The sequence below is a fragment of the Garra rufa genome, chromosome 2 (assembly GCF_049309525.1).
Source record: "Garra rufa chromosome 2, GarRuf1.0, whole genome shotgun sequence".
NCBI classification, from domain to species: Eukaryota; Metazoa; Chordata; class Actinopteri; order Cypriniformes; family Cyprinidae; genus Garra; species Garra rufa.
In genome coordinates, this window is record NC_133362.1 from 19,996,112 (window position 1) to 20,068,200 (window position 72,089).

At 36.3% G+C, this 72,089-nt stretch overlaps 4 protein-coding genes and 1 long non-coding RNA gene across 7 annotated transcripts in view; 3 read left to right on the forward strand and 2 right to left on the reverse strand.

The window, feature by feature from the left end:
* Positions 1-602: 602 nt before the first annotated feature.
* Positions 603-2,311, forward strand: LOC141325275 (uncharacterized). Its single transcript, XR_012353760.1, has 3 exons — positions 603-646; positions 829-849; positions 941-2,311. It is a non-coding gene; the product is annotated as an uncharacterized lncRNA (long non-coding RNA).
* A 2,844-nt stretch (positions 2,312-5,155) lies between these two features.
* On the forward strand, positions 5,156-25,179 carry LOC141325274 (metal transporter CNNM2-like). Of its 2 annotated transcripts, XM_073833845.1 has the most exons (8): positions 5,156-6,608; positions 14,040-14,183; positions 15,808-15,945; positions 16,057-16,226; positions 17,120-17,213; positions 17,550-17,612; positions 18,597-18,775; positions 20,568-25,179. In XM_073833845.1, the coding sequence occupies exons 1-8, from the start codon at positions 5,156-5,158 to the stop codon at positions 20,763-20,765; spliced, it is 2,439 nt and encodes an 812-aa protein (XP_073689946.1). In that variant the 3' UTR covers positions 20,766-25,179. The 2 variants fall into 2 exon arrangements, with proteins under 2 accessions (XP_073689946.1, XP_073689947.1); XM_073833846.1 differs by lacking the exon at positions 17,550-17,612.
* Positions 25,180-29,155: 3,976 nt separating this feature from the next.
* On the reverse strand, positions 29,156-45,587 carry nt5c2a (5'-nucleotidase, cytosolic IIa). 2 transcript variants are annotated; one of them, XM_073833847.1, is made up of 19 exons: positions 45,516-45,587; positions 44,350-44,467; positions 43,439-43,477; positions 40,720-40,793; positions 38,450-38,567; positions 38,266-38,361; positions 37,907-37,998; positions 37,770-37,827; positions 37,566-37,659; positions 37,425-37,478; positions 36,793-36,876; positions 36,662-36,703; positions 36,192-36,299; positions 36,045-36,111; positions 35,784-35,954; positions 33,529-33,580; positions 33,186-33,246; positions 30,928-31,104; positions 29,156-30,833 (listed from the first exon to the last, which is right to left on the reverse strand). In XM_073833847.1, exons 2-19 carry the CDS (start codon positions 44,448-44,450, stop codon positions 30,591-30,593), a joined length of 1,731 nt encoding a protein of 576 aa, XP_073689948.1. In that variant the 5' UTR covers positions 44,451-44,467; positions 45,516-45,587; the 3' UTR covers positions 29,156-30,590. The 2 variants fall into 2 exon arrangements, with proteins under 2 accessions (XP_073689948.1, XP_073689949.1); XM_073833848.1 differs by lacking the exon at positions 43,439-43,477 and having other exon boundaries at positions 45,516-45,585.
* A 1,519-nt stretch (positions 45,588-47,106) lies between these two features.
* On the forward strand, positions 47,107-52,478 carry inaa (internexin neuronal intermediate filament protein, alpha a). The gene is made up of 3 exons (XM_073834950.1): positions 47,107-48,252; positions 50,356-50,480; positions 50,576-52,478. The coding sequence occupies exons 1-3, from the start codon at positions 47,191-47,193 to the stop codon at positions 50,817-50,819; spliced, it is 1,431 nt and encodes a 476-aa protein (XP_073691051.1). The 5' UTR covers positions 47,107-47,190; the 3' UTR covers positions 50,820-52,478.
* Positions 52,479-61,256: 8,778 nt separating this feature from the next.
* The window catches only part of pcgf6 (polycomb group ring finger 6), an 11,443-nt gene continuing 610 nt past the window's right edge, over positions 61,257-72,089 (reverse strand). Inside the window, exons 2-10 of the mRNA XM_073834951.1 lie at positions 71,070-71,169; positions 70,883-70,979; positions 70,536-70,591; positions 70,389-70,448; positions 67,915-68,035; positions 66,291-66,318; positions 65,986-66,084; positions 63,399-63,485; positions 61,257-61,993 (exon numbers count right to left, since the gene is read on the reverse strand). Of these exons, the coding sequence (XP_073691052.1) occupies positions 61,946-61,993; positions 63,399-63,485; positions 65,986-66,084; positions 66,291-66,318; positions 67,915-68,035; positions 70,389-70,448; positions 70,536-70,591; positions 70,883-70,979; positions 71,070-71,169 (696 nt within the window). The 3' untranslated portion in view covers positions 61,257-61,945. The remainder of the gene's footprint in view (positions 61,994-63,398; positions 63,486-65,985; positions 66,085-66,290; positions 66,319-67,914; positions 68,036-70,388; positions 70,449-70,535; positions 70,592-70,882; positions 70,980-71,069; positions 71,170-72,089) is intronic.

The window sequence follows — 72,089 nt, forward strand, 5'->3', positions numbered from 1 at the left end:
TAACTAATGTTAACTAATTAACCTTATTGTAAAGTGTTCAAGATAAAACAGTATAACAGACTAAATAAAATGCATATAAATAATAGTTGTTTTATACCTCCTAGTAATGTTTTTTTGTTGATATGATGATATTTAAATGACATTTTATGATCAAAGTTCTAGTTTCTATTGTGAGGGCAAACCATACAATGCAATGCGATGATCTGAAAGATGCACAATTTAACAAAACACTGTTGTATCATATTTAACGTTAGATTTTAATATGATTTTAAAAGTGGTGTATGGATAATCAAGTAAACCTACCCAGCTAAGCTGATTCAGCCCAGTAAATGTTCATCTTGAAATATATATCAAACTATATTAAAATATTTTTTTATATTTACTTTTAGTAAACCATTAAAATATTCCAATGCAAAAAGACATATATACCACAACCTAAAGTGTAAAGTGTTAAAAAGTGTTGATTATTATGAACTAATTAAACAGAAGTTTTGATCATGTTGATAATTTAGAGGCCTTAGAATTCCATGTATCAGATACAATACAGTTGGCTATTTCATGTTTAATGAAGGAGATTTAACTTAAGTATTTTATTTTTGCAGAGTCTACGGAAAATGTCTATTATTACTACCCACTTGCAATATCAGTAAGTAGATTAATATGCATACATAATGCATTTATCCACATTAATGTCTTCTTCAGTACTAGTACATGCATGTACCTCATAACCTTGGTCACAACATGATTCCCATACTTTAATTTGTTTTATTTCATAGATCATAGATTAGAAATCTGTCTGAAACCTGATATATTTCTTTATCTAAACAGGCAAGAGGCCATTCAAAAGAAGTAAGTCATTATATTTAGGTCATTCAAATCATTATTATCTGTGAATTTCTCTAAACAATTGATAACTTTTCATCTTTAATGCCTTTCACAGTGTAGAACACTCCAAAAACCTGCAGGACCAGCTCAAACACTTGATGAAATAATAGAGCCCTTATAATAACATGCTGTGGATATCGCATTCTCTAGTTTTCTCACTGATTTTTTTAACAGTAGATTACTTTTTGTGACAGCAGATGATGGCTTATTGCATACCAGATTGCTATTTAACACCTTCTTCTGGATGGTCATGAAAAACATGCATGAGACCTTGCATAAGTGAAGGCTCTTCTGTGGGAGATTGTTTCCAGTATTCATATTTGTCTTTTTGAAATGATACAATGTCAAAACTCTCACTCTGTTTCCTTTTAAGCCTATGTTTGTGTGAGAACATTTGCTTTTGTATCTTGCGTCCTAGTGAAGATTTCCCAATTCAGTCTACACCAAATGTAAAAATTGTATTTTCTCTTAAGTTATATGTGTCTTGTTTTATGGTGTTATTGTTGTGCCAAATTTACTTGAATGTATTTGTATAAAATGTAACGGAATTGTTTCTGCACATTTTGCTAATTCGTTTTTTTTTTTCCAAAAAAAAAGCTAAAGTGAATGAATGAAACGTGTCCTTTGTTGAAAGTCCAACACAAAGTTTATCCCACATGCAAGGGCAAGCAGATGGATGTCCTAGACCTAGAGCAAGGCCTTGAGCAAAACTGTTCGCTTCAACTAAGTTTTGACTTGTGCCTGCGAGAGGTGCATATATTTGTTTTACATTACAGTCAAAATATAAGCATGAGCATCAATGTTTATTTTCAACATTGAAATGTATTGGATGGTAACAACTGCATCTGCAATATGTAGATATATACATTAATTTATTTTAACAAAACAATGAATAATACAAGAAAAATTTAATATTACAAGGAAAAATATTAGTTATGCAATATCAACTATCTACAATAAATAAATATTTCCTTTAAGTGCTTGGTAAATGGTCTTGTGCTATGCACATCTGCCTGTTCACATTCACAGGATCATTGGAGACCTTGAATTGGAATGAATGTTCTGTACCTCCCCAGTTTAACTTATCAGTACCCAAGGTCTATAATAATGAAGTCTTGCAGTCTGCCAAGAGCTTGTGAAAGGGCAAGTCTTGAGTTAATCTTTACTATTACAAGTTGTTTCAAAAGGATGATGTCTTACAACTTAATATAAACAAAATATGTTGTGGCTGTAATTAAATTCTGTGGAATAGTCATAGCAATCAATCAAAGCGACACTGAAGAATATGCCATTTTATCTTGCATATACTATGTTATTTAATTTACGAATCTATGCAAAAAAAAACTTTTATAGTTTGCTTTGATACAGCATATGCACAACTCTATGCACATAATGTATAATAAAACCAACTATAAATATTTACAGAGCTAAGAATGGTTGTAATGGTTCTGTGCCCTTCAGATCTGCAACATCATCTTGCACATTTTACATTGGCCTGTTTGACTATGTCTGTCTTGTACAAGCTGCATTGATATTGAAAATTGAGGACAGTGTTTTGGCTCCCTCTATAGGTAAACACATTACCAATTTTTTTGTTTTTAAAGGGGCTTTAAGCAATTTTCTGAAATTTAAACTCGCGACTGACACCTGTGGCCAAAAAACTGCTCGCTCTCGCAGCGCGCGCTCGTACGTACACACTTCACACGTCATCCGCTGCAAAGAAGTCAACATTATGTTTACAGAGGTAAGAACAGTCAAATACATATATTGTTTGAGAAACTAAGTTTGTTTGCAATATATATGACTAGCGGTGGTGGCAGAGTGATCTGAAACGTTTAACATGAACGCGCTTGACGTCACATCCGCAGACAGCGCACGAAAAATCCGACCCGACACTGTGAGCTGACAAGGTGTCATTATGCTCATCAGGAGATGTTTGAGTCATAAATGGTCAAATAAAAAGGCTATTGTTACGTTTATTTTGGGGAAAAAGTTGCATATAGCCCCTTCAAGTAGATAATTTACAGGTTAACAGGTTTTAGTGACAAGGATGCAATCAGGCAAGAGCTATGTATGTCTATACATGTCTATATATATATATATATATATTTATATATATAGTTAAAGTCAAAAGTGTACATACACCTTGCAGAACCTGGAAAATGTTAATTATTATACCAAAATGAGAGGGATCATAAATGCATGTAATTTTTTTATTTAGTACTGACCTTAGTATGATATGATATTTCACATTAAAGACATATAGTCCACGACAGAATATGGGTTGAATTTATAAAAAATGACCCTGTACAAAAGTTTACATACGTTTGTTTCCTAATACTTTGTTACCTGAATGATCCACAGCTGTTTTTTAGTGATAGTTGTTCATGAGTCCCTTGTTTATCCTGGGCAGTTAAACTGTTGTTCCTCAGAAAAATCCTTCAGGTCCCACAAATTCTGTTTTTTCAGCATTTTTGTGTTTCTGAACCCTTTTGAACAATGGCTGTATGATTTTGAGATTCATCTTTTCAAACTGAGGACACCTGAGGGACTCATATGCAGCTATTACAAAAGGTTAAAACACTCACTGATGCTCCAGAAGGAAACAATGCATTATGAACCAGGGGTGTAAATTTTTGAACAGAATGAAGATGTATACATTTTTCTTATTTTGCCTAAATATATATATATATTTTCCATTTAGTACTGCCCTTCAGAAGCTACAGAAGATACTTACATGTTTCCCAGAAGTCAAAATAAGTTAAATTTACCCTGACCTTCAAATTCAAAAAGTTTTCATCCCCGGGCTCTTAATGCATTGTGTTTCAACAGCTATCACTAAACAAAACAAAACAAAACAAACAAACAAAAAAACATAGCTGTGGATCATTCAGGTAACAACACACAGTATTAAGAACCAAGTGTATGTAAACTTTTGAACTGGGTGATTTTTATAAATTCAACTATTATTTTCTCTTGTGGACTATATATAAACATTTTATGTGAAATATCTTTTTCAGGGCAGTACTAAATAAAAAAAATCACATGCATTTTGTATGATCCCTCTTACCTTGGTAAAATAATTAACATTTTGCAGATTCTGCATGATGTATGTAAACTTTTGACTTCAACTATACATTATTTTATATATATTCACAACATTGATCATCCCAATATGATTCAGAACATGAAAGAGCAAAAAAGATGTACGAAACTCTCTCTTCCTCTCTCTCTGCATGAGTGAAATGCTTGTACGTTTTACTGTTTTAGGATTCAGTTTTGTCTTTTTTGACTAAGCCAATTACTTTTTTGTTTTGTTCATTTTATGAATAAACTATTATTTTAATTGAAATAATTCAAATATAAAATAGCCACACTTTAGAATGTTTAATTATGTATTATTAGCCTATAAACATAGATATAAATTAAAACAGTTTTAATTAAAATCGTTTTGTGTTGTGTAATTTAAAATCTCTCCAAAAGGTGGCCAAATAAGAGCAATTTAAAATAACAATCATATTAGTATCCAAATTTCCCTTTTTCTTTGATTTTTTGCAACATAAACAGTTTGATTTGCTATTGAATTTAGTGTTTCTATGAACGAACAGACTTTTTTGGAAGTCTTGCTGAAAGTGGCATAATGAACGCATGAATGAAGGCGTTACGAGTTTGTTTATCTGACAGAGACGCGCACACGCGCTAACAAGCAAAAAGAAAGTGAATCGTTTTATTCAGTGTCATAATATTATTGCAAATTTCCCTGTGTTTAAATTAGCCTACTAAATCCGTCACACTGTTTTTCCTCTGTTTTAAAAATTAACCCCGAAATGTCACTACGTTAATGCAACGTATTGGCCACTAGTTTCAATGGTGACATACCGTTGGTCGTCAGTGACCACTCCCACCTTCTAGGTACCGCTCATTTTACCCGCTGATTGGTCTTTGGATACACCCACTACTGCGTTTAAGCTCTATAGCACCGCCTCTCCTCCGACATGCCGCACGATGTGATTGGATACACCAGGTCTCAATTTGCATACGCGGCCGGATTGGTCAAAACAAACGTCTGTCATTAGGCATCTGTACTCACAGCAGTTCACATAGAGCGTGCTGGTGTGTCATCGTGGTGCAGAGAGGCAGCAATACGCGGTGAGTAATGCCGGCCTTGTTGCTTGATGTCAGGGCGGCTATAGAGAGGATGAAGGCGGACGAGGATTCCCTCTGACTGTGGCATCCTACATTCATTGACTAAAGTCTGCCCATTGTCAACATGGCAGAGCAATGGACCGCAGTGCCCACTTCTAATATGGCGGCGCTGAACCGGGCTAGATCATTGACTGTTATATTCTTAATTGTCAGCAGTTGTCTGATCAGTAGCATTGATGGTAAAGACGCGCCAGAAGAGACTGTCATCATTGGCCTCCGGCTCGAGGACACCGACGAGGTGACGTTTATGGACAGAGGCTTTTTGCGCATCAGCGAGCGCTCTCGTGTCAGGTTAAGGGTCTATGGGCAAAACATCAACAACGAGACGTGGTCCAAACTCGCCTTTACGGAACACAGCATCGGCAGCGCACCTGCGGAAAGCCAGAGTCCAGGAGACGAACCTGCCTCGCGTCCCTGCGGCATCCGATCCTCCGATATCATCATCCTTCCTAACGTGGAGGTAAACAGAAAGACATCTGGGATTATTGAAATAGAGGTGAAACCTCTGCGAAAAACCGAGAAGAGTAAAGTGTATTACCTGTGCATCGCCACCTCCACACCTGGCGCGCAGGACTCGTGGTCCGAAAACACTTGGATCTATCACGAGGGGCATGACACTAAAGTTGTCGTGGTCGAGGAGAAAAAGTTCCTGCTGCCTTTCTGGCTGCAGGTGATTTTTATTGCCATGTTGTTGTGTTTGTCAGGGATGTTCAGCGGGCTGAATCTGGGACTGATGGCGCTGGATCCCATGGAGCTCCGGATTGTCCAGAACTGCGGGACTGAGAAGGAGAAGAATTACGCGAAAAAGATCGAGCCAGTCCGAAGCCAAGGAAACTACCTGCTGTGCTCTTTGCTCCTGGGAAATGTCTTGGTCAATACTACTTTGACTATCCTGCTCGATGACATCGCAGGATCAGGGCTGATCGCTGTGGTGGTGTCCACTATAGGCATCGTAATTTTTGGAGAAATCGTGCCACAAGCCATCTGCTCAAGGCACGGGCTCGCCGTGGGCGCAAACACAATACTCCTGACTAAATTCTTCATGATCCTTACTTTCCCCGCATCGTATCCTGTCAGTAAACTCCTGGACCACGTGCTGGGGCAGGAGATCGGCACTGTGTACAACAGGGAGAAGCTGCTTGAGATGCTCAGGGTGACAGATCCGTATAATGACCTGGTCAAAGAGGAGCTCAACATCATCCAGGGCGCTTTGGAGCTCAGGACTAAAACTGTGGAGGATGTCATGACGCCTTTGCGAGACTGCTTCATGATTGCCGCAGATGCCATCCTGGACTTCAACACCATGTCTGAGATCATGGAGAGCGGCTACACGCGAATACCTGTGTATGAGGGCGAGAGATGTCATATTGTGGACCTGCTGTTTGTCAAGGACTTGGCCTTTGTGGATCCAGATGATTGCACGCCGCTGAAAACCATCACCAAGTTCTACAGCCACCCTCTGCATTTTGTCTTCAATGATACAAAGCTGGATGCCATGCTAGAGGAGTTTAAAAAAGGTAAGTTGTATAATGCGCTGTTTCTTTTAAAGCTACACCTTCAGTTGTTGAGGAAATCAGTGATATTATAATACAAGTATGCTTTAGGACTCCAAAAAAGATATTCACCTGTGTAACTGTAAAAGTGTGTTTTAGAAGTTTAAAAATGGTAGTTAGACAGTTTCATTGCTTTATGAATAAGTCAGGTATATTAAAATAAAAGTATATGTTCTTTATCATGTGTCAGTATTAGTTTTAAACTTTAATTAACCACTAAAAGTTCGCTAGCAAATAGAAGTCACGTTCGGCTGAGGAGGTAACCATAGCAACAGTACGCCGCTCCAACGATCATACCTGGCTGTACGTCGAGAAAATCGTCGAAATATACCCTTTATCTCTTTGTTACTACAGGTATTTGTGATATATTTACATATCATCATATATTATAAGACAGGGGTGCCCAAAAGCGGTCCTGGAGGGCCCGTGTCCTGCAGAGTTTAGCTCAGCTTGCCTCGACACACCTGCAGGGAAGTTTCTAGTATGCCTTGTAAGAGCTTGATTAGCTGGTTCAGGTGTGTCTAACTGGGGTTGAAGCTAAACTCTGCAGGACACCGGCATTCCAGGACCGAGTTTGGGCACCCCTGCTATAAGATATACTATATGTGACCCTGGACCACAAAACCAGTCATAAGTGTCAATTTTGTGAAATTGAGCTTTATACATCCATAAGCTGAATAAATAAGCTTTCCATTGATGTGTGGTTTGTTTTGATATAAGAATATTTGGCCAAGATACAACTGCAAAAAATCTGGAATCTGAGGGTGCAAAAATTAACTTTAAAGTTGTCTAAATGAAGTGCTTAGCAATGCAAAGTTTTGATATATTTACGGTAAATATCTTCATGGAACATGATCTTTACTTAATATCCAAATTTTTGGTATAACAGAAAAATCGATCATTTTGACCCACAATGTATTGTTAGCTATTGCTATAAATACCTGTGCTACTTATGACTGGATTTGTGGTCCAGGGTCACATATCTTTAAGAAATCTTGCAAACTGTGCTGCAGGGCAATAGCTCATTTACACTTAAATTAGTATGTAAAGCATTTCATAATGTTTGTAAATGACTAATTTTTAACTCCTTGATTAATTATCTGTTTAGTGTATTATAATGTGGTAATGTTAGTTAATTTTTAATTAACATTTTTTTTATAAAGCCTTACAGAGAAAGTTCCCTGGGTAGGGTGAGGGTCGGGATCCCTGGGTCAGTAAAGATTTTATCCACTGCTCTAACATTTCATTGTTTTGCCATAGCTCAGTAAGTAATGATTATTGGTTGTAATATACAGTTGAGGTCATAAGTTTACATACACCTTGCAGAAACTGCGAAATGTTAGTTATTTTACCAAAATAAGAGGGATCATCCAAAATGCATGTTTTTTAGCACTGACCTGAATAAGATATTTCACATAAAATACGTTTACATATTGTCCACAAGAGAAAATAGCAGTTGAATTTATAAAAATTAAAAAATTTACATACACTTGATTCTTATTGTGTTGTTACCTGAATGATCCACAGCTGTTTAATTTTTTTTTTAGTTATAGTTGTTCCTTGTTTGACCTGAGCAGTTAAACTGCCTGCTGTTCTTCAGAAAAATCCTTCAGGTCCCACAAATGAATGTTTTTCTGCATTTGTGTATTTAAACCCTTTCCAATAATGACTGTATGATTTTGAGATCCATCTTTTCACACCGAGGACAACAGAGGGACTCGTATGCAACTATTACAGACGGTTCAAACACTCACTGATGCTTCAGAAGGAAAAACGATGTATTAAGAGCTGGGGGTGTAAACTTTTGAACAGAATGAAGATGTGTACATTTTTCTTATGCCTAATATCATATTTTTTTTCATTTAGTACTGCCCTTCAGAAGCTACAAAAGATGTTTCCCAGAAGACAAAATAAGTTGTATTTACCTGATCTTCAAATTCTTTAATGCATTGGATTTCCTTCTGGAGCATCAGCGAGCATATGAATCTTCTGTAATAGTTGGGTATGAGTCCCTCAGTTGTGTGAAAAGATGGATCTTAAAATCATACAGTTATTGCTGGAAAGGGTTCAAGTACACAAAAATGTGGATAAACCAAAGAATTTGTGGGACCTGTAGGATTTTTCTAAAGAACAGCGGGCAGTTTAACTGTTCAGGACAAACAAGGACCTCATCAACAACTATCACTAAACAAACAAAAAAAAGAAAGAAAAGAAAACACAGTTGTGGATCATTCTGGTAACAACAAAGTATTAAGAATCAACTGTATGTAAACTTTTTAACTGTATAATTTTTATAATTGGAACTATTATTTTCTCTTGTAAACTATATGTAAACCTTCATAAAAACCTACATAAATCTTTTATGTGAAATATCTTATTCAGGTCAGTACTAAATAAAAAAAGTAACATGCATTTAATCCCTCTTATTTTAGTAAAATAATTAAGATTTTACAGATTCTGCAAGATGTATGCAAACTTTTGACCTCAACTCTAAAATGTTATGTGAAGACACCTGTTGAGGAGAAGATCTGTTGTCTTTGAGGTCAAGACGGTTCAAGAAAGTGAATTAAACTTCACCGTGAGTGATGCAAGCCAGTCTCTAGCTCAGATATAACATTGACCTCTGGAGCAGAGTTCAGGAAAAGGCCATATCCACCGCTAACTTAGGCTTAGACATAACCCAAGTTTTTATTTTACAACATCACATCCCATAAAGCTGTTTTATGATTGCTGTTTAAGGAATCATTCCTTCAACAGCCACTGAGTAATCGTTCTGGCTTGTAATTTTCATTCAGTGCTCTGAGCAATCAGAACCGGTGAATTATTTTATAACAACAATATGAATGGGTCAAGTTATGCAATTTCATTCTGTAGAAGAATGCTGCTGTAACATGTGCATTTAAATGGGTAAATTGTAGTTTTAGTTACAGTATCTTAATAGGTTTAATCAGTTGTTTCAGTGTAGAAGCCAGTTTGAGTTGAAGTATTCTGCGTTCGATGGTCATTTACAAACACGCTGTCACCCAGTTGTGGACGCAGACCATAGTAGGACTGTGGCCCAACATTCCACAAATTGTGGCTCAACAGGAAATGGACTTAACCAGATTTGGGCAACAATTGAGGTATGTGTAGTACAGTGTAAAGCTTGAGTCCATCAACAAAGCCTGTCTTAGAAGCCCTCACATCTCCTGTGTAAATGACTCCATATCACCCACATAAGCCTTTCTCTCCCTGTCTTTGTTGTGACTCGGCATAGCTTTCAAACTTTGTTTACTCAACACAAATGTAGTGATATGCTGTTATGGTAAAAGCATGTTGTCACCTCATGTGTCAAAGGACAAATGACCATTACGTTGCTTGTCTCTGATGGTCTATATCTATATACTATGTATATCTGTATTCTAGGGTCCTGTACTGTTTGTTAAACAATTCTAATTTCTGGCTGTTTTAGCATTTTGTACACCACTGTTTATTTTATTATCTTTATTGCTTGAATTTCAGGTTGTTGTTTGTTATGTAAACCGCTTTGACTGTGGCTTTTTCACTCTTGGCTTTTCTAGTTTTATAAAATGACTCTTTTCAGGAATGAGAGGTATTTGCGTTCAAAATGTTGTGGGGTTGGAATGTGTAATCCTGTAAGCAGGGTCAGGAATTCACAGGGTTAACTGATGTTTATGTTGACAAAATAAGGCGCATTTGGCAGACTTAAACATAAATCGTGTAAACATGATGAAGCCACTTGTTTCCAGTAAAAACTCTTTTAAGGCTTACATTGTTGTTACAGTTACAGCTGAGCAGTAAACTGATACAGGAAAAAAGGAGGAAAAGTTCTGAATCTAAATTATAAACATATTTATGCATTTATTATATGGTATATTATATTATGAATTTAATTTAAAAAGTATATTACATTATAAATTCTATACACAGCCACTCAAAAGTTAGGATTCATTAAATTGATCAAAAGTATTTTAAATAAATTCTGTTCTTTTGAACAGTTTTTCAAAGAATCCTAAAACTTCAACATTGATTATAAAGAAGTGTTTCATGAGCAGCAAGTTTGTAAAAAATAAATAAATTATTACTTAATAATTTGTTCACATTTTTAATAAATTGATTTATTGAACATATTAATAAATGCTAGGTTCCTATTTTAAGCAAGAAATATAGTAATTTTTAAACAATAGTTGAGTTAAATAAAACTACCCAGAAGGTCGGGTTAAACTTTTAACCCAGCAATTTTTAGAGTGTATATTTTTGAATACTTATATCTACACTACCAGTCAAAAGTTTTTGAACAGTATGATTTTTAAAAGAAGTCTCTTCTGCTCACCAAGCCTGCATTTATTTGACCTAAAGTACACTATTATATTAAGTATACTATTTAAAATAACTTTTTTTCTATTTGGATATATTTTAAAATGTAAATTATTTCTGTGATTTCAAAGCTGAATTTTTAGCATTACTCCAGTCACATGATCCTTCAAAAATCTTTCTAACATTTTGATTATTATTATTATTATTATGTCAAAAACAGCTTACTATTATGTTGAAATCATCACGTTTGATAAATTTAAAGCATCCTTGCTAAATAAATATATTAACTTCCATAAAAAAAAAAAATACTGACTCCATGCTTTTGAATGGTAGTGTGTAATGTTGCAAAAGCTTTTTATTCTACGTAACATAATAATAATAAAAGTTTTTTGAGCAGCAATTCGGAATAATAGAATTATGTTACTATAGTAATGATGATAAAAATTCAGCTTTGAAATCACAGGAATAAATTACATTTACAAATATATTCAAATAGAAAACAGTTATTTAAATTAGTAAAAATATTTTTAAAAAATCAAATAAATGCAGGCTTGGTGAGCAGAAGAGCAGAAAAAACATCTTAATGTAAAATCTTACTGTTCAAAAATTTTTGACTAGTAGGGTATTTATAATATAGATTGTAATGTTTAAATGTGCCACCAGTAGTTTTCATTGTTACCAGTTTAAATGTTATTCTATGTAATTATCTCAGTTAAGAGTTTTTTTCTTCAAAATTCTTCTAGGTATAGATGATGAAGTGAAGTTTTTTTTAACATTTTAATTAAAGTAAACATGTTTATGAGCCCTGAAGTTTTCAGTATGTCTGGAAGCTTTAATATCTTGACTTGTGACTTTGATGTGACTGAGACTAACATACTGAGGTCTGAAGAGAAGCTTTGTAATTTAATAAGCTAATGTTAATTATATTTTGTGTCTGAAATAACTGTGCATGTGCTATTATACAGTTCATGATGCTACGAGTCATAGGCCTGCCACAGGGGAGAAGAACTAGGGGTGAATTTACTGCACTGAAATTTCCATTTCCGGGTTGAAAAGTTATTTAGTCTTTTCCTTGGGAACCTAAAAAAAAAGTACTATATAAAAAGGCACATTGGCCTTGATAAGTGCCTGCAACATTTGTAAGATGTTCCAGTGAAGCATCACAGACGTGCCACCCACAGTCCCATCGACTATTTATAGGGAAGTTCCATTATGGAAAATATCTAAGGAAAAACCTCATTCCATAAATAAGGTGGGAATGTACAAAATGTGTCTTTGTGTGTTGTCTAGAAACCATGGGTTCTGTTCACTTGAGCCCAAATGTTTAATATAAGACCATTCTAGAAAGCATTCCATCAATCCATCTTGGAGTTTTTTTTTTCCCCTCGAAAGAATGCTTTATGATTGACAGTCATGTCTTAAGCATGGAAAGGAAGTGTCTTATTATTACATGCCAGAGGTCATATTTTTATGCCTTGGGAAGTGTGGGAGAATTGTATGCTCTGACTATAGACTACCGTTTAAAAGTGTATTTTTACTCTCTGATATTTTTTTTGTGAGAAGCAAATCAGCATATTAGAATAATTTCTGAAGGATCATGTGACTGGAGTAATGATGCTAAAAATTCAGCTTTGAAATCACAGGAATAAATTACATTTCAAAATATTGAAAATATATTCAAATAGGAAAAAAGTTATTTTAAATGTTCAAAATGTTACTGTTTTTGCTGTACTTTGGAAGATCAGAAGAGCTTTTTTCAGCATATTAGAACGACTTCTGAAGGATCTTGTGACACTGAAGACTTGAGTAATGATGCTGAAAAATTCAGTGTTAAACAGTACAGAATATATTAAAAAAGTAATAAATTATTTTAAAAATGTAATATTGTGCAATATTAGTTTCTACTGTATTTTTGATTTTAAAAATGCAACAATTCAACATGAGTGCATCAGTTAGTGCACATGAAAACTAGAAATGTGAAAGAACATTATGCAGTTTGAATACTCTTCAAAATATCTTCTCAAAATGGTCAAAATCAAACAGTTAGACTTTTTATTATTTGCTGTTAAAGCCTCTGTGACACTGTGTGGGCATTTCTTGGAAACTCAAAACAATGGCTCTTCTTCTGTAGATCCTTTGGATATAGGACCTACTTGTGTTCTCGATTTGGCTGTAACTGGACTGAACCAATGACAGATCATTTATTGTGTCTTATTTGGTTCATATGTTGAGGAGTGACTGTGTAAATCTCTCTTAAGATCAAACAGATCAGGGGTGAGAGATGTGGGCGGCCTAGACTGTAACAAAGAGGGGCTGTTAAACAGTTTTTATTTACAAAATAATCTTACTTTCCCACTGTTTTCAAGTCATGCTGGTTTTAAATGGAAACAAACCTATATTTCCTCAGGCAAGTATTGGTGATTCCAACAGGCATGAAACAGGCCTGCATGTCCCTTTGACCAAAGATTGGTCAGTCATTAACTTGGGTCTCACTGCCGCCCATTAGTTTTTTTTTTTTTTTTTTTTTTAAAGAAACCACTTCTCTTTTTTGCTGCTATATACTGTTATTTATGGAAAAGTTTTATACGGACACCCTACATAATAAATTGCTACACTGCCACGCCGGTGAGAGCATTGCCCAAGTGGAATGGAAACTTCATTTCAGATCTAATATTAGCTCTGGGTCTGGAAAATTCCTTTTAAATGATCACTAGCTGAGAAACAGGAAAAGAATTTCTTTAACGTTTTGGTTGACAGTGCTGGGCAGGAATTTTTTAAGCAGCTTATCAAGGAGGTCCTGGGAAAACAGATGTGGAACCATGAGAGATTTGCTAAGAAAACGCGATGGATCGTTGTCTGACTGATTCCAAGAACCTTGTGTTTGAATAGTCACAACTGTCAAATCTCATGGTTTTTATTAAGCATGTGTGACATATTTTAATCATAAACCAACAGAACTGTTATTCTGTGAGGTTTAGTGCATTTATGGTTGTTTAGGGTACACTGGGACCACCAAGTTTGAAAAGATCTCTGGAGATAAACTCGTAGTGTAACTGTATTTGGTTCTTGCTTTGGCAGGTAAATCCCATTTGGCCATTGTCCAAAGAGTGAACAACGAAGGAGAGGGAGACCCGTTCTATGAAGTTCTGGGCATTGTCACGCTAGAGGACGTCATTGAGGAAATCATCAAATCTGAGATTCTAGATGAGACAGACTTATACAGTGAGTACCATTTACTGTTTAAATCCAAACCTTTCAGTTTATTTATTAATTTTATTCTATTTATTCAACCTACCGTTAATTTATTCCAAAATATATAGTTCATACATACAGTCAAGCCAAAATTTATTCGGACACCTTCAACATTTCTCACATTATCAGTTTATTCGCTATAGTTTAGAAAATGGTAATAAAATATGACCAGTTAAACTGTGTCAGAACAAATGCATCTTAATAGTGTCCAGTCACTTTGATTGAAAGTTATGTAATGAATTACAATCAACCAAAAATTCATGTTAACAGGACAATATTTACACTGCTATCAATACTTTGTTGACCAAGCAATGCTTCATTTTGTTCAGTCTGTGGTGTAAAAGGTTTGTATTAACAATGAAAGAAAAACACTTAAGCAAAACTTGGTCAGGTCAAAGTATCTGAATAATTTTTGGTCCCAAATTGTTATACATTTTACTGGTAGCCCACTGTATGAAGAATTTTTGGGCATAATATGTCACAGTTTACTTTATTTTGCTATCCTCACTTACATAAATGAACTAGTGTCCTGCACCCACTAGTAAAAAAAAAATATATAAAAAAATATATAATATATATAGTCAACATTTGAAGTGGATCAAAAAAGTTAAAGTTGTCCTAAGACAAGAACGGGTATTGTTTTAGGACAACTTTGAAGAAGGTTTTGATCCACTTCAAATGTTGATTACTGTATATAATTTTAAGATATGTACGCTCACATGTATTCAAGGCAGGGTTGCCAGGTTTTCACAAAAAAACGCCCTAATGTTACTCAAAGGGTAAAACACTTTTCTCTTTCTTTTTTTTGTTTTTTGTGGGGTTCTCCTGGTAAAATTCACATTTTAGGGGCTAAATATCACATTATTGGGGTTACGTTTCCATTACAGATTTGTGAAAACTTTTGTGATTTATTTTATAAATGTCGATAAAAAAATGACGTAGTTTCCAATTACAAATTATGCTAAAACATAATTTTTGTGTCAGAGCCGTAATGCAGTGTAAATAAGGGGTTATTTAAGCATCAATGGCAAGGAAAGCCCCTTATACTTGTGAGTGGCTACATATGAAGTGTTTCTTAGAGGTTATAGTACATTTAAAGAATGTTCATGTGACTTTTATGTATGCCAGGGGACCTGTAAATACGAAAAAAACGTTTCCATTGCAGCTTTGTGAAATATTCCTTTTTCGAATTGCCTGAAAAACCACCTCATGCAAGCATTAAATTAAACATTTTTTGTTTTTGTGAAACTGACATGTTTCCATTAAGCGTAGTTTCAATTCGCAATTTCAATTTGCGCAATTTGAAGGGTAATGGAAACATGGCTAGTGTTAAAGTAGCCCAATTCTATGGGGAAATGTTGGACTTGGCAACACTGATTCAAAGTAGTCCACTTTTTACTTTATGGTTACACTTTATTTACATTCATTAAAATTGAAACCTCTTTGGAATAACATTTATTCATAACCATATAAATCAAAATGAATGCAAAGACTACCTATCTGAGAACTTGGCACCTTCTCAAGTGCTTTTCTTTTTTAACACAATGTAAGTAAAACCATCTAACCATGTTGTTCTGTTATTCCCAAATGAAAGCTGACAACAAGACGAAAAAGAGGATCGCTCACAGAGAGAAGAAACAGGACTTCTCTGCTTTCAAACCCACAGATAATGAGCTGAGGGTGAAAATATCACCGCAGCTTCTTCTGGCTGCACTGCGTTTCCTGGCAACTGGTACTGATGTCCAGCATGTAACTACATGTGTCTCTGTTATTTTTTTATGATTAAAAATGCAATCACAAACTTGTAAAGCATTCTTAAACCCATTTTTCATTCTTCCCCCAGAGGTGGAGTCCTTTAGTACAGCTCAAATGTCAGAGAAAATCCTCCTGCGCTTGCTGAAACATCCTAATGTCATCCAGGAGCTCAAATATGATGACAAAAACAAGAAAATGTCAGAGCACTACCTCTTTCACCGCAATAAACCTGTGGACTACTTCATTCTCATCTTGCAGGTATGAGTTCTGATTGAGAGGCCACTAAGGATTGAGAGATTCAGTTGAAGCTCTAGTCCAAAACCTAGAGAGCTGTTTACCTAGAAAGGTTTCATTTATTATATCATTTTGAAAGTACCTATTATGAGTGGCAGAAGCAGAAACACGCTGCATGCCTCTTTAAATGCAAATGAGTTGTTGCTCCCTAACCATTTCAAAAAACATCAGTTTGGTTTTGATTATAATGTCTATCATGCTGAAATCATGTGTTTTGAGCCATATTAGTTTAAACTTCTGATATATAGTTTTCTGAGCGCAAACATCCAAAGCATGCGCACAGAAAGCTGCTGTCACACGGCATGTAAGTACTAAGTTCTCTTTCATGTCTTATTGTGCTTAAATGGTCATGTTAAAAGCGTTTATGTTAAAAGCACACGAGTTACAAAAACAGTTGGTTATGTCTGTGAAGGTAAACAGCTGGGAAAGAAATCACATGTTTCTATTAGATCTATGTGGCAGCAGCGTAATATACAGTAAATGAATCATAAATCAACTGCTCTCTTGTCTCCTCTGAGGCTGGGAGTCTAAATATTGTTCTGTGCTCATCTGTGTAGCTAATGACAGAACAGTTTGAACTTTCTCCATGGGGTTACAACTGGTACACAATGGTGGAAGCGTGCAGATTAAGGGGCGGCAATATTATAATAAGATAGAGGGGGAGCAAAACCTGAGCGGCTTGTTTTTTCACAAGCTTGTAGAGAAAGGCTTACTTAGTTACTGGGTTGTTCTTTTTTTACGTTTTCTGGGTTGGGGACTCGGTTATAGCACTGAAACACAGAAAAAGTCAGATTTTCATGATATTTCACTTTTAACTGAGATCTATCTCAAATACTTGTAACTCTGTTGATCCACAGGGGAAGGTGGAGGTTGAGGCTGGAAAAGAGGGGATGAAGTTTGAAGCTGGTGCCTTCTCTTATTATGGAGTGCTGTCTTTAACCTCTTCACCAGGTCTGAATTATGGATTCTAAATGTCAGGATTTGAATGAAGATGATTTTATTAATTGTACAATCTTTAATCATGAAAGAATTTCATTCCAAAGTTTTTACACTCTTTCATATGGTTTATATCTTCAACCAAATCATGCATGATGTTTTTTGCTCTCAGATCTATCATTATACATGCTTTCTTTAATCAATCACATTATGTAAATGCACACTATGCAAATGATTACTCTTCTGATTCTTGATGGAGTCCTGTGTAAGTCATATTTTCTTCCCCATGATTTCCTTTTGTCTTTCCCTTCTTTTCTCATTATTTTTCCCTTGATTCCTCTCGCTCTCCAGTTCCTCTCTCCTTGTCTCGAACCTTTGTGGTGAGCAGGGCAGAATCGCTGGCAGGATCTCCAGGTACCACACTCATTTCTTCACCCCTTTTCACTCTAAACCCTGTTTCACATTAGAATCTGCATGGTTTATTAGGAGTTTTTCTTGTTCAAGGTCCTCATTTTCTTTTACAAAGTAATTGTCAGTTATCTGATAATGTTCATGGAGCCTATAAGCAATGATCTGATGAACTGATTAAATGTTTTCAGAATTATTGGTAGTAATAATAAATGTTTCTTGAACAGCAAATCAGCATATTAGAATGATTTCTGAAGGACCGTGTGAGACTGAAGACTGGAGTAATGGCTGCTGAAAATCTTACTGACTTAAATGTTTTTAATGCTACTGTGCAAACCATTTGTTGTTTAATAACTAATTTTCATGTATATTTTTCTAATATTGAAAAAATCGACACGGTTAGACATCTGACCCTGGGATTATATACATTCCAGTGTAATGACTGTTGGACTGCTTCCCCACAGACACCCTTTGAACTGTTTCTTTAAGAAGTGGAGAACCTAATCTTATTTTGATTAAAAACTCTTCACCTTGCATTAAGTGCGAGTTATTAAGCAGATGTTCTAATCTTAATTATGTCACTTTCTGGCAAAGTTTGGAAACGTGTAAAAAGAGAATGGATCCATTGTTTTATCAGCAAAACAAAAGGTAGTGCCAAAAGAATGCTAGAAGTCATTAGCCTTATGGTTGTTTTCCCTTATTTATGTTAATTTTTTGGCTGTGTAAGCAAACCCTCACTGGATTTCTAGCAGAGGCTGCATTAAATGGCTGCTTCATCACAAATTAGGATTGTAAATAACTGAAGCTCAACTGTGTCTAAACACACAAAAGCATTCCACAGCACGGTTCACGAGAATAGACAGGGTCATCCAAAATGAATGGAAAAATGAATGGAACATCAGACAAGAATCTTTTGTTTCGTTTGTTTACATCACAGCAATGCCAGCGGCTGACCACTGACCTGCATGTTACCTTTTATTTGCTATACAGAAAATAAGTCACCTCCACGACCGTTCGGACTCAACCACTCGGACTCCCTGAACAGGAGTGACCGGATGGAGGCGGTCACTCCCACACTGGGCAGCAGCAACAACCAGCTCAACTCATTCCTGCAGGTCTACGTGCCAGACTACTCTGTGAGAGCCGCCTCTGACCTGCTCTACATCAAGGTCTGAATGCTGCTGAGAATTTAAATTGCACTTCTGAACTCAAACTGGTTTATTTGAAATGCATGGAATTGCTGAAAGTTCCTCAAGCTTTATAGAAGCTTAAAGTTTGAAGCATTTTCTGACCACAGTCATGTTAAAAATAAAAATCTTATTATATTTTAACATTAAGCAGAAGCTTGTATCCAAAGCCAGGGGCTTCATGCATGACCATTGACATTTTATTAAATTATTGACATTTCACCTTAAAATCTTAGGGTGTACTTTATAAATAAATATGTAAATATTTTATGTAAGGGTTCGACTGACAGTAAGGTTTGGGAATCTCTGTACTAGAGAAAAGCAAATCATTTCAGTTTTTTCTAGAAAATGATTTACTTGGTATTAAGGTGAATTATTTATTGCGTATTTATAACAGATATTTATATAGTTAAAAATGAAGTTAATTGTGACTTTTTATCTCACAATTCTGACAATTCACATCTCCTAATTCAAAATTTTTTTCCCTCAGAATTGTGAGATGTAAAGTCAGAATTACAGGATATAAACTTGCAACTTGAGTCTTTTTCTTGAAATTTCATAATATAAAATCTCACAATTGTGCCTTTTTTTTTTCGCAGTTATGACTATAAAACACAATGACAAGTTATTAAGTTAGATTTGTGTGTGATAAACTTGTGTGATAAACTTTAGAAATAATATAAACTCGCAATTGCGTGTTAAGTCAGAATTTCGAGATATAAACTCACATTTCTGAGGAAAAGTCAATTGTGAGATATAAACTTTATTATATCTCACAAGTGTGTCTCACAAATGAGTTTATATCACACAATTGTGCCTTTTTTCTTAGAATTGTGAGTTTATATCTTGCAGTTGCAATTTAAAATGACTTTAAAACACAATTACGAGTTAAGTCATAATGGCGAGATATAAACTCACAAAATCTATTAAAACTTGTTTATATCTCACAATTGTCTCACAAATGATTTTTAAAAAGAAGAAAAAAAGTCAGAAATGCAAGTTTGTATCTCACAAAAGGCTCAATTGTGAGATACGCAATTTTGAGAAAAAAAGTCAGAAATGCAAGTTTGTATCTCACAATTGAGCCTTTTGTGAGATACAAACTTGAATTTCTGACTTTTTTTTTTCTCAAAATTGCGTAATATAAACTCGCAAATGTGAGTTAAGTTTGAATTGCGAGATATAAACACATTTCTGAGGAAAAAAGTCACAGTTGTCTCACAAATTAGTTTATATCTCACAGTTGTGCCTTTTTTCTCAAAATTGCCAGTTTATATATTGCAATTATAACTGTATAACACACAATTATGAGTTAAGTCACAATTGCAAATGTATATAAATACTGAGGGGAAAAAAAAGACAGAATTACAAGTTTATAAATCAACTAAAATTAAAATCAACTAACAATTAAATCATGGATGTGTTAAAAATGTTATAATAGTTACACATATTTTATATTTTCATTTAACTTATTAAAATAGCCTATTAAAAATGCAAAAAAGCAAGAAAAAAAACCCTGAAGTTTTCTTGAATCAAAAGTTTTCTTGTATCATACAGCTATAATTTAGTGACTACTCGTAGTTCAATACATTTGATTTTCATCTAAATCTGAAAATCTCAATGTGAATTTGCATGATGCTTCTATTAAAAGCAACTTAAAAATGATATAAAACTACAACCACATGTGATTAATTACAGATATTCGCAGTACCCCATTACAAAATGTCCAGAATAGACCAGTATAATTATGTTTCATTAATTCTTCCTCTGTCAGGTGAGTCGCCAGCAATATCAGAACGCCCTGATGGCATCTCGCATGGACAAGACGCCCCAGTCCACAGACAGCGAGTTCACCAAGATCGAATTAACCTTCACAGAGCATCAGGATGGACCACTGGAAGAGTCGACCACTCTTTTGACCACCAACGCACACAAGCCCAACCACACCGGTCACAACGACGGGGCAATTTAACCACCCTCAGCGGAGAGAGAGATGGCAAAAGAGCGCTAACGGCTCCATCAGCCTCTCCCTTCCACGTACTGAGCGAGAGGCCTTCTCGTACACCGGGCAGCTTCACTTTGACATAACGAGTCCTCTCATCACAGTCGATTTCAAAGGGGAACGTACGCCAAGACTACAATGTGAAGGGCCGCATATCCCACAATGCATGCACTAATGACTTTAACACCTTTTGTAGGCAGCGGATCAGTCAGGGACCACCACATCATTCTCGCTAGAGGACAGACACACTTGAAATACACACTTTCACTAAGAAGGAGCAAGGTGACGACCCACACCACACCTCAACCACACACGATACAAGAAGGACAAAGAAATAACGGTGCCTTTAGACAGTGCTCGGTTACTGTCAACAAAGGAGGCCCTCGAGGGCCCGGGGCGAACACAGAGCTCTCCAAATTCTTCCATTCGACCCAGGAAGCCTGAGCAGATGCAGCCACAGATGCGATATCAGCGACCACTCAACGTTTAGCCAGGATACGTCTCAGCCTATCAGAAGAGGCCTCACGACCAAAGACATTTGGCGTAGACAGGATAAAACGGGAGGCATAACTGTGGGTCTTTCAAGAGAATTTGTTACAAACACAGCAGCCTCGGACATGACAAGCGTAAGCAGGCAAAACGGCGTTTGTCTGGACTGTGCCAAATAACCCCGACGACGATTTCAGAGATTTCTTCTGCCCAGGTTTATCCACGTCACGCGCAGATGTGCTACGTACAGCGTTCGCAGTACAAAGAAATCAAAAGTGTTTACATATGAGGGCCTTTTTCATCTATATATATAAATATAAATATATATATATATATATAGAGAGAAAGAGATTTTTTTACGTCAATCCTGATTGTGCTGAGGTACAGCGTCACCTATTTTAAGGTGAATAGAGTATACGTCTCATGACTGGTTCCATTTTTATGTACGTCGGACCACTTTATTAACGATACGTTTTTGATTTTCAGTGCTTTTGTTGTAATCACATAACTCTTAATTTTTAAAAGAAACATTTTGTATGTCCCAACTACCTTTCTTCAGATAGCTAGCTAGCTGCATTTAGGACCTCAAACACACTATTTCAGGAACTTACACCGTAACTTATATCTCATCCTCAGATTCCATAATTGCTTTTATCTTATTATTTGTATTATTTTTAGAGAAGCTATTCATGTAGGACTCAATGTCATGGGATTGTAAAAGAGGTACTTGATGATTTATTGAATTTAAAACAGATGAAAAAGGAAAATAATTCAGCATTAATATATTTATTTAGCTTTATCATGACAAGATTACATTAAAGGGATAGTTCACCTAAAAATGAAATACTCACCTTTAGCTTGTTCCAAACATGTAAACCTTTGTTCATCTTCGAAACACAAATTAAGATATTTTTGATGAAATCCGACTGCATATACATTCAAGGCCCAGAAATGTAGTAAGGACGTCGATAAAATAGTCCATGTGACATCAGTGGTTCAACATTAATTTTATAAAGCTATAAGAATACTTTTTGTGCGCAAAGAAAACAAAAATAATGACTTTATTCAACAATTTCTTCTCTTTCAGGTCAGTCTTCTTTGTTTTTTTATTGGCGATTTACGTTCCTCCATGGTTGGCATGGTGTGGATCGATCAGTATCTTTACAGTCTAATTCTAGAAGATGAGATGAGGATATAGGAGGAAAAGGAGCAAATTATAATAATAACATTTAACAAATAAAACAAAACAAAATTTATCCATCGTATCCTATTAAAAAACAAACAGTATTCAACAGTTCTCGAACCTGAGCTCTTTCTGTCATACTTAAGGTTGATTTTAAAATAAGTTTCTGCACCCCTATTTCCACACTAATACGTTTTAGTTTGAAACGCATATTTTTATCTCCGTTTTGGCCTTCCGTCCACACTGAGATGCTGTTTTTTGTCAGAAAACAAAGCTTTTTGAAAATGTTCTCCAAAGTAGATACATTTGAAAACACCGTTTTCGTGTTGAAGTATGGACTGTGAAAACAGAGGCTTTTGAAAACAATGGCATAGTTTAGTCATATGACGCATATTGTACCAATAGACATCTACGTTTATATCGGTAATTGTTAGGGCTGCAACGATAAATCAATCATGAATCAGCTCTGAGATCTTCGAATGCATTAAATGGTTTTCCCATGGAATTGGGCTACTTGACCACTGTTGCTGCATTTTTTTTTTTTTTTTTTTTTTTCCATGTTCGCGGGTTGAAGTGACCCCAATAATGTAATATTTAGCTCCTGGAATCCTAATTTTACCAGGGAAACCCCGCCAAAAAAGTGTATTTTACCCCCCCAGAACCTGATTTTTAATGTGGGACTCACCTTAAAACGCGTTTGGGCTAGTTTTGAGTAGCAATTTGGGCAGGTTTTGTTGTGTGAACCTGGCAACCCTGATTCTGAGCTTAGATTTTAACAGCAGATGGCGCTCTAATCTAGTTTTTATCCTCACACTCAAATGCTCATGAAGAAGAGTGCTAAAGAGCACTGGTGCCTTTGACTGAGTCATTTCACCTCGGCTCAAAATGCTTTTATGATGCAAGATTACTGTAAACAACCCAATGTAAACACCCTTGTAATTCACTTCAACCTTTTTGAATTTTATACATAATTATTTTAGGTTATAGTGTGTGTGAGGATTTGGAAACAAGCAGAGTACGGCTGTTTCTAAAGCATGCAGTGCCATCTGCTGTTCAAAACTAAGCTCAGGAAAGCTCAAGAACTAAGCTTTGGGAAATCTCAGAATCGATTCTAAATCATTTCTTGGTTTGTGGTGCATCCACATAATTTTCCCAGTCCTAGTAATTGTGCCTGTTATATGCTATTCACTTTCACACTGTTGCTAAAGACGTTACTTTGTACATTCTTGATTTTACAGTCCTAGAAAGATGACAGAAAAAGTCACAAACTCACAATTGATGTCCTGTGGCAAAACATGAGGGCAGCTGCTTTTTAGATTAAACGTCAGTGAATGATGAGATATTTCCGTAAATAAAATGATCCTGCCAGAAGAATTGTGAGAAAATCTATTACGTCTGTATCATCTCAGTGAGCTTTTATGAGCATTTACACATGTGCAGTTAGGCGAATTTAATGTTATCCGACGTTCCAGTGTGGATGGAGAGCGTTTTAAAACGAAAACTTTGTTTTCAAATGTATCCGATTTAATGTAAACATACCCTAAGATTATTTTCCATTATCTCTGTTTGTGTCTTGTATTTCCTACACTAGTTCTCCGCCGCCATTAACGATAGTACTACGAGGCATGCGCTGTGCCTTTTTTACAAGCAGAGGAAAGCAATGCGATGAGGACTTTGGTGGTACTCTCGTTAACGCGCAGCGGAAACCTGAAGTCGTTATTTTTGTTTTCTTTGCGCACAAAGTAATCTCGTAGGTTACGAGAACACTACGGCTGAACCACTGCTGTAACATGGACTATTTTACTACGTTTCTGGGCCTTGAACATGGTAGTTGTCCATGTAGGGTCAGAACGCTCTCGGATTTCATCAAAAATATCTTAATTTGACTTCCAAAGTTGGACGAAGGGTTTACGGGTTTGGAACGACATGAAGGTAAGTAATTAATGACAGAATTGTGTGAACTATTTCTTTGACGCTCTTGATAAAAAGGGGAACGAATCTCTGGCTGATGTTTTTATCCGCTGACTTTTTATTTTATTTTATCAAAACCTCCTGAGAAGCTTCTGTCAGAAGCGTAAAGCCGCTGGATACCAGGACATTCACGTCTCAAGTGTTTATGTAGCAACCTCTCAGTGCAATAGTGCAACAGCTATGCAGGGACAATCATGACCAATTAATGTGCTCACAGGTAGGACAAAATATCTGAACGTTAACTAGCAGAATTTAATATGAGACTGAGAGGTAGAGTAAGTCTGTTCGATTAACATAACTACTGTTTAGGGGCTTGAGATGTGAAATAGTGATTGTTGAACACTAACAAAGGCTTCGGTCAGCATTCCTGTTCTTCTGTTACATCGACCGCTTATTCCAGTTTTTTCACACTGTGTTAAAGAGGAACACCCTTTCGTTTCACTTAAAGCATTTGGTAACGTCCTACAGATCAGATCAGTGTTTTCACGTTGGATCGACTGCCTTAGAAAAGAGGAAACGTCTTTCAAAATGTGGTGCTCTAACATGCGGTTTGAGTCTGTCATACACTGCTGCTATTTTCAATCTTGAATGTGTATAGAGATACTGTACAGTCATAAATCAGAGAGTACTATTGTATGCTTACATACTATAAAACAGACAATGCTATATCAGATTTAAATATACATATTATATATATATAATGCAGATGGAAATTGCTATAATAAAACTTTGACAACTTTATGGTTGCCTGCATTGTTTTTTTTTTTTAAGTATTTATGTTTTGAATGTTTCTAATAAGATTGATCAGTTACCTGGATGTGCGGCCATGTTGGAGATAATCGGATGTGAACAACAGCATAGATTGCATGGTTAATGTACTACTGAATACGCTAATTTATGCTGTCTAAACCACAGAAAAAAGTATGTGGAAGCTGCTAAATCATAGAGAAGGATTTAGCAGGAAAGGGTGCAATATTTTGACAAACTAAAGTTAATAGGTGGTAAAGATACGTATGAGCAGTATTAATTAAGATATTAGCCTAATATTTTACCTACCTTACCGGAAATAAGAACAAACTTGAATGTTGTCAAGATTCTTGCCCTGGAAATCCTGGTTCGGTTTGGCCAACCACAAACGCCTTTTGTTCCTCAGACAGTTTTTGCACTCTTCTTCTTGATTTGTTATAACTTTTGTCAGTCTATCATACTCCAAATGTTTTTTCTGGTCCGACTGATTAGTACAGCACAAAATATGACAATAATTTCCGCAGCAACAAAACTAAGAATTTGCGAGTTCTGTTTAGTTCAGTGGCTTTGTGTATATTCTGTGCTGCCAATATGGCCGACTGATGATGTGTTGTGAAAAGACATTGTAAGGCTGCTTCAGGTGTATATATAGAATGCAATTTACGCATGGCAAATAAATCAACCAAGGTGCGTTCCGATCGACAGGGTCCCTACGCGATGTTCACTGCTCCCTACTCCCTTAGCACGGTATATCTGTTGAAGTGGACTTTGCTGACAATAATCACTCATTTGGAATGCCCTGGAACGTCATCAAAGCAAATCAACGGCAGGGTCACGCATTGTATGATATAACATAAATAAATATTGTAATTTATTTTACTTTCAAACTTAAATACATATAAACTTATATATCTTATAAATATAGTCAAAATGTTTATGTTTAGACCATTAACAGATTGTAGTGGTCTTATCTCGCGCACTTTCTTTCCAACACGCAGCCTATATTTAAGTTGTGGTAATGTTAAATAAAACAAAATAAAACATGACAGAGCCTCATCTTGCCGTTTTTACTTTCATTCATACAAAATGCAACTGGGATAGTTTTTAGCTAGTTTTGAGTAGCAATGAGTAGCTACTCTCACGCTCAACACTGGTGTACCACAGGGCTGTGTGCTGAGCCCCTTCCTCTACTCCCTCTTCACCCACGACTGCAGGCCTGTGTATGGATCTAACACCATCATCAAGTTTGCAGACGACACTATGGTGATCGGTCTCATCAGCAACAACGATGAGACTGCCTACAGGGAGGAGATTCAGCACCTGGCCACGTAGTGCACAGACAATAATCTGCTCCTTAATACCACCAAAACCAAGGAGCTCATTGTGGACTTCAGGAAGGGAAGAATAGGTTCACACGAACCCATCCACATCAATGGGATGGCTGTTGAGTCTGTTTCATATTTAAAGTTCCTGGGGATCCACATTTCGGAGGACCTATCCTGGACCACCAACACCTCCAGCCTGGTCAAGAAGGCTCACCAGCGCCTGTTCTTCTTGAGAACACTTAAGAAGAATCAGCTGTCCTCAGCTATCCTGGTGAACTTCTATCGCTGCACGATAGAAAGCATCCTTACGAACTGTGTCACAGTCTGGTACGGAAGCTGCTCTGTTGCGGAGCGTAAGGCACTGCAGCGGGTGGTGAAAACTGCCCAACGCATCATAGGGACTCCACTTCCATCCATTGAGGACATCCAGAAGAAGCACTGTTTGCGTCGAGCACGCAGTATTCTTAAGGATTCCTCTCACCCCGCCCACAAACTGTTTTCTCTCCTGCCTTCCGGCAGGCGTTTCAGATGCCACAGGACAAGAACTAGCAGACTGAGGAACAGCTTCTTTCCCAGAGCTGTCTCCTTATTGAACTCTGCCCCCCACTGACACCTCTGCCCCCCTCACACACCCTACACTCTCCCCACTACCATTGCACTACTTAATATTCATTGCACTACACTGTACATACCCATTTGTAAATGCACATTTCCTTTGCACATATACATATTGTAAATCTGTGATAAATCTATATCTATATCTGTCTATTTGTAAATTCTGCTTTAGTAAACAGCAACCTGTATAATTATGTTCAAATCTACCTGCAATTTACATTATAGTTAATAGCAACCTGTATATTGTGTTCATCTATTTATACATTCTAATTGTAGTTAATTATCATCTGTAAATTATGTTCACAGTACTTCATCTGTAAATATTATCCATAGCTTCCCCCTGTACATATCTCCTATAAGTGCACTTATAACTTATAAACTATACCTATATCCTGCACTTGCTGCTTATTGCACTCCTGGTTAGACCTAAACTGCATTTCGTTGCCTTGTACTTGTACATGTGTAATGACAATAAAGTTGAATCTAATCTAATCTAATCAATGGGCGGGATTTGTTGTGAAAACCTGGCAACCCTGCTCATGGCCAAAAACCAACAAAAGTCGCTACTAGCGTGAAAGCAGCTTTAGATGTTTACTAAGATCCTTCTTTTGAAACCCACAATAGTATTTAAAATATCAGTAAGCATAATGTATATAAAAATAATCATTTATTGGGTACTTTCAATTGGAAGGCGACTGTCCCAAACCCTAACCCCTAAAATGAAATGTGTGACTGTGTGAGTAGATAGGTCCCATCATTTTAAAGGGACTATATGCAATTTATGCAAACGGAACTGCTCTTCCTTTCTGCTCGCTCTCGCAGCGCGCGCTCGTACGTACACACTTCACAAGTCATCCGCTGCAAAGAAGTCAACATTATGTTTACAGAGGTAAGAACAGTCAAATACATATATTGATTGAGAAACTAAGTTTGTTTGCAATATATATGACTAGCGGTGGTGGCAGAGTGATCTGAAACGTTTAACATGAACGCGCTTGACGTCACATCCGCAGACAGCGCGCGAAAAATCTGACCCGAGTAGGAAAAATAGGATACAGGTTTATAGGTGCACCCGCTGTGAGCTGACAAGGTGTCAGTATGCTCATCAGATGTTTGAGTCATAAATGGTCAAATAAAAAGGCTATTGTTACACCATTTTCTACAAATAAACACACTTTATTTAGGAGTTAAACTGTAACAGTTTTTATGTTAACAACTGTTGAGAACTGTGCTAGCAAACCATGTGCTGATTAGCATTACTGTAACTACCGAAAATGTGCAGTCACTACCTAAGCATGGGATGTTTTGTCAAAAATAAAGTATACTGAATTATATGTTTTGATAGTTTTTGGTTCAATGTATATTCAAACTAATAAATCCTTAACTTTTAAATTAGTATTATCAACTTTTTGCTTTTCAAAATACAACAAATCTCATAATTTACACTTGAAATATTGAAAAAAAAATACAATTGTTATTGATTTACCTCTGAAATTTTTTTTAATAAAACAGCCAAACCAACAAACACACATATATATGTAATGTAGATGTAAACAAAACCAATTGGTCAATATAACCCTTCTAATTAAATTATTATTATTACTGTGTTAAGGTAGTGACAAATTTGGGGAGAGGACAAATATTCCAAAACTTTCTGAAAATACAATATGAGAATTAACTGCACAATTACTAGAAACGTGTACCTTGGATATTATACAATTTGCATACATACAATTTTTAAGACTTTTCTAACTCTGACTTTGGACCAATTCTGTAGAATGGCCTATATATATATATATATATATATATATATATATGTATTTTTTATTCTTTGTTTTAAGCATAATACACAGGCTAATGAGGACAACCTTTTCATGTTGGTTTGTGAAGATACAAACACAGCTATTGTTGAATGACCACAAGGGGGTGCTGCATGACAGGAACTTTATTCTCTTCATACGCAACAAGCCAAAACACTGAAAACCAATCCTGTGTAGCAAACAATGCAAAACATAAAAATGAAAATAATACTCATTTGAAAGCATTCTGATTTATTTCTACATTAAAACTACCATAAGATCTAATCCTTCCACACTGTCTGTCATAACAGTTTGTTTTACAGTAAATCTCAACATAATAAAAACATGTTGATGAAACAATAGTACCAGGAAACACAAAAAAGGGATTCACAGGCCTTGGACTCAAACTAAATCAAACAAATCCAGAGATTTCAAACAATAAAAAGTACAGCATATATAACCTGAATGAAAAGGCCTAAAAATAAAAAGGGTTAAACTTAAACATATCTCTATCACACAATACAGTCACAAAATAAATCTTCAACAACAACATCTGTGAATTAAAACAAAGGACACCAATAACAGTCTTTGGTTATGAAAGCGTCCCTTCACATATTACAATGACAAGATGGCTTTGATTGAACTCCAGTCCAAAATCAACAACACTGTTAAAAAAAAAAAAAAAAAAAAGACCCTGATACAGTATATATGAATGCACATGGTATGAGAGCAAGATGGACCCAGTATAAATTCCCTTTTTGATTTAAAACGGTAACAAAAGGCAAAACCATTTCTGATGCTAAACAAAGCACCATGTCAGTCAAAAGCAAAGTTTCAGAATCTGGACTGTTACTGTACGAAATGTTTAAAATGACAGAGACTCATTTGTCCACTGTCATCCTCATGGCTTCGTGTCAAACATTCCGAAAACTAACCGTTACGCTAACATCAATGTTTTCATTATATCCAGTTGAATTGACTTTTATATCAGTGGATATAAAAATAGGAAATAATGAATCTAGATTCAAGATCTAATATTAACACAGTGTTCATGGCAAGTGCATGGCAAGAGTTGCCGTCATCTCCCAAAGCGTTACTACACTTCAGTATCCAGTAACATGAAACCCTGTGTCTCTGCATAAAATGGCAACAGTTGCATGTGTTCCATTTTTTTCCCAATAATAATAGTTGCATACGACCTTTTTTAAAAAGAAGATGGCGATGTTACAGCGCTTAAACAGGCAGTCAGACAGATACCGAGCAAGCCGCATTGTTGGTGTGACATTTCCCAGCATGCTACATGGCTCTTTTCCAAACTTTAAAGGCAATTTATTACATCATGGAGCCACAAACAAAGTATTCATGCATTTTCCTCAAGCTTAAGTCAATGACGTACCTTGTAACTGTTTGTATTTGTTCCCTCAATATCATGCAAATGTCATAGTAATTATTTTCTCCATTCAAAAATAAGAAGCTAGAACTATCAAAACCCAGTTTTAGCTTCATGCTCTCATCGGACCTTAAACTCTAAAATATGTATGCTTTGCAAGAAATAAACATCCTCTCTTATATCTCTATAAAACATATGGCTGAGTGTGAATGCAATGATTATACTTATTTAAACCGCAGACACATCTCTAAGAACCCGAATCCAGTTAACTCTAGCTTATTCTTCCTCCTCTTCTTCCTCCTCTTCCTCATCGTCATCCTCATCGTGGCAGTGTGTGATCTCTTGTGGCGTCTGAGGAAAGAGGTGTGGAGGATTGATCTCGCTTATGGAGCGGGTCAGCTGGTGTCTCTTGCACTCACGGTCCCTGAAGTCGATGGAGTGGCGGTTGCGTGTGGCCATGGGCGACTCCATGTCGTTGATGTCCACGTGAGTGTGCTCAACGGTGGACTCGTGAGGCATCTAAACGTAAACCACGGATAGAAACAGGTTATTAAAGTATCCTGACTTTTACGACCAATGTATCAACTGTAGACAGTGTGTTTGTTGAGTTTACCAGGACGTGGGCAGCTCTGAACAGGTAGCTGAAAGGGTAGTAGAGGAGATTGATGAAGGATGCAGCGTACAGGTCAGCGTAACGCATCACTTGAGAGGCAAATAGAGTCTGGCGAGAACCGCTGCGGAACAGACTTCCCATCATTCCATAGCACATGTCCATGTCATGGGTCACTTTCTGAGAAAAGCAGAGATAGAGAAACAGTACATGATGATGAGTTTAAAGGAATAGTTTACCCAAACCTGTAAGACATTAAGATATTTTTGATCAAATCTGAGAGCTTTCTGACCCTGCACAGACAGCAATGCAACTATCATGTTCAAGGCCCAGAAAGGTAGCAAAGACATTGTTAAAAATTTCCATTTTCAACAATAAGGTGCAACGACTGACAGGCCTTGAACATGGTAGTTGCGTTGCTGTCTATGCAGGGTCAGAAAGCTCTCAGATTTCATCAAAAATATCTTAATTTGTGTTCTGAAGAGGAACGAAGGTCTCAGGTTTGGAACGATATGAGGGTGAGTAATTACTCACTATCACTTTAAATTAAGTGATGGAAATTTTTCTTTCATTTAGGGCTACTTAAACTGATCAAAAGTGACAGTAAAGACATTTATATTGTTACAAAAGATTTTCATTTCAAATAAATGCTGTTATTTTGAACTTTCTATTTATTAAAAAACACAGAACACAAAAAATCATTACGGTTTCCAGAAAAATATTAAGCAGTATTTAACATTGATAATAATAGGACATTTTACTTGAGCGGCAAATCAACATATCTGAATGATTTCTGACCGATCATGTGACACTAAAACAACTGAGTTTTTCAAAAATAAATATTCCATCAAAATGAATATTTTAAAATCTCGCAATTCGTTGTAAAATTGAAGTCAAAAGTTTACATACACCTTCGCACAAATGTGAATTATTTTCCAAAATAAGAGGGATCATACAAAATGCATGTTATTTTTTTATTTAGTACGGACCCAACTAAGATATTTCACATAAAAGACGTTTACATATAGTCCACAAAAAAAAGAAAGTTAAATTTATAAAAATGAGCCTGTTCAAGAGTTTACATACACTTGATTCTTAATACGGTGTTACCTAAAAACTGTAAACTGCCTGCTATTCCCACAAATTCTTTGTTTTTTCAGCATATTTGTGTAGCTGAACCCTTTTCAACAAAGACTGTGAAATTTTCAGATTAATCTTTTCACACTGAGGACAACTGAGGGACTCATATGCAACTACTACAGAAGGTTCAAATGCTCACTGATGCTCCAGAAGGAAAAATATGCATTAAGAGCCAGGGGTGTAAACTTTTGAACAGAATAAAGACCTGTGGCTTTTAATGCATTGTGTTTCCTTCTGAAGCTTCAGCGAGTGTTGAACCTTCTGTAATAGTTGCATACGAGTCCCTCAGTTGTCCTTAGTGTGAAAAGATGAATCTCAAAATTATACAAAATCATTGTTGGGAAGGGTTCAATTACACAAAAATGCTGAAAAACCCAAGAATTTGTGGGACCTGAAGGATTTTTCTGAAGAACAACAGGCAATTTAACTGTTCAGGACAAACAAGGGATTCATGAACAACTATCACTAAACAAAAAACCCAAATGTTTCAAAAATACCGGTAAATATGTTCTGGTAATTACTGATATGAGAAGTTGTAACATTACCCGTAAAGTAATGTGCTCTGTGTAAACGCAGAACAAGATTACCAGTATGAGCACACAAGTTCCTAACGTGCTGACATAAGATGTCTATTCTGGGCCAATCAGAACATTCTGTTGCAATGATGCATTTACTCTATGTTGTGTAGTTTGGTTTAAAGAATACACAAAAATGAAAACATTAACAAAAACACTGACCATGTACACCCCTCCATGTTACAAACAACACTGGGAGGCAGACATTTAGAGGTCATTTGTGGTTAATGATTTCACAGAATTTACCGGTATTTTGAAACTGATGTGTGAATGGTGGTTTACCGGTAAAAAGATGGAACATCATTGCTTGTGTGAACAGAGCATTTTTGAATTTACCATTAAAGTCGTTCCGGTAATTTTGCAGGAATTTCCTGGTGTTGCTGTGTGAAAAGGGCTAATTGCCTTGCTACCGAGATGCACATTTAAATAAAATAAAATAATAAATAATAATTTCTCCCATTCTTTACCAGTTGACAATGTAAAAATCATGGAAATGGACTGGAACACACAGTGAACACACACTTTCCTATTTATCAAGAAATATACCTTAATCCTTCTCTGAAGAGAGCTGATATCAGGCCTCTCATTGCTGCTGCTGTCCAAGTGCCTGTGGACAAAAGAAAGAAAGGATGGAAAAAATGCCATGAGAAATAGAGAGATTTGGGGTGAGAACAGTGTTGAATGAGTTAAAGTAATAGAAGACGTGAACCATCTGTCTTAAAATAGAAAGGAATGTGTGCCCCTTTATCTGCATGTCAAATGGCCGCAGACAGCAAGGAGGGAGCAATGTGTCCTTCTCCGGATTAGTGAGTGCATGACTGAGAGCACGTATGTGCACTGGATGGCAGTGGTGCAAACATCCGAGCAAGAGTCCACAGTTGATACCTACTTGTAGAGCTCTGCCAAGAAAATGTCCAGACTCTGTAGTTCCTCAAACAGTGCTGCAAAAGAAAGAACACAGTGAGCTGTACTCATCGGCTCCCATATGTACAGTCGTGGCCAAAAGTTTTGAGAATTACATAAATACTTGAAATTGGAAAAGTTGCTGCTTAAGTTTTTATAATAGCAATTTGCATATACTCCAGAATGTTATGAAGAGTGATCAGATGAATTGCATAGTCCTTCTTTGCCATGAAAATTAACTTAATCCCCCAAAAAAACTTTCCACTGCATTTCATTGCTGTCATTAAAGGACCTGCTGAGATCGTTTCAGTAATCGTCTTGTTAACTCAGGTGAGAATGTTGACGAGCACAAGGCTGGAGATCATTATGTCAGGCTGATTGGGTTAGAATGGCAGACTTGACATGTTAAAAGGAGGGTGATGCTTGAAATCATTGTTCTTCCATTGTTAACCATGGTGACCTGCAAAGAAACGTGTGCAGCCATCATTGCGTTGCATAAAAATGGCTTCACAGGCAAAGATATTGTGGCTACTAAGATTGCACCTAAATCAACAATTTATAGGATCATCAAGAACTTCAAGGAAAGAGGTTCAATTCTTGTTAAGAAGGCTTCAGGGCGTCCAAGAAAGTCCAGCAAGCGCCAGGATCGTCTCCTAAAGAGGATTCAGCTGCGGGATCGGAGTGCCACCAGTGCAGAGCTTGCTCAGGAATGGCAGCAGGCAGGTGTGAGCGCATCTGCACGCACAGTGAGGCCAAGACTTTTGGAAGATGGCCTGGTATCAAGAAGGGCAGCAAAGAAGCCACTTCTCTCCAAAAAAAACATCAGGGACAGATTGATCTTCTGCAAACAGTATGGCGAATGGACTGCTGAGGACTGGGGCAAAGTCATATTCTCCGATGAAGCCTCTTTCCGATTGTTTGGGGCATCTGGAAAAAGGCTTGTCCGGAGAAGAAAAGGTGAGCACTACCATCAGTCCTGTGTCATGCCAACAGTAAAGCATCCTGAGACCATTCATGTGTGGGGTTGCTTCTCATCCAAGGGAGTGGGCTCACTCACAATTTTGACCAAAAACACAGCCATGAATAAAGAATGGTACCAAAACACCCTCCAACAGCAACTTCTTCCAACAATCCAACAACAGTATGGTGAAGAACAATGCATTTTCCAGCACGATGGAGCACCGTGCCATAAGGCAAAAGTGATAACTGAGTGGCTCGGGGACCAAAACGTTGACATTTTGGGTCCATGGCCTGGAAACTCCCCAGATCTTAATCCCATTGAGAACTTGTGGTCAATCCTCAAGAGGCAGGTGGACAAACAAAAACCCACTAATTCTGACAAACTCCAAGAAGTGATTATGAAAGAATGGGTTGCTATCAGTCAGGATTTGGCCCAGAAGTTGATTGAGAGCATGCCCAGTCGAATTGCAGAGGTCCTGAAAAAGAAGGGTCAACGCTGCAAATACTGACTCTTTGCATAAATGTCATGTAATTGTCGATAAAAGCCTTTGAAACGTATGAAGTGCTTGTAATTATATTTCAGTACATCACAGAAACAACTGAAACAAAGATCTAAAAGCAGTTTAGCAGCAAACTTTGTGAAAACTAATATTTGTGTCATTCTCAAAACTTTTGGCCACGACTGTATATTGAATTAGTTTTTATTTTTATATATTTGTTGTTCATTTTAAATTTAGGAATAGTAATAGTTCACCCAAAAACAAAATTTGATGACAGTTTATTCACACTCAGGTTATCCAAGATGTAGAACAATTAGATGAATTTGTTAGGGATTATCATGGATCATTTATTCACTTTTAATTATTTATTTATTGGCTATTTTATTATGTTTCTATATTTTATATTTCTTATTATTTTTCTTGTTCAATCTCATGATTGTGGGGTTTCATGAACTGTTTTGTCTTTATGAATGAGAGATAAGAGAGATAAGAGGGAATTATTATGGAAACCCAAGGTTTATGGGATGTTGTAGTGAATCAGCTATAATATTACTTGCTGAATTTGTGTTCATAAGACTGAAGTCTGAACATGGAGACATACGCAACTAAGATCATTCAATAAACTCTTTTTACACTTTTTGCCATCATCACTTCAAAACTTAAACTAAATGAAAATATGAAATGTAGCTTATATTTTAGTTAACATTTTTTTTATTAAGTAATGAACATTTTTTTATGGTTTTAGATTTAGTTAACTATAATAACCCTGTCACAGACTCACTGCTCTTGTCAGTCCACACATGCAGCTCCTGAGCCAGCTCAGGAATCACGAGGAACGTTCTCCAGCCCTGACGCTTCTTAGACTTCAGAATGTCTCCAAAGATGTGGTCACCAATGTACAAGATGTCCTTTCCTTTTGCTCCCAGTAGGTCACAAACTATGTCTGAGGAACCTAGGAAGAATAAAGCATATTTAATCAGACATTTCAGACTAGAATAAAATAATATATATATATGAAGAACTACATATATTTATATCTTACCACCAGAATACACTATGCCATGCTGCAAGGGACCCGTATATGTTCCGATCTTCAGTCTTCCAGTGGTCTACAGAACAGAAACTACCTTTGAGGCTGAATCTATGAGTTTGTCACATTAAGATACTCATGTGAGTCTAGCGGTCTTACCGTGTCCACCTGTCTCAGGACTGTGCCCTCCCCAAAGAACACTGGCTTCCTGGCATCCACCAGAATAAGATCAAAGTAGGACTGCCAGGGTCGGTGAGGCGTACTAGTCTGTAAAAAAAAAAAAATAGATTCAGTCTGTTACTGTCCTTGTATATGCGATAAAACTGCAATAAAATGAGTTCTTATATGGCCCCTGATACTCCCTGTCTTTCTGTTCATATCCCCTTTCTCAACACTTGTTATTAGAACACTTTTTAATGAAAACTGTGATATTACAGACACATCGTAACTGGCAAATTAATCCTCAGAGAGTTCTTTAACACAGTGCATCTTGCTGGTTCATGTTTTCGACATAAATAATATGTAAAATGTCCTTTGGCACTAGACATTTTCATTGGGTATCTGAGACAAATAAAAACAACTAAGTACCACTGGTATGCTAGTGAACAACAATAGGGAAGATCACTTACATTTGGACCATGTGGAAAATCAAACAAGTATGTCATGATTTTCTGAAAAAGGAAAGGAGGGGAAATTACATTTTACATTTGTTTCTAATGAAAATTCAACCAATTTTGTTGTTTCATTTAGAATAACTCACATCTGTGTACTTGTAGTCACTGTTGGTAACAAGGAACACTTTGGAAACTTCATTCATTCGGCTTAGAAGCAATGGTAATTTGGCCTAGAAGAAAAAGAGTTATGGAATAAGTTATGGAAATGCACAAAAACACATTATGACTATAAACTCTTAAACTGTTTCCTGTTTGTAATTGTAGTTGCATATGAGTCCCTCAGCTGTCCTCAGCGTGCAAATCGCACAAATAATTCAGTCATTGTTGAAAAGGGTTAAAAACACCAAAGAATTAGTGGGGCATCAGGCAGTTTAACTGTTCAGGACAAACAAGGGACTCATGAACAACTATCTCTAAATAAAAAAACACATCTGTGGATCATTCAGGTAACAACACAGTATTAAGAATCAAGTGTATGTAAACTTTTGAACAGGGTCATTTTTATAAATTCAACTATTATTTTCTCTTGTGGACTATATTGTGAACCTATTTTATGTGAAATATTTTATTCAGGACAGCACTAAATAAAAAATTCTGCAAGGTGTATGTAAATTTTCGACCTCAATGGTATAAATCATTATGGATAAACATACAAAGTGAAGTAAGGTAACAAAAACACTGGTCAGCAAGAAGCTGTTTAATAATTTGGTTTACTTACATCCTTCACCACATATTTCTCCAGGTTTTCAACTGTTTTCACTTTTAGTGAGCCCTGAAATGTCACACAGAAGCGGAAATATATACGGAGTTAAAAAATGCTATTTCTTTTGAAGAAAAGGCACCTAAAAATAGCCTTTACCTTGAAATGGACCCAATCCACAGCATCTCTGACATCCTGAAACATGCTCTTGAAGGACATGAAAAGATCTCCATCTTTAAAGCCTGTCTCACAACTGTGGGGGCAAAAATTAAAAGGTCATATAAAATGCCAATTCAGATCATCTACTACACTCTCATGCCAGATTAGCTACAAAAGCATTACAGTAAAGACACAAAAACAAACCTTGTATATCTGGAGCAGCTAGTGAAGAAGTCAACCAGGCAGGCAAAGAGGTATGTCTCTAATAAAGTGCAAAAACAAACTATGTTAACTTAAACATGGACTTGGATTTTTGGTATTAGCTGATTAAAGATTTTAACCTGGGAGGTTGAAAAGTGTGTTGAGGATGTAGAATCGCTCTGTATCGCCACGCTGAATGAACTTGTTTGGGTACAACTCTCTTGTCTCTGGACTGAAAAACACAAGTGACACGAACACTGTAACATCTACATAAATTCACAAATGACACTTTTTACTTCCTCAATGCACCTTTATTGTCTTGTTGTTAATGATTCATCTGTGCATGTTCTTCCAATATACATTTTTGAATTACGTTTTTAGTTTACTAGGGTAAAAAAATGAAGGTTTTACTGTAAAGGAATAAACACACACACAAAGTGAGCACTATGTTTCCCTATGCAGGGCATCAGTTGCTCTTAAATTATGAGTGCAGACTCACCCACGCAGGAAGTTAAAACCATGAGCACAGACAAGGATGTTTCCATAAGCATCTACTTTCAGCAGGTTTCCGTACATTGTATCAAACACCAAGCCTCTGAAAGATGTACAAAATTTGTGAATCAAAATATGCAGTGAAAACACAATTAAGAAAAGGATCTAAGAAAAGTGTGTTGGAAAATTACCTTGTGGGAAAAGCAGGGTCATAGACAAAGTTTAGCAGCTCTTGTGGGTAACCAATGGAAACCAGTCTTTCGACAGTCAGATCAAAGCCGAGAGATTCATACTCTGGAGACTTGTACACTATTAACAGAGAAGAAAACAGAGACAAGGTTAGCTGATATAGTGCATGAATGTGGTAAAAACATGGTGATAAAAATGTTCACACACACAATACCATTCAAAAGTTCATGTTCAGTAAGAATTGTTTAAGTGTTCTCCTATAATTAACAAGGCTGGATTTATGTGATCAAAAAACAGTAAAAATAGCAATATTGTGAAATATTATTACAATTTAAAATAACTGTTTTCTATTTGAATATATTTGAAGATTTAACCTTGTGATGAAAAGAATTTTCAGCAGCCATTAGGATTCATTTTAGGATACTTTAATAATAATAATAAATAGAAAGTTTAAAAGGACAGCATTTTGAAAAAGATATATTTGTAACATTATAAATGTCCTTACTGTCACTTTTGCTCAGTTTCAATATGTTCTTACTGAATACAACTGTTTATTACTTTCAATAACAAAGTTTTACTGATCTCAAACATTTGAAATAGGGATTGACCGATTATCGGCACCGATATTAGGCATTTTTATGATTATCAGTATTGGTCATATTCAAAACTGATTTGCTGCTAAATTAATTTAAAAGCATTTAAAGAAATTTTTTATTGGACACGGACAGCCCTGGTTATTATTAATTTTGACATTTATTTTCATCTTTACACCAGATATCGGTTCAAAATATCAGTTATCGGTCTACTTTATCTGCTATAATCGCCATTGGCATCAGCCCTGAAAAACACGTATCAGTTGACCCCTTATTTTAACAAAAGTGTATATATCAAAACGAACAAATGGTACGACTGTTGCCAAATTATCTATTGTTTATAAAGTATTAGACATTGGTTAAAAGCAATTTAAAATTTCTACATCAAAATGTTTTACAAAAATATTACAAAATAGATTAATCATTTGCATTTCCATCAATGTCATGGCCTTTGCATTTTTTATGTCCCTCAGCAGGTCCCTTTTTCACAGCATACAATTCCACCTACAATAAAAATAACTGTAACAGAACTGAGTAACTGTGCCTTGTTTTCTTCAAGTCGACAAGAGACAAGTCCCTCAAGGAGCCTAATAAACCAGAGCTGAACTGCTTCTTTTTCTGTAGAAGCAAAAAGGTTTGAAGGAAAAGTATTATTACAGAAATGAAGGAAAAGTAAAATTACAGATAATGTACTAACCCCCTTTTCATCCAAGATGTTCATGTCTTTCTTTCTTCGTAAAGAAATTGTTTTTTTGAGGAAAACATTTCAGGATTTCTCTCCATATAGTGCACTTCAATGGTGTCCCTGCTGAGTTTGAACTTCCAAAATGCAGTTTGCTAGATAAGACCCTTCTTCCTGGACCCTTTGAAGTTTTATTTAAACTGCATTTTGGCGTTTCAAACTCTGGGGCACCTGTAGTCCATGGATGAAAAGGGGTTGAGTAAATTATCTGTATTTTTTTTGTTTTGGAAGTGAAAAAAATGAGCTAGATCAGCTGAATGAACAGTTCCCTAAAGATATGAGATTTCGAGTTCTACTTGAAAGAGAGAGGAAGGAAAAGTCAACATTGCAGAAACTGAGTTGACCCCATTATCAAGCTTTACAAATATCCCAAACTGTCTGACCTGTCACCATGTCACTAAATAAACAGGAGACCGCATTTAGCCAAAGATTTCACTTGGGTACTGACCAACATTGTTGTGCACTCTTCACTTTTTCTGCCACGTTAGGCAAATTCACTTCTCAGCAATTAGCAGGGAGTTACACAGCATATGCACATTAATCTAAGCAGCTCTTATTTGGTGTTAATATCAGGCTGTGTGCCGGCAATAAAACTTAAACCTTTTCCTGTGAACATTAGCACTCCTTTATTACAACAGACCCATAATCAGGCAGATGACCATTCAAAACGACCACATTTTATATCATGGCTGTTAATGAGCCCATTCATCTTGTTTAGAGCTTCAAGCACAAGAAATCATGTGCCTGACATGAGCCAGCTGAAGACAGGGTGCTATTTACAGAGCCATGACACCACCTAATAAATGAGACCAAGGATTACTTTACAGCAGCATGCTATGGTGTTACCATTTCGCAATGCTTTACAATTCTTTTGAACTTACAAGGCACCATGCAGACCTCAGTGGCAGCTCAGGGAGAGACTAATACTTCATCTTACCTGCTAGAGTGTAGTCCATATCAAAGCCAAAGCATTTGATCTTCTCCATTGCCAAACTTCTATTGACAAAAACTCTGCAGAGATAAAAACAGAGTCAGTTTAAAATGAACGTCATGGATATTTAAATTGTGTTATTTTTAGCAGACTGTATTATTCCATTGCCTTGAGCACAACCTGTAAGTTTTAGCTCTATGGGAGTTTATGTTAGGGTAAATAATGAGTTACACTGACACACTGTGACCTGTGAAAGCAATAGATCAGATTTTATACATCTGGTTAGATGATATCTAATCCTAGTTCAGCCAACAGCAGCAACATATGAAGTGGAGCAAAATGGTAGTAATATTCCTTGATTTCCAGTTAAATCAAGATTTTTCGGGTGGTAATGACTGGTTTCGAGACACACCAAAAACAGAATGGTAAATAAAACACAATTACAAAAATCAGGAAAAGCGATTTCATAGTCTGCTGAACACATCTGTTTCACCAACCTGAAAAACGTGTTTTTCTGACTATTGTTTCTTTTGTGGCTACCTATATGAATTAAACTGACATGTGAACTATAATAGCACTATATGAAAATTGTAGCGTCTGGACCAATCAGACATAGTTATTTGTTACATTTAACAAATTATCCTTAAAACCAACAAGCCAACTTTAGGTTGGCATTCTAGAAACAACCCCCAGTTTTACCAACATTAAAGCAACTGGGCCTTAAGGGCTCAGTTGCCAGGGCAACTATCTGATAACACCAGTTTTACGATCCAAAGGAATGCAGCAACTTTAGGAAAGACATTTGGCCTACTGAAATGGACTCTTCCCTAATTTATAGGAAAACCATCCTATGAATGAACACACAAATGGTCCATTCATTGTGTATATCATTGTGGTTTATGTACCTTGTCTTTTTCTTTTTTTTTTAATTTGTGTAATGTTTTATGCATGTGTTAAGACTTAAGATAGATATAGATAGATATCTCATGTAGATATATTATGTACGTGTCATGTTTAGTATCTCTGAATTCGTATTTTGATGATCTAAAAGATGATGCATATTATATGTTGATACACAGGTAACATATTAGAGTTTCATGAATCCCTAGTAGATTTACATGAATTTACCCACATGCAAAATACCTTGCTCTCAAACAAAGGGTCGTAAAAGCCCACATCATTTCGAAACCCCCGCTCGGAATTTCAGCCTCTCTCATTGGTCAAGTCCACTTTGAGAGGTGTTATCTTCCTAGATGTTAAAAGGGCTCACACCTAGTTCCGACCAGTTCCTTCTGAAAACTTGATTGCTGCCTGTGGGGAGGGCCTCCACAGGCCCAGGCCCAGAGGGGGGCCTCAACATATGGAGCTGTGTGGACTCTCCACACAGACTACTCCCACTGGAGGTAATTTCACTCGACTATGGAACTTATCCAAATGTACACAATCGGAACTCTCTCCCTCTTTACTCATGGCCATCTCTGGATCCCCATCTCTGAAGTGCGGCCTGCGGTTCCTCAGAACCGCTCATTTGGGAGAGAAGACTCTCTCAACCACAACAGAGTCAAGAACAACCTCAGAGCTTCAAGAAAGTGCAACTCCGGCCATCAAATGGAACCATCCAGGACTTCTTCAGAGGCTCCACGAGACTCTCGTACGGATGCAAGTATCGTTTCTTCCACTAAACAGAGGTTTTGTGTAAGCTATCGTATACGGCTCTTTGAATTAGAAACTGATGGTTCTTTAGATGGTCAGCTCAGCCTCACGCCCCTTTTCCTATACTTCTCTAACCATCCTCTTACCCTACCCTGTATGAGTGAGTATATGTTTGTTTGTTTGTTTGTTTAGATTAGTTATATGTTAGTCGTTAGTTAATAAAACTCTTGTGCACAAATTACATGAGTCTCTGATTCTGCCTTGCAAATTAATGTCCCTTTACGATTTCCGATCAAGCTACATGCTCTAATGCATTATTAGTGTAACAATGTTATTTTTCTGTGGCCAAGAAAATATCATTGCTTAGGGTTGATACAAAATTACCCTGTATGTTCGCTAGATGAACAGATTAATTGATGGCGATTCGATTCCGCTAGTTACTACTGGCGGCTGATATAAATAATGGTAATTAATCAAAATGAATTGTCATTATTTATATACATTTCCCTTTTGAGCTAAATTCGCAACAAATATGATTCATCAGAAGCCAAAATACAAGCTTAAATACAAATGCTGGCATTTGGACACCTTTTAATTGACTGTTAAGGGATAAAAAGTACAAAGCTTGCTATATTAGAATTAGTATCTTATGTTAAATGTATGTATCTGCTATTGTATTGTACATGGTTCACATTTGTGCTTTGTTCATGATGTTAAAAACAATATTTTTTTTTTCTTTCACCTTAATCCAAATTTGAAGTTAAACATTAAAAATGTTGTAAAATTTACACTATGAACAAATGAGCTGTTAAATGATATGTTAAGAGCATGAAGGAAGGAGATACAGCTAGGGGAAGGGAGAATGAAGGAATGATCTCACAAATTCAAATCCCATCACAGGTCTTCCTTTGGATACCTACATACAGTCACAGCACAGTGCAAAAGCATTGATGGTTTTGCTCATCTTGTGTTTTTAGTGCTGTGCTGTGATGAGTACATGGGAGAAAAAAACATCAATTACGCAACAGATGATCAGTCAGCACTGCAGGTCAACAACAAAACGTTGGCATACCTCATAGAAGGATGACAGTGGGCCAGTTCCTGTGGTAAGCTTTGTAATAAAGGAATACATGGACTACATATTACATCAGTACACACCGGCTAACGCTACTACATGAACTGTGTCCAGTAAGCTTAAAAATGACTTTTGAAAAGTCTTCTTACCATTTTTTAAATAATGAAAAGTCCAAAAATGTATAGCACAGTCTGCTTTTATAAAATGACTGTTTGCCATGACAAACACAGCATTTTAGGAACTTGCAAGTATTACGCTGACAGGCCAAATTAACCTGCCAAAGGCATAAGTAAATACAGTCTACTAAAACATGGGATATGAGTATCATGATGTGCACATACACTGTTACAATGGTCATTTTTTATTTAATACTTAAATATATTCAATAGTTGAGCCTAGTATGAAACAAAATCATTCTTTTGATTCAGGATAAAGCTTACAATACACAACCTTTGCTTAAATCACATGCAAGCTGACAATGAAGCAGACAGGTTCTGACAGACAAACAGATGTACAAACAGGTGCATCCACAGAACAACATAATGGCAGGGCAACAGCAAACATGCTCACCATATTAAATGTTAAGTAAAAAAATACATAAATAAATTACAAGTCTACAATTCATTTTGGAGACTTAAAGCTATTTAGTTGTCCACATAAAATGCAAATATTCCAATGAGAATGTCTTCATTATTGATTATAATCTTGAGTGGAGGCCAGGTCATTTAAAGTCATTTTTTCCAACTGTTGCTACAAGAAAATATATAACAAGTCTGCATTTACTTGTTTCGTGAATTATTACTTATGTATATGACAATGAGTTTGTTTTCAAGTTACCGAGATCTGATTTAACCAATATAATGAGAATGGCCTTCAAATCCAAAAGTGTTAGTCAAATCTGTTAGTACCTGTGATGCACCTCTCTTCTGTACTTCTTCATGGATAAACCGTCCATGTTGGCAGGAATATCTGCATAATTCTGGAGCCGATCACTCCAAGAGGTTGTCATCTTTAACCGTTATAAGTCTGAGAATGAAAGCAACAGTTAAAATCAAGATTTTGTTTCTTGATGCAGCAAAGGCAGACAGCAGAACACAATGAATTTGAATATGCACAGCATTGGTTTAGTATCTCAGAGGTTAAATTTCCACCACATTAAATTGTTGCACAATAGCCCAGCAGGTGATTTGCAAATATTAGACCTTAGACTAGACATATTCAAACAATTTTAAACAGAATCTCAAAATATTCCTCACATCTATGTAAAACTACACTCAAAATAATAATTTTAAGTCAGTTATAGCACTTCCTGTATGAAAGATAAACAGTCATGAACAGGAAAAACACACGACTACAGAGCTGCCTGCAACAATGTTGAAACCAATTACAAAGTACAAGGTTTATGATAACGTTACATCTTTAGATACCCCTTAAAGGGAAAATTTACTAACTTTAACCCTGAATAACAGCTCACAGACGCAACACAATATTTTGAAACAATTTAGTTATTTCATTTTTTTTCTTCTTCTCTCAAAAACAAAAATTATCTTTGTTTTTCTGTTTTTTTTTCTCATTCTCTGCAAGGTTTGGAAATAATACAATGAACGAATTACAAAATATACAACCATATTGTACATAGTATTTAAATCTTTACCTGACGTTGCATAAACAAGACAAATAACGGGTAACGTTATATACCCGTTGTCTTATCTATTTATTAGTCAATAAAGATTTGAATTTAAATCACCTGCTGTTTCATTTACATAAAGACTATATTACGTTTTCACATTATGGCTTGGAATAACTGTAACAATTTATTAATAATATCAAAGCAACATGCGAGCATATCTTTTCTCTTGTTCGTGCAGTTCCGTGATGGTAAAGTTAGCACACCAGCTAAGTAACATTCCTTTAGTTTTGATCAGCCGGAAACTAATGCATAAAATGGGGGAAACTGCCTTATCGATTGTCGCTATAACGCTCATATACACAGTTATTCGGCAACAATTTAATAGCATAACTACTGCTTCTTTAAACGCGTTATATCTCCGCTAAGTGTCAGTAGGCTACTTACCTCAGCTCCTTCAGCCACCAACAACTGCAGTTCTGCGCTATCTGCAAACTGCGCATGCGCAAACAATCCAGCCACTAGATGTCCATGCAGCAACTACATGATGAGATTTAAAGCAACAATAAAGACTCATTTAAATACAGTTTAAGTAGCTGATAGTCTGTGGAAGTAATGTGATATATTACATGACATGATCTAATGTGAAACGATTCATCAATCTAAAAGCCACACAGAACAACTACAGTAAAATTAATTTGATTTGCTATTCAGTTTATTTAATGTCTGTTGACAATGACATGAGTAAAATTATTGTAAAATGATGTATTTGTATTCCATCAGTAATGGCTATCTAGTAAACAGACGTCTTAGAAATTAAGCAGAAATCTTTTGAAAACTCAACAAAACACAACAAAAAACAGTTTGGAAGACAAATATCGCCATCTGTTGGTTGTCAACTTTAGACCGTGATGCCAGATTTTTAATGAAAATAAGGCTGATTTGAATTCATGCACAGCTAGTCAAATGTACTAGTTTGATAGTAGATTAAAGCAAAAACAATACATTTTAAAAAATATTTTTAATAATTAGTATTTGACTATATTTTAAAATGTAATTTATTCTTGTGATTTTTTGCATCATTACTCCAGTCACATGATCATTCAGAAATCATTCTAATAGTCGGATTTGTTGCTAAAAAAACATTTATTATTATTATTATTATTATTATTATTATTATTATGTTGACTTTTTTCAGTTTTTTTAAAAATAAATAGAAAGTTTTTCATTTGATAGAGCACCATTTATCTGAAATAGAAATCTTTTGTAACATTATAAATGTCTTTATCATCATTTTGATTAATTTAAAGCATCCTTGCTAACTAAAAGTATTATTTATATACCCCCCCCATTTAAAAAATAATACTAGTGTATAATGTTACAAAAGCTTTTTATTTCAGATAAATTCTGATATTTAAATCTTAATATTCACCAACGAATCCTGAAAATTTTACTCTAATGTATTAAATATTTATAATAATAATAAAAAAATTAATAATAATAATAATAAAATGTTTCTTGAACAGCAAATCAGCATATTAGAATGATTTCTGAAGAATCATGTGACACTAAAGACTGGAGAAATGATGCTGAAAATGTAGCTTTGATCACAGGAATAAATTACATTTTAAAATATATTCAAATACAAAACAGTGTATAGTGTGTTGATAAAAAGTTGATTGATAAATAGTTTTAAGCACTTGACATCTGGTCATTTTTTATATATATTGTAAAGGAAGAAGCCTAAAAATGTGTTTTGTTTGTAATCCAGTCTAAAATGGCAGATGCATCTATAACATTTAATATAGCTCAAAGAAATAAAATCTTAAATCAAGTCTAAATCGATTTAACTGTTAAATTTCGGGTCCATTCAGCACTGCGCAAACCTGGACAGTTCCATTGACGCATAACAGTTTAAATGGCCCAAAAATCTGTCCTTTGTGTGCAATGTCAAAACTGTTGAAAACATAACAACTAAATGAATGTTTTAATGCGCTGAAAAGGTTTATTCTCATCTTTATTGTCACCACCAGAGGGAACATGACAGGCTGTTGAATGGGATAGTCCGCCGGGTATATAATGACAAGCACACCCATTTTAGACTCCTTTAGTTGTGACGAAGATGAGTTACGGATCAGACAACTACATGTCCTCATCCTATAGGAAGATATTCGGGGAAACCCCTCGTTTCACCGGTTCCACCTCTAGGATGAGCAATGTCTCCTCACGGAGCTCCATGTCTTCCAGCGGCTTTAGGTCTCAATCTGTCTCCCGCAGCAGCGCCTCTCCAGCGGGCTACTATAAGAGATCGGGCCGGTCATCTTCCTTCTCACCGGTACATTTCGACAGCGTGGATTTCTCTCAAACATCTGTGTTAAACAACGAGTTTAAAATCGTCCGAACCAATGAAAAGGAGCAACTGCAGGGTCTTAATGACCGTTTCGCGATGTTTATCGAGAAGGTGCGCAATCTGGAGCAGCACAATAAAGTGCTGGAGACCGAACTCGTGAGTCTGCGCCAGAGGCAGAACGAGCCGTCCAGACTCGCTGACCTCTATCAGCAAGAGATCCGGGACCTGCGAGCCCAGGTGGACGAGTTGAACAATGAAAAATCTCACATTATCATTGAACGAGAAAATATAGACGAAGACTTGCAGAAACTTCGAGGCAAGTTTGAGGATGAGATCCGAGCGCGGGAGGAGGCAGAGCAGACACTCAGATCCTACAAGAAAGATGTGGATGATGCCACCATGGTGCGTGTGGACCTGGAGAGAAAGGTTGAGTCCCTTTTGGACGAGATCAATTTTCTGAGGAAGGTGCATGATGAAGAGGTGGCGGAGTTGACTGGTATGATCCAGGCAGCCCAGATATCTGTGGAAGTGGAGTTATCCAAGCCGGATCTGACCTCGGCCCTCAAAGAGATCCGTGGGCAGTATGAAACCCTCGCATCTAAGAACCTGCAGTCTGCTGAGGAATGGTACAAATCAAAGTTCGCCAGTCTCAATGAACAGGCCACTAGAACCAACGAGGCCATGAGAGCCACAAGAGAAGAGATCAACGACTACAGGCGACAACTACAGTCCAAAACCATTGAGATCGAAACCTTACGAGGCACAAATGAGTCACTTGAACGACAGATCCACGAGATGGAAGATGCACACAATGCTGAGGTCGCAGGTTATCAGGTAGACACATACAAAATTACATATCATTTTGGAGTTAAGCATGTATGAAAATATAACAATTTATTTAATAAAAATATCTATTTAAAGAAGTAAAAAAGTTCTATCTATCCATCCATCTATCTGTCTGTCTGTCTATCCGTCTGTCTGTCTATCTTTCTTTTTTCTATCTATCTATCTATCTATCTATCTATCTATCTATCTATCTATCTATCTATCTATCTATCTGTATGTCCGTCCGTCCGTCGGTCTTTATGTCTGTGTCTATTGGTCTGTCTGTCCGTCCTTCCGTGCATCGATTTATCCATCCATCCATCCATCCTTCTGTTTGTCCGTCCGTCCGTCCGTCTGTCTGTCTATCTGTCTATCTATTGGTCTGTCTGTCCGTCCTTCCGTCTGTCTGTCTATCTTTCTTTCTTTCTTTTTTCTATCTATCTATCTATCTATCTATCTATCTATCTATCTATCTATCTATCTATCTATCTATCTATCTATCTATCTATCTTGTCTGTCTGTCTGTCTGTCTGTCTGTCTGTCTGTCCATGTATCTGTCTGTCTGTCCATCCGTCCGTCCGTCCGTCTGTCTGTCTTTATGTCTGTCTATCTATTGGTCTGTCTGTCCGTCCTTCCATGCATCGATTTATCCATCCATCCATCCATCCATCCATCCATCCTTCTTTCTGTCTGTCTGTCTGTCGGTCCATCTGTCTGTCTGTCTGTCTGTCTGTCTGTCTGTCTGTCCGTCCATCCGTCTATTTGTCTGTCTTTATATCTGCCTATCTATTAGTCTGTCTGTCCATCCTTCCTTCCATCCATCTATCCATCCATCCTTCTTTCTGTCCATTCATCCACCCATCCATCTGTCTGTCCATCTGTCTGTCTATCTATCTATCTATCTATCTATCTATCTATCTATCTATCTATCTATCTATCTATCTATCTATCTATCTATCTATCTATCTATCTATCTATCTGTCTGTCTGTCTGTCTCTCTATCTATCCATCCATGCGTCTATCCATCTGTCTTTCTGTCAATCTGTCCATCCATACATCCATCTATCTATCTATCTATCTATCTATCTATCTATCTATCTATCTATCTATCTATCTATCTATCTATCTATCTATCTATCTATCTATCTATCTATCTATCTCTGTCCGTCCGTCCGTCCATCTGTCTTAATGTCTATCTGTGTGATCACCTTTAAGTTTTTGTCTTTTTACAATTTTACTTTTTTTTTTACAATTATATTATATATTATGTATTTATATTTATTTTGTATTTATATTCATATATAAAGGAAAGCATATGTTTTATGTGCTCTGTGTGGTTTTAACCATTTTTAATCAACTGTTTGCCTTCATTAGTTATTTTTAATAGTCCTGCAGCATGACACATAAATGTGTAAAAATATAAATATTTAATGTAATCAGCCAATTAATATTAAGAGCTCATAAAAAATGCTAATGTAATAATTAGAAGAACTGTGAATTAAACCACAGCACATGACTGAAACAGCTTGAAATGGCATGTCAAGTAGCCAAGTGCTCTGTCCATGGTGCTGAACTAATCGCACACGAGAGGTGGCCGAGGTTAATTCCACTAAGAAGAGTCTCTTGATAAAGAGGATTTTGCAAGAGAGGTTTCTGCAAGGTCATGCTCACTTGGTGAAAGAAACCAAGTGAAACCAATGTTCATATTGATGTGTTAGAACTGCTTGATAAATTAGATGCTTTACAAATGTGAACATTAAGTACACTGCCATATCCAAATAATTTTGGCTTGAGGTTTTTCCCAGACATGATCTATGACCTTTTATCTTTTGAGAGTGAAAGAAGTGCCAGCGTAAATCAGATTAGTGTCTTTGAACTTTGTGCTGAGATGGCCAGTCAATGCCAAGAGATAAAGGTTCACATCAGCTTTTATAAGAAGGATAGTCTAATTTAGGTGCTGGGGTAATTTAATTAATAGTCATGTGAATGTGAAAAGTGCAATCTGTTTTTAGTGTATTAAGAATATTTTGTTGATTTTATGATGGACATTACATACTATTTTTGTGCAAAGGCTAATATACAATATATATTTTTCAAAATCCCATTAACCAGGAAACAATTGGGCAGCTGGACCTTGATCTTAGAAATAGTAAGAGTGAAATGGCTCGTCACCTCCGGGAGTATCAGGATCTTCTGAACGTCAAGATGGCATTAGATATTGAAATTGCAGCATACAGGTACGAATGATTCCACATGAATTGCACATTAAAGTACTAATGCAATGAGAATGAATATGAATACAATTGACCAATCTTCACTGATGTCCTCATAGAAAGCTACTGGAGGGTGAAGAAACCCATTTCAGTTCTGGGGTGGCTTTCTCCAGTACACCCAGCATCTCTTATGGGTATCAAAGCCGCTCCGCTTTCACCTCCACCCGCAATCCCAAAAAAGAGAAAGAAGAAGAGGGACACAGCAAATCCAAGGTGGTAGCCAAGCGGGAGGAAAACACAGAGGAACCTGCTGTGATTAAGAAGGCAGAAAAGAGTGATCCTGTTGATGTTAACTCTAACTAGAATATTACTGTTATTAAATCTATTCTTCTCTATCTATTTTCCCAGCGTTTGGCACAGTAATCACTGCTATTAGCTAAAAACTGCCACTGGTTGTTTATAGTAATTGTTAACACATTTAAAATAACTTAATGGTGATATGATGTTTCAAAAGCAATAGCTGCAATATGTTGGCTTAATACTCCAGAACTTAAGCCTAAAATATTTCCTGTGTTTCTTAATTGTAGTTTCAGAAAGTATTTTAGTCTTGTTGATGGTGTTAGGAGTATAAATATGAACTTGAATATTAAAGGGATAGTTCACCCAAAAATGAAAATTTGATGTTTATCTGCTTACCCCCAGGGCATCCAAGATGTAGGTGACTTTGTTTCCTCAGCAGAACACAAACGAAGATTTTTAACAAAAACCAGTGCAGTCTGCCAGCCAAATAATAGAGGTGGATGAGCACCAAACCTTTAAAAGTAAACAAAAACATGCACAGACAAATCCAAATTACACCCTGCGGCTCGTGACGATACATTGATGTCCTAAGACATGAAACGATCGTTTTTTTTGAGAAACTGAACAGTATTTATATCATTTTTTACCTTTGATACACAGCCACGTCCATCTGTCCTGAGCACAATCGTTGCATCCGGCTCGTGACATGTGTATGCGCTCTGGCGTAGTATACGCAAACGCCGTGAGGGGAAATCGGTTAAAAGTCCCGGATGAGTTTGCGCAAGCAAATGTAATCTTTTAGCTTTAAATCGGTTTGAACAATCAGGATAAGCGCAAGTAATTACCATTTTGAATAGCCGCTATACCCACAATCTCTGTGCACTGTGTAAACAGTGAGTGTTGTATACACGCGACAGCTTCCGGCGTTTGCGTATACTACGTCAGAGCGCGTTCACATGTAACGAGCCGAAAGCTAAACTTGTGCTCAGGAGAGATGGACGTGGCTGTGTATCAAAGGTAAAACATTATACACTGTAAAAAGTTTTCACCAGATTCAACTTAAAAACCTAAGTTCAGCAGCTGCCTTAAGTTTTTAAGTTAAATCAGCTTAAAACTACAAGTCATTTGAACTTATTACAATAAAAATTAGTTGATTTAACTTGTGAGTTTAAATGACTTAAGTTGATTTAACTTAACATTTTAAGGCAGCTGCTAAACTTAAGTTTTTAAGTTGAAACTGGTGAAAACTTTTTACAGTGTATAAATACTGTTCAGTTTTCTCACAAAAACCGATCGTTTCGTGTCTTAGGACATCAGTGTATCATCACGAGCCGCAGGGTGTAATTTGGATTTGTCTGTGTATGTTTTTCTTTCCTCTAAAGATTTGGTAACCATTGACTGACATTATTTGACTGACAGACTGCACCGGTTTTCGTTAAAAATCTTCGTTTGTGTTCTGCTGAGGAAACAAAGTCACCTACATCTTGGATGCCCTGGGGGTAAGCAAATAAACATCAAATTATCATTTTTGGGTGAACTATCCCTTTAACGGACAACTAAGATAGCCAGCATTACCACTGATTCAACAATTATGGATAAATTTACAATTATTTATGAAAGGTTTGTTAGAAAGCACTATGGCATATTACGAAAAAGGGACCAAACCACTGGGTTAACTGTTACACATGTATGCCTTAACCACAATAAAGTCAATAATTGAAATGTTTTAGTTGTTTTTATTCATAAATAACTTTTAACATCATTAATCTTATCTGCTCCATATCGATATATGTGCATCAAGTGCTTTTAATCTTATTCCACTCCTTTTTATAGCTATTTATTTCAAAAACTTACTAAAGATAAATGATTTACCTCATTGAATAGGTAATGTTTCTTGTACTTGCAACTGTTTTACTTCAGCCATAGTGGTAAAACTGATCGTGCAAACCAAAACGTAAGTCGTAGAAACTTGAAACTTGGAGGGATGGTAGTATTCACACCGTCTACAATGTCACCAAGGCTAGCCCCAATCGGCCTGACGAGGGCGCTACAACAAACTAAACCGTAAGTTGCAGGCTCAGAAAAAATGCTGAAAATTCACAATCAGATTCATGAGCCTGGCAAAAACTACTTTCGCGAACTAGTCTTAGTTGAACTTTCAACTCGCCTTCCCAAAGGGATGCCAAAACGTTCGAAAGGGGCGGAGCCACTTTTAGTAAAAGGCCTATAACTCCTGAACGGAATGAGATATCTCAGACGAACTCGGAACACTTATGTTGGAGTTCATGCTGCATTCCAGGCATGTTTGTGAGCTCATAAGTCATGACACCACAACTCACAACTTTGTAGCGTCCCAGGCAAGTCACACCAAACTGCCTGAGCGCAAGGAATTGTGGTAGCTAGATATTAGGTGCGTTCGACTTCATGCGGCGCCGCCAGAAATCGGCTGCCGCTTTACAAAACAATGCATTCTGGTAAGATCATTTGTCCGACTTTGATCGGCGCTGCAGCCGCCTTTCGATCACGTGTGCCATCAAAGTACCGTGAGAGCAAAACGAGAGCAGCCGCAGAGGTCAGGCGCTGCAGCTGCTTAAAACCGGCTGCGAAAGCCTTGATGACGACCAACTTTATTCTCATTGGTCAGATTATGTGATGACAAGCACGACGTGTGCTGCGTGCTTTTCTTAAAAAAGTTCCTGTATGTAATCAATCTTTATATAGAATATCTGATATTCAGACAAAACAAAATGATGAAAATGAAGATTAGGCGATATGGTAAACATATATTCTTATTGTTTAAGAGTTAAAATTAAAGTATACTGCTAAGAAAAATGTTTCAGCACACTACGGAAACCTATAAGTGTCCGACTTGACTGCCGTCTCTTTACTCCTCCCCCGACTGCAAGGGGCTGCTCTCGCCAGCCGGTGGCAGGCTAGTGTAGTGCATCTCGAACGCACCTGTAAACTAAGGTGCGTTCCATTCGACCGTAAGTGGACTGCGAAGTGGACTTCACAGGGTATTCCGCCATCTTAAGTGAGATTCCAAATCAAAGGGAGCGAACATGTTCAGTTCGAAGGGCACTGCGAACGGCATAGGGAATAAGGGAACATCGGTTCTTCACTTCACAGGAAGTGGAGGGGATAAATTACCCAACTGTCATTGCGCACCGCGTCACCAGTTCGAAGTAATGATGGAGAAGAGCCGTTGAAGTTTATTTAAAGGCTCTGAAATGGAGCGGTTGCAATAAATGTTGTTATTATTATAGAGATCGCTCAGACATGTGATCAAATGGGCGGCAACCTCTTCAGAACGCAAAGAATTATGGGTATGTTTGGCCCGGCTGGCATAGCAGGCTAGTAATCTGGCATGAAAATAATGAAAAATTAACGTGAAAACAGAATATAATCCTATAAAATGCAGCGAGCTAAAGAAAACATTGTCGGACCATACCGCCTAAAACTAAATCCTTATGCAAAAACGAGATATGACGAGAAAATAAAGGGAATCAAAGGACTGGATCCTTACGAGCAGAGCGACTGGTCAAGGGACGTCAAACTGTTGCCCAACTTCCAGCACCCATATATATATATATACAACTATATGATATTAAGTGTTAGTGCATACACACACGAAGTTGCGATAATCAGAACTGTCCTTATTAGTGGTTCCATTTAGGTTGCGTGGGACTCAGCAGCGCACCAGCCAGAGAAGAGTCATGGCAGTGCGATGCTTGCACATGTCTGTAACTTATCACCCACAACCTACCCTCATACATTTCCAGTTCTTTTCTATGGATTCTTTATAATGTAAATGTTTTGATCTAAATGTATTAACATGTTAAATATGTAAAGAAACTGAAATTAAGTTGGTTGTTACTACTATTCAAGTTATGTAATTGAGTTTGTAATTGAGACAGAATTTCATTCAGTCTTTGTGTATTTTATTTACAGAGATGGCTAAAAATCATTAACGTTACATGTGAGAAGAGACATTACAAAATCTTTTGGAAAACAATTGTTTTTTTTACATATTAGATGTGAGCATGGTGTATAATTCTAACACGATGGCTTCACAACAATACTTGGACACATATTGGTCAAAGCACAGCACACAACCACAATTTTATCCAGCAAAGTCTTTAATGTTTTTAAAAGAAGTATCTTCTGCTCACCAAGGCTGCATTTATTTGATAAAAACAATTTAAAAAACAGTAATATTGTGAAATATTATTCCAATTTAAAACGGCTGTTTTCTATGTGAATATATAGTAAAGTTTAATTTATTTCTTGATCAAAGCTGAATTTTCAGCATCATTACTCCAGTCTTCAGTGTCACATGATCTTTCAGAAATCAGTTTAATATGACGATTTGATGCTCAAGAAACATTTATGATTATAAATGTTGAAAACTGTTGTGTACAAAATTTTCTTAAAATTCTTTGATGAATAGAAAGTTCAAAAGAACAGCATTCATTTAAAATAGAATATTTTCTAACATTATAAATGTCTTTACTGTAACTTTTAATCAGTTTAACTTGATGAATAAAAGTATTGATTTATTTTATTTCTTTCCCCAAAAAATAAAATAAAATTCTTACTGACCCCAAACTTTTGACCAGTAGTGTTTAATGTTACAAAGCTTTAGATTTAAAATAAAGGACGTTCTTTTGAACTTTCTATTCATCAAAGATGTTCATTTCAACACTGATAATCATAAATGTTTCTTGATCATCAGATCGTCATATTAGAGTGATTTCTTAAGGATCAAACACTGAAGACTGGAGTAATGATGCTGAAAATTCAGCTTTGATCACAGAAACAAATTGGGTCTCCTTACTGCGGTTATCCATGCCATTCGTCGCATTTTTGTCACCTCTAAAACATGGCTTGTACAATTATTATTCCACGCTGGAAAACGATAAAAGGATATTCCGTTCTTAAGCTTTAATCCACTTCTATCGTGAGAACGACTATTGCAGTATATAACACAGCAGGTAGACGGCATCTTGAACTCTTCCCTCCATGCAATCAAGTCTGGCGCCTAATGTTTGCAAGTATAGGTCTCTGCAGGAAAGTAATGGGAGTTACTAGATCGGGGCGTTTTTAGACCATGGTACCTGATTGGCTGACGTCATAGTGACGGTAGGTTTAGGGGTGGGGTTAGGTAAAGGGAATCATTTCGATATCATGATTTAAAAACACCCAGCAGTTTGAAAACACCCACAAAATTCAGAAACGCCCACGTTTGCTCTGCAGAGACCTCTTCCTCTAATGTTTGTGCCGCGGATTCCCAAAATGCTTTGCGTTCCCCACTGAGAATACGTCATGATGACGACACATGAGCGATCCTTATACAAATTAGAGTGTTTATGAATGGTTATGGCGATTCATGTTACATTTGCATATTGTATTTTATGAATGAAAGTAAAACTGGCAGGGTGAAGCTCTGTCTTGTTTTATTTAATGTTACCACAGGATAGTTAAATATAGGCTGTGTGTGGGGAATAAAGTGCGTGAGATAAAACCACAAAAATCTGTTAATCTGTTAACGTTCTAAACATATACATTTGGACTATATTTTTTAGATACATGCGTTTATATGTATTTTATATGTATTTAAATTTTAAAGTAAAATAAATTACAATATTTATTTATGTTAAATCATAATCTGCGTGACCTGCCGTTGAATTGCTTTGATGACGTTTCAGGGCATTCCAAATGAGCGATTATTGTCAGCGAAGTCCACTTCAACGAATATACCGTGCTAAGGGAGTAGGGAGCAGTGAACACTGCGTAGGGACCCTGTCGATCGGAACGCACCTCTAGTCTCAGCCTCAGACGTCACGCCCACGGAAATTTTCCTCCAGCGGGCGTAGTTCTCAGAGTAATAAGACACGTTGCGCTCTACTTTCGCTGCGTCCGAAATCGCATACTTCCCTACTATATAGAACGCGAAAAACAGTATGTGAGGCGAGTAGTATGTCCGAATTCATAGTATTCGAAATACAGTAGGCGAGAAGTACTCGGATGACCTACTGCTTCCGCTCGAATTCTGCAATACGCATCCGATGGACACTTCAGGCTCCGGTGCTGCGTACGAAATCGCATACTGCTTCAGTAGGTACTACATTTAAATTCAAACGTACTTCATGACCGTTAAAACAGTACGTTCTATATAGTATGAATATGGGTAGTATGAATGGAATTCGGACATACTACATCCGCCGCGTCTCCACTTTCCGCCATTTTTTCGAATAAAGGGCGAATTCCAAACGGCTATTTTGCGCCCTTCAAGGGCACTTCTAGAAGGGGACGCCATTTGTAGGGACGTTCCAAACGAAAGTGAGCAACTTAATCCCTTCACGAAGGGCCCTTCCAGAAGGCCGTTAGCGAAGGGAACATTCCATGGTCACTTCACGGAAGTGATTTCCGTTAGTGATCACGTTTGCGCAGCGTTGTCAAGGTAACATTTCGTCAGTCATTCCCTTCGCCAAGGAAGTTCCAAACGGTTAAAAGAGACAGAAATGCCCTACTCCCTTAAAAGAACTCACTTCAAAGGGATCTGCCCTTCGGAGGGAGTAGGGCGTAGGGATGCGCACTTCCATTTGGAATTTGCCCAACAACTCCTCTCTTGGAGCCTGAAGTGTCCATCAGATGCGTACTGCAGAATTCGGGCGGAAGCAGTAGGTCATCCGGGTACTTCTCGCCTACTGTATTTCGAATACTATGAATTCGGACATACTACTTGCCTCACATACTGTTTTTCGTGTTCTATATAGTAGGGAAGTATGCGATTTTGGACGCAGCGCAGGAGAGGAGTTGTTATTCAAAAAAATGGCGGAAAGTGGAGACGCGGCGCCGGATGTAGTATGTCCGAATTCCATTCATACTACCCATATTCATACTATTCATGGGTACCAAAGACGTCACTTCCGCTATGCTCGCTGCCATATTTGTGTCCGATATGACAACAGACACAGCGCATCTAAATGAGACTTAATAATAAATTGAAATAAGAAATTACTTTTTACTACTACTTCCCACACTGTGTATTTGACTTGATTGTATGTTTAGGACAAAAAGTGTAAATTATTGTGAACGTAGTCGCTCGATGAAGTCTTTAAGACCCTGAAGAATCCTGGTCACTACTTCACAGCGAACGGGACTCGCGCTGACGGCACTAATTCCCTTACATTCCGCGCTTAGATTTCGGCAAATTAGTTTTGGCGAATGCAAAAAAAAAAATGTGATTATTGAGCATAAGCCCAACATCCAGCAAGCCAAGAAAACATAGAATTTACCTGAGGGAAGACGTCTTTCACGTCTTGTGTATTCCTAAACCTGGATCTCATTATTGAAGCACAAATTCAAGCACCAAAAGCATGAGATTTCTTTATTTAAAATATGCATTTGTATTCATTCAAGCTATATGGCTGCAATAACATTTTAGTTTAGTTTATTACACCACTTGTGCAGCCAGCCACAATTCACAATGATACCATTTACTCGGGACGATGGTTTGTGTGTAACTTGTGTGCCATTTTTGTATGACAAATAATTTTTAGAGTAATTGTACATAAATAGTTTTAGCAAAACAAATATGATTATTTTTGAGAACCTTTTTACATGTATATACTTTACTGCAGGCGTTGCAATGACGAACGCTATGTAGTACAATAGTTTAGCGTTTATTATTTAATTTTCATAATTCACTAAACACTGCATAATCTAAAACATAATCTTGCTCTTAAGCCAAATACACACTGAAACAAATAATTTACGGCATCTGGATGTACAGTAAGTCACTATTCTCTCCATTAGCACTGTTTTGAACTTGCTGTTTGATTGCTTTCTTGTTTACTAAATCTTTGGACTCACGAGTTGATCGGTTCAAAATGATGTAATCGCAAAACAAATGCTTCTTTTCATTTTAAGGCATTATTTTGGTTATAATGTACTGATTCACAATCTTATTCAATAATTAATTATTATTCCACTACTCTTGTTGTGCCGAAAAAAACACCCTTGCTGTGAAAAGCACCTGCGTGAATGACACCGGTACACTTAAGGCTATACTGTATGCATACCGACCCACTTCAAGCACTGCTGAGATCGAATAAAACTGTAACGTTAGTTAGGTTTTTTTCTGATGATTGTTGTTACAGCTAACAGAATAACATATCCCGGGCATATTGTATCCTTGTTCTGAACATTCTGGGAGTTTTGTTGATCTTCCTCTGGTAGTTTTGGCTGCTGTGACCATAGACTGAATAGGTAGCGCGGACACAAAAATGGCGGCGATAAAGCACAGTGACGTCACATGGTCCCTATGGATATAGAACGTACTGTTTTAACGGTCATGAAGTACATTTGAATTTAAATGTAGTACCTACTGAAGCAGTATGCGATTTCGGACGCAGCATTTGTGTTCTTAAACACTCGTTTTTTAGGTTGACAGCTTAAAAACGTGGTTCTGTGTTTTTTAGCTTGTTTACTGTACACCAGGGGCCCCATTTATAAAGACTTGCGTAGAAACCATCCTTGATTTTATCTAAGAACTTTTCTGATTTGATCGTAAGAGCGATTCAGAGAAAACGCTACGCACGAAATTCATGCATAGGCCTACGCCAGTCATTCGGTTATAAATCACAAATGATCGTGGAATTGTGCGCAGCTGAATGTTCCGCCGTCGAAACGCCCCTGCTTAATTAATTAACATATAAAATGAGCTCATTCCTAAAGCAAAAACTCTGTGACAATGGCAAGTAAAAAGGGCGTAAGAAATCAAATTATAGTGAGGCTGAACTATCTGCAATACCAGGCATTACCACAAGGAAACGGTCGTACGCCAAGCTGGAATCTGACGTGGAGATAAGTACTTTTCCACGTCAAAGACGGTTTTTATAAATCTGTACTTTGACGTGGATTTGATCGTACGAACAATCAGTGCGTAAGAAAGTTTTATAAATGAGGCCCCTTGTCACATAACAGCTTTTAGACATTGTTCTGTTTTTTGTTATAAGTCAGAAACGACAAGAAGGCAGCTTCCCGCAATACAAAGTCAATGAGAGCATTGGTTTGTTTCCCCCCGGTGGGCGTGGCCTTGAGATTATGACGCTGGCGCTCTGTCTCTGTGGCAGACCGTACAAGGTTTATGCTCATTTACAATAATTTCTATCGCCAAAGGTGCTTACATAATCGTGTGTATTGTTTATTGTTATTATATTATTATTAATTTGATTGCAACGTTATATTGTCCTAAAGTCTATTTCTCACTTTAATGAGTGTGTAGATGACACGAAGCAGCGGACGTTAGCTACATTAAAAACAGATAGACGCTATTTGAATGGGTTCCTATGGAAACCGGAACAGAAAAGAATTCTAACCTCAGAAAATCTGAGGTTAGAATTCGTAATGGCAGCGCTCATCGTTTACTCAGGAAAATTTCTATGGCATATTACCTGGATTTGCCAAAAATGCTTTTTTAAATCATTGATCTGGTGGTTACAGGCTTCCTTAATAATGTCTTTTTTTCATATGTGCTTAAATACCTTAAAGTGCTTGAAACCTAGTAATCGTTGCTTGCAGCTATATTTATTTTTATATTAATGTTTTAAACAGTTGTGATGTCTTTTGTGAAATCTGTGGAATCCACTTTTTTTTTCAAAAGGTGCTCCCATTTGTAAATTGTTTTGGTCCAGCTATTTTTAGCTTTAATGGCAGAAAGATGACCTCCTATTTAAAGGCTAATGGATTCTGTCTCTCTCCACACAAAACTGAGAATTTAAAGATATGATTTATAATATCCTCCCCCTCCACGCAGACACAGCTTTTGCTTTGTACTGTTCCGAAAGACTGTCAATCACTGAAATATATGGCAGATGCCCTTTCAAGAGTCAGTCTTGTTAGAAAAAGGTCAGTAAGTTCCTTTTATAATCACCAAGACAGCGCTGGATCTAAAATAATCATAAGTAAGGTAAAGAAAGAGTTCTATATTATTATCAGATAGATCAGTAGTTAATGTTATATGCTTGTACAATGTTAAAATAGCTGGGCTTAGTTTTGAACAAGCTTTTACCTGGAATATTACACTGTCACAAACAATATCTGAACCTTAATGTGATGTAGCAAACAGGTGAAGTCATGCAGGGTGTTTGAGGCGGTTCCCTTGGAAACCATTTTCAACAGTCTCTGTGGGTTAGTGTGAAGCATTTCTGTGTCCCTCCTCTCACTCTTACACTGAGTCAGACTCTCCAGAGTATTTTGTGATAATGGCTTTAACAAAGAATCCCATACAGGTGACTAGGCATTACAAATGAGATGAAAGATCTACTATCTTTAGTGTAAATAATAAAACACTGTGTCAATTTAAAATCAGCAGCACACAAATACAAAATCAGAGTGAGTCATAAAATATTTCCCATAAACTAAAAATATGAGTAAATGAAAAGGGATGCATAATATTTGCATAGTGTTTATATGCAATGATGTATCTGGTCATACACAGTTTACATTTAGTTGTAAAGCATTTTTAAAAATGAAGAACACTTCAATTGCAACATTGTAAAAGATGAGAAAACATATTTGAAAGATCTTTTCCACTCAAAGGCTTTGTAATAACACAATATGGCTCAAAAATACATAAAGATTTTAAACAAAAATGAACAAAGACGACCAGAAACACTTAAACACCCCTGGAAGAGTTGAGGAGAGAAAGACAGTAAACCAAACGAACATCTTCAGTTCTGTACAGAATTAAATACTTGACAATTTAGGTACTATCCAGATACTTAAGTGAATATATTTAAGTACTGATTTACCTTTTGTCAGTTGAACTAGAGGCGCAACAAAACCAAGCAATAAAATTCATGTCAAACAAGGTGTAAAATAATTACTTACTCAGTGTTTTTCTTAGCAAATGTATAAAATTTACATAACCCTCACAAAAATTGTAACCAATAAACAAACAAACAAACAGTATCATCTGGAAATAGCTCATTAGCTCGGTTTCTTAATGCATTTGTTCGAAGAATGCTGACATAAACTTAATCTTTTGAGCAGAAGGCAACCAGGAAGACAAAGGATCGCTGCATAGGATAACTGTTATATGATAAAACTCAGTTTAGCCCTTGAAATAAAACCACAGTACAATGTAGTTTTCACAGTAGTTGGTCTTTTCTCTTCCCTCTTTACTGAGCAGGTAGAACAAGTCCGAAATGCAGAACCAGCATGCCATCCTAAATAGGGAAATAAGAAAAGTAAAAGCAAAGAATTTTACATTTTCAGTAATGGTTTTCGATTTCAAATAAATATTTTTTATACCATTTCATTTTTTTTTACTTTATGTTCAAAGAATCCTGAAATAATGTCATCAGGCAATCAGTTTCCAAAAAAAAAAAAAAAACCCATCAGCATATTAGAATGATTTCTGAAGGATTGTGTGACAAGATTGGAGTAATGGCTGCTAAAAATTACAATGAAATTACATTCTGATGTCAGATTAACCCTAACGGATTATCAGAGATATCATCTGAAAAATGATTAGCAATGTCTTTGTTATTGTTGCCTCTACAACACATACAGAACAAAGCAAGAGACTGTCACAAATTGTCATTGTCTGTCTCTTTTTTTATTGTGAAATGCTATTTTGAGAGACAGCAGCACTTGAGGTTGCAGGTAAGGCTCTAATGTAATGCTGTGTGAAGGGCGAGACAGGAACTGTGTAAGGCGCCTGTTTTTCACACTTATTAACAGCTTGTATGAGGCTCATTCTCTGAAAACATGTCAGTGATACTGCCATTGACTGAACAATCCTTAAATGGATAGTTCACCCATAAAACGTTTTAAAATTGTGTCATTTTCTCACTGCCTAGTAGTTCCAAACCTTTTTTGAGTTTTTTTCTACTGTTGAACATGAAAGATGATATTTTGAACAGCTGCTGGTTGATAGCCATACATTTTTTTGTACCTTACTTTGGAAGTGGATGGGGAACAGAAATTCTTTAATATACCTTCTTTTGTGTAAAACATAAGAAGAAATAAACTCATACAGGTTTGGAACAACCGTCAAACCAAAAAATATTCAGACACCAGATATATTTATAGTTCATTTATGTAAGTGAAGATAGCAGCATAAAGTAAACTGTGACATATTATACCAATCAATTCTTCATACTGGTATGACTAACAGTAAAATTGATAAAAAGTGATAAGTCAACCTTTTTACACCACAGATTTAACAAAATTAAGCATTGCTTGGTAATTGGTCAACAAAGTATTGATAGTTAAATATTGTCATACTAACAAAATTTTTGGTTTATTGTAATCCATTACCTTTCTAACAAAGTTATCTGACATTATCGAGATGAATTTGTTCTGACAAAGTTTAACTCTGAGTTCTTGACCAATTTTATTACCATTTTTAACTATAGTGAATAAATGGTAAAAATGTGAGAAATGTTGAGGGTGTCTGAAAACATTTTGGTTGGACTGTATATGACAGTGAACAAATGATGACAGAATTTTCATTTTTGGATGAAGTATCCCTTTAAGCATTTATTCTTTGTGCTTCTAGCTGTTTTATTTTTTGCAATGATAATACAAATAACAAGAAAGGCAAAGTACATTATATTAGATACCTACCTGCAGTGCATTTTTTCCCAGGGTGTTACAAACTTCTCTCAAAGACTGGCACTGCTGAAGAAGATGCTCTCCACACACAACATCAACCTGCCAAAAAAGGCAGAATGTAATGTTCATGTAAGTGATTTAAGTCTGGGTTTTTTCTTTTTCTATCTGTCATATCCATGCAAATGCTTTTCACATGATCTCTTTAAAAAAGTAACAGCACACCTCTTCTCAAAACACTTCTCAAGTACCATTCTTGACCATATCACAATGCCAAAGAGAAAAATTCTCCATAAAAAAAAAGTAATAGGAGCAAAAGAAATACGGATTCTTGCCTTAGCAAACATGACTAATAAATATTGGAGGTTGGATTCCAGTGGGTTCAAGCTTTTTACAGGAGTACTTTTTCACAGTGACCCTAAAATGCCAGATGGAAATGCATTTCAAGCCTCCATATGAATGTACAATACAGCCTCAGTCTATTCCCAAAATGCTTAGACAATTTTTAGAGCCTAGTATGTGGAGCAGGACACAGCGGTCTGTCCTGGAGCGAGGCACACAAACCCTTGTGTCTCCTTTTTCACCTCTATCCCAGTAGATGTCCCTGGCACTGTAAGGTATTCCTCACCGGGCCAGATCAGTCTTAGCTAATCAGCCCTGAGTGCCTGGACGCCAGAAAAAACCCTTAAGCCAGTAATCCAGATACGACTGTTTGCCTTACAACATGCAAGCAGCCTTTACTGACAACTGCTACTTGTGACAATAGATCGGAATACTGCAATTCAAATTAATTACACACACAAAAAGATGCAATTCTACTTTAAATGAGAAGCACTTTGAGTGGAAGTGAATAGAGCCAATTTACTATGGATTAAAAGGCTAAAAAGGAAATAAATTTTACAGATCAATTTGGAGTAGGTGTCACAGTTACGTCACCTGCGCGTGCGCAGAAGAAACACTTGTAACAAGTGGAGAGAAACGGGTAAAATCCATGGAATAAGAGGAAAAATGTATTGTGCCTTTGGATGTCAGAATCGGAATGCAAAACATTTCTATAGAATACTGTCATCAAAGATGCCATTTGAAACTAAATGGAGATGTTTAAACGTACAGACTATAGATGAAACTGCTATGATTACTCTACTTTTAAGCATAAATTTGATTTAAACAATTTGTCTACATAACATTCACACATGCAGTTCATAAGGGACATTTACAGTTACAGCATGAAATACTATTTAAACCTATAACATTTTACAAAACATTTACCTATTTTATTTCACAATCATATCTCACAAGAGTTTTTTTTCTTCACAATTGCAAGTTTAAAATCTCCTAGTTCTGACTTTATATCTCGATTTAACCCAACAATAGCAAGTTTGTCAACTCTAAGAAAAATCCCAGAAGTGTGGGCTATAAACTCTGAGGGGAAAAGAGAGAATGACAAGTTGATTTTTCCTATCAGAATTGTGAAATATAATCTCAGAATTGTGAGAATAAAGTGAGAATTTTTAAATCTAAACTCAAATGTACGTTTTTAAAATTATTTTATTCCACGGCTTCCATAGACTGCTACTTGAAAACTATAATTTTCTGCCACCAGATAGGCTCTGCCCACAAAAAACATCTATAATATCAAATAACCTGAGCTGTTAAAATCACCAGTCATTTTATAGTTTCAGGGTTTCTGATGTTGTGCTGTCACAGAAACAAAGGGGGAAATTCATATAATTTTACACAGTAAAATACAATACAATAAGCATTTTGTACTCTGAAAACCTTTACAGATTGCACCATTCACTTCCACTGCATGCGCCTCACAGTAACCCACATTTTTGCTTTTTTTGGTTTTAAGAAAAGGGGGTTAAGTGTTTATTGTTTTTTGTGGTAACAAATGCTGTCTATATATATATATATATAAAAAAAATTATGGCTCTCAAACTGGAGACGTCTGTGTCAGTCTGCAAAAGTGACAGCTGAAAAATATAACTATATAAAAAAAGCACTAGATTTTCTCTTCAAACATAATCAGTTATTTTCAACCATAGACAGTCATTTCTATGCTTGACTGAGCTGTGTTTCTTTTCAAGGACTCAAATGCTTATCCAGAACTGGGATTAGGGGGAAACTAATTAAACAGCAACGTGGCAGGACTGTGAAGTGTGACAGAGTCACTGAAGTGTTGAGAGGGAAAGAGAACATCCTAATAACAGAATTTCTTTAATCACACTTTTACATGATGACCTCATTGTGGAAACCCTAAAGACGACTTAGTCTGCTAAGGAGTGAAAAAAAGAACAATTTTGCATTAAATGACTCAGCATATCTTTGCACTGCGTGAACGGTGGCGTCTGATTCATTTTGCCCGTCCTGTCAGTATAAATTATTGAGCGACTGACACAGCTGGGGGATGTTCACCCCACATATCCGTCAGACCTCTGGCATTGCTGACCGTCTGAGGCTGGATTTATGCGTCTGGTTTAATGAAAACAAGTCGTTTAAGACCAAGACGTTACCCTGACACAGAGTGTGGTTTTTAATTCAAAATACACAAAAACAGTGGGTGAGAATAAAGATAAAGGGGAAAGAAAATCTATTTCACCTTGCAGTTTTGACTCAGTTCCATCTTCCTCCTGATAAAAAGCTCCACGTGACGGACAGTGGCTTCCCCTGACACACGCACATACTTCCTCTCAAGAGGCTTGAGGGTGAAAATATAATCAGAATATTAAAAAAGAAAAATCAGGCAGGTCTACAGCACAATTTCAACTCAATTCTACACTACACAATGATTCAAGTGTTTATATTTCATAAGCACAAACTATATTGCAATGTGTGCCTAAATGTACATGTACATTATTTTACAAAAACATCAATATTGCAATACTGACAAAATTTGAACATTACCTTATAGTTCTTAATGCCCGCCTCAGCTCTGTAAATCAATGAAATGTAAACAAAGATTAAATGAAATATTAACAGATATTATAAATTTACTGTGCTTGTGTAATAAATCAAACAATGTATAAATAATAGGCAGGCATTTACAAATGTGAAAAAAAAAAAAAAATCAGATTTCAACCAAGGAAAAAAAGCACATGGCAAGTGGTTCTTAACCAAGGCGCCGGGGCCCACTGAGCGGCCTCAGCAAATTTCCAAGTCGGCCAAAAGATGACTTAAAATTATTTAAAAATCTGGCCTAATTAAACAAACAAATTAAGACACAAAATATAAATATTTTTACTGATGACCACACAGAATATTTCTGGAAACACCAAATGAATCACTGTTAATTAAAGTAGCATATAAACCAGGTTCAGAAATATTCGCACACTGGAATTGATCTCCAGGGGCATATTATACATTTGTGAGGGCAGTTTTTATAATCACCTTCTTATTATAAAAACCATATGTTGTCTTTAATGTCAAATACTTAAATGTGCGCAATTACTTTAATCAATATTTATTCATTTATTATTTCATTAATATTTGAAACGGTTGTCAGTAACAATAGACTGTTTAAAATTGTATCTAAACTATACATGTAAAACACAGGAGCTCATAGGGCTGCAATATTATGACAAAATTCATTGTTGTAAAGTACTGCTCTTTATATTGTAATAAAGATCATTAATATCGATATAGAAAACAATACAAAATGTTTTTGTTTCGTTTTGGGAATGTCACATTCGTCAGACAAACATGTCAGTTCATGATGTTAGACAAGTCTAGCACAAGTTATGCAAAAACTCCTATTATAATCACTAAAGCTATGAAATTAATCTTTTATTTATGTTGTTTATGATAAGGGAATTTGCGAAAATCATTTTCAGCGCTGACTAATCTAAGTGTCTCTCTTTGGCCAATGCATTCTTAAGTTCAACAGAAATGCGTTTGATTGGTTATATGGCTCAACGTTGCACAAAACAGCACGTAAAAGCAATCTGATACAGTGTGAGCGAATCTAGATGTAATTCCATGAATTAACACTTTTTATTCATTTTAAATTTAATTTTAATTGCGACGGCCGTAATACATTATTTAATTGTACAGAGTCACTTTTTGCCCCTTTGTCTTGAATTTATGGGGCATTTTTGCCACAAGCCCTTGTTAATTACTGAACCTGATATAAACAATCAGTTCTATTGATTAAAAAAAGTAAAAAAAAAAAAAAAAAGAAAATTACAGCAGAAATATCAGGTGAAATATTTCAGACAATAAGGAGGAGCTTTGAATATAGTGTTGGACAAAAAGGTTGAAAATTGCTGCTTTAAAGAGTCTTTTGATTTTTGACTGTTTAGCTCCATCTAGTGATGATAAGCAACATAACCTGTCTAGGATTCAGGAAGCTTAAATTTTATTTCCTTAATGCATGTTCCAGGCCTTTTTGAAGGATTTAATAGTGTGTGTCATTGCAAAATTTAAACCTGTCTTTTTTGGCCAAAAAGTCAATACATTTACATAAAGTTGCCTGAAAGCTCTACAAACTGAATCACATCACTGATATATGCATAATCACAAAACAACTGACCCCACAAACTCCAACATCAGAGACACATCTAGCTCTGAAGGAATAGTGAAAACAGACTGAGGCAGCATGTCTTTCTTCTGTCTCTGAGGCGGCTTCACTGGGTACGCAGCTGGAGATGCCACTGGGGGGAAAACAAGAGAGAGAGAGAAAAAAAGATTGCATCATAAGCACATTGAAATAATATTACTAAGTATCACCTATATGTGACCCTGGACCACAAAACCAGTCATAATGTTAAATTTTACAAAACTGAGATGTATACATTATATGAAAGCTCAATAAATAAGCTTTCTATTGATGTATGGTTTGTTAGGATAGGACACTATTTGGCCGAGATACATCTGTTTGAAAATCTGGAATCTGAGGGTGCAAAAAAATCAAAATACTGAGAAAATCATCTTTAAAGTTGTCCAAATTAAGTTCTTAACAATGCATATTACTAATCAAAAATTACATTTTGATATGTTAACAGTAGGAATTTTACAAAAAATCTTCATGGAACATGATCTTTACTTAATAATTTCCTAATGATTTTTGGCATAAAAGAAAAATCAATAATTTTGACCCATACAATGTATTGCTGGCTATTGCTACAAATATACCCCAGCGACTTAAGACTGGTTTTGTGGTCCAGGGTCACATATACTAAAATGCACATATGTGATCCTGGACCACAAAACCAGTCTTAAGTAGCACAGGTATATTTGTAGCAATGGCCAAAAACACATTGTATGGGTCAAAATGATAGATTTTTCTTTTATGCCAAAAATCATTAGGATATTAAGATATAAAGATCATGTTTCATGAAGATATTTGGTAATTTTCCTACCAAAAATATATCAAAACTAAATTTTTGATTAGTAATATGCATTGCCAAGAACTTCATTGAACAACTTTAAAGGTGATTTTCTTAGTATCTAGATTTTTTTGCACTCTCAGATTCTAGATTTTTAAATAGTTGTATCTTAGCCAATCCTAACAAACCATACATCAATGGAAAGCTTATTTCAGCTTTATTCAGCCTCCATATTAAGTAATAATTTCAATTTTAAAAAGATTGACCCTTATGACTGGTTTTGTGGCCAAGGATCACACATATTCAAAGAATAAACTTAAAGGAACTGTATGTAAGAAATTTATTTTAGTTAATCATAAAATGGCCCTGACATGTCACTAGACAATAAGAAATCATGTTCATTTCAAATACTTATATCACTGACAACAGTGGTCCGGCCAGGATATTGTCATTTAAAAGTGAGAGTTGCCCTCAACTGATGTTATTGTTGTCATTTTGTGTTTTGGTCTGAGGCTCCACCCTCCAGCTATCTACCAATCACGAAGTCAGTAGAGTTTTGTCATCAGGGTTGCCAGCTCTGTTCCAGCTGCAGCTATGAATGTGTCGGATAAAACATGTATAACGTTACGAAACCTAAAAGACCTCGTTATGAATCCGAAATACGTCGTGACAAAGTCCGAAATAAAACAAGGATTAGTATAGGAGATGCCTTTGAAAGATGGAGACGGCTGAAAACGGAGAAGAATTTGAAGACAGACGCCAACGCTGCTAATTTTCTCCTGGACAGGTAAGATTAATCTATGTTTGGCTAACTTTGCTTCCGTACACAGTGGATTTTCCACGGTCGCCCATGCTAAATGCGTTCATAAAAAGCTTTATATCGCACCACTAGCAGGGTATGAAAACAATCTATGTTCCAACTGAAATGTGGTATTACACCGTGTCTACACCGCAACAGCTAAAGTCTGTCTACACTGGACGCGACAAAGCGACCGTTGAAAATCATTTAAACTTTGTGTAAGCACGTCATAAATAGAACGCAGCAGCAGATTACTGTCGGGGATTTGCCGTGTCGCGCCGCATCCAGTGTAGACAGCATAATAGGTTCTATTGTATTTTGTTGCGTCGTGCCGCGCCCCTCGCGTCCGGTGTAGACAGGACGGTGTTACAGTACATCTTTACGAAATATTTGGCTAATCGCCATTAGTAAATTTTTGCGATACATAATTACTTCGCAAAACATCTCTCGTGAAGCAACAGAAGAAAAAAATACTGTGTAGGACTCGTCACTTGCCATTGGAAGCTCCTTGTAGCAGCCTACGTTCCTGCTGGATCCTGCAGCTTAGCTGGCAACCTCGAGTCAGGGGGGAGAGGGAGGGGATACACCGTTCTACAGTAATTTGAAAGTGATTGCAGTACCAGTTTTGGCCACAATCCTACATACGGTTCCTTTAAGTCAGGGATCACCAAATCTGGACCTCGAGATCCATTTTCCTGCAGAGTTTAGCTCTTACCCTAATCAAACACACCTGAGCATGCTAATCAAGGTCTTCAGGATCATTAGAGAATAACAGGTAGGTGAGTGTTATCAGGGTTGGAGCTAAACTCTGCAGCGCATTGGACCTCCAGGGTAAGATTTGGGGAACCCTGCTTTAAGTAAAGAGATTGATGAACAAACCTGGCTTAGGGATGTCAAGCCCTCTCCGTTTATAAAATGCATATATTCGCGACCTTTCATCTGAAGAAAAAAAAACACAAACAACACGCTTTCTGTGAAATGTTTCTGACTGGGACTACAAAAGAGTTCAACATAAACTCTACGAACCTTCTTCCAAATATGGAACCATCTTGAAAACAATGTCTTGTAATTGCCTGTCAGGTCTAAAAGAGAAAAAGTGATGAAATTTGACTCCCATGCTAAAACATGACCAGTAATTAAACACTAAAGCACATGAGAATCCCTGAAGAGACAATGAGACATATGTGAGGCTGTTATTGCTAGGCAACAGTAATTAGACACAAGGGATGGTCTCAAACATAACAACTACACAAAATCTCCAGTGACAGAACAAAAATGGTAAACAACACTACACCCTATACACACACAATTTGCCAGTTTGAAATAGACAAGAACAGCATTAATAAAAAAAAACTCAATAAAACTAAAGTTACCTGATACTGTACAGTGGCTGTGTCTGGTGCACAACAATTGAGCAGTTAGGACACCTGTTGCTGTAGAAAAAGTGCCTGACAATGCAACTCTTACAAACTGTGAAGGGGGGAAATAAACAGGCATGATGCAAAACACTGAATAGATGACAGTTTATGTGGTCAAAAAACAAACTTCTGGTGAACTTACAAGTGTGAAGACATTCTGTGATGGTGGTGGCATCAATGAAAAATCCATTGCAGAGGGCACAGCGGATATAGGGATAGAATTCCCTAAGAGGCAGGGAACGCTTTTAAACAAAACAAACAAACAAAAATTTTAATGAATGCAATTTACATTGAATAGAATACAATACTTAGCTGCCTTGGAATTATAAGGTTCTATCTGCATTATGAGCAGTTTTGAGTTTTTGCATTCCATAGACTTCTATAGATAAAACGTGTATTTTTCCAAAAAAAAGTACACAGCTTACAAAAGAAACATCACATAATGTGATTAAGTTGTCACAGAATATGTGAATAAAGTTTCTGAACAGTAGGATTTTTAATATTAAAGTTAAAAGTCTCTTCTGCTCACCAACTCTGCATTTATTTGATCCAAAGTATGACAAAAACAGTAACATTTTGAAATATTTTTACTATTTAAAATAACTGTTTTCTATCTGAATATATTTTAAAATGTAATTTATTCCTGTGGTTTCAAAGCTAAATTTTTGGTATCATTACTCCAGTCACATGATCTTTCAGAAATATTTCTAATTTTCTGCACAAACAGCAGAGTAGATTTTTGTTCTGGTGTATTTGATGAATAGGAAGTTCAAAAGAACAGCATTTATCTGAAACAGAAATCTTTTGTAACATTATAAACGTCTTTATCAACACTTTTGATCGATTTAAAGCATCCTTGCCAAATAAAAGTAATAATGACTCCAAAATACTGACTCCAAGCTTTTAAATGGTATAGTGTATTATGTTACAAAAGCTTTTTATTTCAGATAAATGCTGATCTTTGGATCTTTCTATTCATCAAAGAATCATGAAAAAAAATGTTTTAAATGTTTTAAATGTCAATCATTATAAATAAATAAATCGTTTCTTGAACAGCAAATCGGCATGAATCATTTCTGAACAATCATGTGACACTGAAGACAGGAGTAATGATGCCGAAAATTTAGCTTTAAATCACAGAAATAAATTACAATTTAAAATA

Bases quoted from the DNA above. Each gene is read 5' to 3' on its own strand.
- nt5c2a (XM_073833847.1), bottom strand. From the start codon at position 44,450: ATGACAACCTCTTGGAGTGATCGGCTCCAGAATTATGCAGATATTCCT. The intron at 37,999-38,265 runs GTGAGTCTGCAC...TGTGTTTTTCAG, and splicing joins GGTTTTAACTTCCTGCGTGG to TCCAGAGACAAGAGAGTTGT. The intron at 31,105-33,185 runs GTATATTTCTTG...TGCTTTTCTCAG, and splicing joins CTCTTCAGAGAAGGATTAAG to AAAGTGACCCATGACATGGA.
- LOC141325274 (XM_073833845.1), top strand. From the start codon at position 5,156: ATGGCAGAGCAATGGACCGCAGTGCCCACTTCTAATATGGCGGCGCTG. The intron at 14,184-15,807 runs GTGAGTACCATT...CCCAAATGAAAG, and splicing joins AGATGAGACAGACTTATACA to CTGACAACAAGACGAAAAAG. The intron at 15,946-16,056 runs GTACTGATGTCC...TTCTTCCCCCAG, and splicing joins ACTGCGTTTCCTGGCAACTG to AGGTGGAGTCCTTTAGTACA.
- inaa (XM_073834950.1), top strand. From the start codon at position 47,191: ATGAGTTACGGATCAGACAACTACATGTCCTCATCCTATAGGAAGATA. The intron at 48,253-50,355 runs GTAGACACATAC...CCCATTAACCAG, and splicing joins CTGAGGTCGCAGGTTATCAG to GAAACAATTGGGCAGCTGGA. The intron at 50,481-50,575 runs GTACGAATGATT...ATGTCCTCATAG, and splicing joins ATTGAAATTGCAGCATACAG to AAAGCTACTGGAGGGTGAAG.